At 37.1% G+C, this 72,089-nt stretch overlaps 1 protein-coding gene across 1 annotated transcript; it reads left to right on the forward strand.

The window, feature by feature from the left end:
- Positions 1-29,747: 29,747 nt before the first annotated feature.
- Positions 29,748-40,173, forward strand: LOC145999686 (uncharacterized). The gene is made up of 8 exons (XM_083136898.1): positions 29,748-30,282; positions 35,995-36,335; positions 36,668-36,874; positions 37,302-37,479; positions 37,782-37,957; positions 38,616-38,775; positions 39,173-39,300; positions 39,838-40,173. Exons 1-8 carry the CDS (start codon positions 30,216-30,218, stop codon positions 40,171-40,173), a joined length of 1,593 nt encoding a protein of 530 aa, XP_082993024.1. The 5' UTR covers positions 29,748-30,215.
- Positions 40,174-72,089: the final 31,916 nt, after the last annotated feature.

Consider the following 72,089-nt stretch of genomic DNA (forward strand, 5'->3'; position numbering starts at 1 on the left):
ATTGTCACGATTAGTCGAACATGTCGCGAAAGGCAAAATAAAAAAAATAACTCCTAAGTATGATTACAAAGCGACAGCGCCATCGGCAAGACATAATTACCAGAAAATAACTGCAACCGACACAGTGAGAGGGGTCTTCATATTGTAAGGCCAGTTCATCTGCTTGCTATTAAAAAAATAAATACCGAACCTTGCAGGACACCCGGGAAGCCTTGAACTGTTCTTGTTGAAACTAAGTGACACTGCTGTAAAGTAAGTCGCTCGATAGTTTTTTAGTATTCAGTCACCAAGCCCGTGGTAGCCATTCTAGGTAGTTGAGTCGATATTTCACTGGAAATAATATGTTTTCTATTGTTGAAAAAAAAGCAAGCTTCCAGTTTGAATGAATAAGCTATTTCGTCCACTCCTGTTGGGTCACCTAGCAAAAAGTTGAAAACAATTTCTTAAAAAGAAAAAAAAAAATACTGTTTCTTGTCACCAAGCATACGTACATGAAGAATATGCATAAGTTGATTTATTTATTTCTTCTTCTCTCTTTCCGAAGACATACGCGCTTCTTATTCAAGAACCGGAATATTTGTGCCTTTCGAATCGAATTTAAGGAGGGAGTTCCATGACAAACATCTACTGAAGTTTTTAAGATGAGCCCCCGCAGAGTTTTTGCATGTCCTCTCCCAAGTTAGTGTCTCGTACTTGTGTTTTCGGTTTCCAGTGTGGACAGGTTAGAAACGAGTGTAGTGAATAAGAATCCCTCGGGCCTAATCCTTAATATATATAATATTGTCATTATTATCCTGCTGAAAATAATATTATGATAGCCGTCGCCATTTCAGAGTGGCAAATATTTAACTCTATTAATTCTTGAATTTTATTTTAGGTTATGCATATTCAACAAATTCTTTTTTGATTACAATGCAGCAATATTTTACATTTCAACGTTTTCGTAGTCGTCTAAACATTTGAGAAAACCTTTTTTTGGTTACCGAGATGATATAGAAGAAGAGAGAGAGTGATTGAATAATTTTGAGAACTTCTTAATATTGGACAGTGTAACCACTATGTTGTCAATAGAAACGAGGCAAGAACAACATTACCACTATGCTATCGGGGTGAACGGCATTTTTCCATTATCATTTGTGTCCACACACAAAACTTCGTGTCTGTCTGCATCCATACCTAGATCGAGAAATTCAAACCATGCCTCAGCCCCTTGTGACTTATTTAATTCTTTACACTCATCAAAATATGTGCTTAATAAAATACCTCAATCGCACGAGCTATGGCATCCTCTGTAAGCATCCAAGCAACCACATGTATAAATTATAGTCTCCCACACATAATGCTCTTTCATGTCCAAATAGATTCGCTTCCTCCACCATCAGGGCAGTGGGAGCTCGTGTACCATGAGGGGTTGAATGGACCTAAAAAATCGGTTGGGATGGAAAAAAAATAGATAGAGATCTTTCTCAGATCAGGATAGGCTTGTATTTGCTGTCCTCGGGTTTAAGAAGCCTAGTTAGTTAGTTGGTTGTTTCCCCCTGCACCATTTCAATTTTTGAATAATCACTTGTTAGTTATGAACGCACCGTTGACATCTTGTCTAATTATTTATGTGTTTGGGTTGAGGCTCCGTATTTGCTCGCAACATTTATTTTCTTCTTTTTCTTGTTATATGATTTTTACATTAGAAACAACAGATTTCCATTAACAGTATTTCATGTTATGGAAACATTTAAGTCTATACGCCATCGGGGGTGGGATTGCAACCTACGTCATCCGACAAAAATCAGGATCGGTATTGTAACATTTAATTGCTCAGGTCATTTTTAAATATGTACAGCTATAGGTAAACATTGTAACTTGAGCCCTCAGAGTCGTAGACCGGCAAAAGTACACCTCTGTTAATCGCCTCGTGTGGGGAAGAGGGACAATTGTAGTTGTTGGTGTAATGCACTTCGAAGCAGACGTGCCCCACTTTTTCAATTTCATCAAAACAACCATTATTCATCCTCATCGTTGCCATTAGCCAAAATAGCCTCGTGTTACAATTTTCGTAGTGATCTCCGTTCGCCCCTTGGCTTTTCGTAGATTAACAAAAATCGTCTGAAGTTTGAACTCTCCATACCGTTGCAAGCTGTTTTTGTGATTGTCCGCCTCGATTATTCAAAATACCTCATGTTCGCATATTCAAATACACACAAGTGAAGGGGGTTCATATCACATCGGTGATTTTGGTTTAGTATTTAATCACAACAGCAAAACAAACTTCACAACTGAAGTTAAGTGCATTTTGCATACATGCAGAAACATAAATTTACGCCCCCGAGGTGGTTGTTGGAAGACTATATACAATAAAACACACCGCCCCATTCTTTACAATAATAAAAATATTGAATAAGTAAGCAGTAAAATAAAATCCTTTGTTTCATTTTGATGTGAACAAAAATTATAGTTGATCTGAACCCCCTTGTCCAAATAAAAAGTAAGCTCCGGTCCCATCTGGAGACTGCAAAACTGATATGTATGTCTATTCATAAAACCCAAAAATTTTAACATCCATGCACATTACCGTACTGTGGCTGTTGCGCCCCACACCCATGTGTAATGTTTTATTTCTCTTGTTGGCTGAATGCGAAGATGCTCGAGACTGCTTTCAAAAATTATTTTCGGCCTCGCTTCACGATACAGCCGTATGCATGTAAAACTAGTATATCACACACAGGCAGAGGGGGCAAAAAGTAACATTTCTCTCTTTCCCTCGCTTTTGCCCATCTTCCAGTGTTCGTCTAGATAGCGTAACTAGCAAAAATATTGAAATCGAAATAAGAATTATCCGTTATGGTCTCCCCCCCCTTCTTTGCATGCATGTTGCGCTGACATGTAAATAAGCGCTATGCTTTAATAAAAAAAACAACCATTGTACAATTGTATAGGTCCTCGTCCATCTCATGCCAGGGACTGGGTATATCTTGTGTACAGTTTATAGTGGCATCATATTCCTTCACCAGATATCAAACTCGAGAAACTTGCAAGACAGCTCAGGTTATAATTTATTACGAGGTCTGTTTTTTTAAAAAAATAATAATCGTCAGTCCATATGACAATGCTTGCTGTTTAACTAACAGTATTCGAATCTCTGAGGGGCCGGGGCATTCTACATTTACCTTTGCTAGAAAGCGCAGTGCAATAAATGTTCTTTTTAAGTTATGCAATAATTTTGACATTATATTCATGTCCATTCCCCAAACTAGATTTATATACACAACCAACTCGCTCTGATGCGACATTGTGAAAAATTCTCGTATGTTCGCGAAACAGGAAATACACGTCATAGCTTCCGTGAATCGAAAGCAAGGTTACTGGGGCACGCAAAATACCGTAAGAAGAATTATATATTCCAAATGCAGGCATCATCATTTTTCTCTTGCACAAATAGAATAATCGGGCTGAATTTCCAGTCTAAAACTACCATGTTCTGGCAGCAAGTATCAAAAACCTGTCGTAATTTTATTATATGATAGGAGGTGAGTGAAATAGTTGTTGTAAGTTACCTTTTAAACCCAGTACGTGTGTAGGAAAAACTGCGTATAAGCTGTATCACACTCTCTCTGTTTGTGTGTCAGGTGGTCGTGTCGTTCGCTAGTTGTATGTCACAGCTTAACCCGTACTAGGTAATATTTTTACATGAGGTAAGTTGGCATACTCTGGTAGGGTATATGTTTCAAGCCTCTAGCTGTAGAGTCTATTTGTAAAAAAAATAAGTTTGGTAACACTACTCGTCGAAAACAGCTCAAACAGTGTTGCTAGCTGTAGGTTAATTTTCCCCGTTATACAATTGCAAGAGGTGAGTTGCTTATAGCCTATCTGGAAGGCTTGGTGTGTGTGTGTCCATGGCTTATGTCGTAGGTTAATAAAATTTGCAATAGATCTTGTATGTCTTGGCAACCGTCAGCCCTTACATGTGATATAGCAGTTTTACTTATTGTAAGACATAGTGTGTATGTATGAGTAGGGGGAGGTTAGTTTAGTTCACAATAAATCGACCTGTCACGCTATGACCAATTTCTGCTTTTGAGTCACCTGTAAGACTATATGTGGGTAGGTGAGGGAGCTTAGTTTAATTCACGATAGATCACATTTTAAATTTGTTAGGTTAGTTTTTGTAGAGCTCTCTTTTTCCATTTTTCCTCTATACAGTGAAGCTGTAGAAGACACAATTAGCTAACCTAGCATACAACACACCTTCCTAATTAATATGGATATTGTCGCACATTCCTCTTATTTTATACTGTTGTAAATAGAAAAGATTATGTACGGTAAATGTTTTGTACATTATAGGAAAAAAATGCAAAATATCCTCCAATTTTAATTCGAATTTTATCGAATTTTTACATATTTCCACGCCGCCACATATTGCCCTATTTGCTTCTTTTACTTGCCTGGCTTAATTAACTCTCGCTAATTAGCTTTTTTTTGGAAGAAGTCAACTAGAACAACATATGGCGGTATGAGAAATATGCAAATCAAAGAACATTTTAGCAATATATGGGCCCTAGCAATTAGCTTTCTCGACTAAGAGTACTCTTTCAAACGTCTTCTGCTGATCGTATTACTAAACGAGGACGTTTAAAATTTTTGGGTGTTGAAAAAGTTTGACCCTACTTTTTTATTTCTATTGTTTGCTAATAGATGGCGCTGATAGTACCCCCTCCCCTCCCCTCTCCCCTCTTCTCCTCTGCTGTATGACAAATAGCACAAACATAAAAATCAAGATTTTGGAGAGCAAAACATAAAATTTGCATGCATCTGATGTCGAACCAGGAACTTTTATCTTTCGGGGAGTCAACATTATTTTTTACTCAGTCGTCATATAACATGAACACACGCAAAGATTCACATGTGCTTTTATTATTTTGTGTTCGGTAAGTACAAGTATATTCTTACATAAATTATTGTTTAATTTAATAAATTGTAAACTCGGAACCTGCTAAACTAACACTCCTTTCTGTCTATTGAAAGCGAATGTTGCGAGCACGCGGAAATAGCACAGAAAAAAAAACCGGATGGAAGCAATTTAAAATCACTGGGGCAAGGTCAGTATTACGAGAGCGTAAAAACACGTGCTTCCATTCAACTTCGAAAAATAAGAATGAATGTGTGCATACGGAACACATATGCTTTCTTTTCACAGTTGTAAAATCATATAAATTGCGCATGAAGTAAGTTGCGGGAAGGCTCTCTTTTTTATGTCTGTGTATATGTTGTACAATTAGGTACAAGTATTGTACAATTAGGTACAAATTGTTGTACAATTATTTTCCCCAGTTGTCCAGTTGGAGTTGGGGGGGGGGGGGGGCATAACACTGGTATTATTTGTAATCACAGTGCTTACTCATGTATTTTGTTTAATATTTTATTTCAAATTCACTGTCAGAAACTAGTGTTGTTAGTTTCTGCATGTAGGTTTATTTACTCTGTTGGTTGTCACTGTCAAGTTTTTAGTATTCGTACAGCATAAAAAACTATAACCACCCTCTCAAAATATATACATTGTATACGCCAAGATGCCCAATAGCCTGGCAACACATCATGAAAAAACATGCCAAGAAGACCCAGTGGGTTTATAAGTCAGTGCTGCCAATTCCTATTTGTAGGTTAGCTTAGCCAGTGAAAGATCATATAGTAGAATTTTTGTAGAGTGGGTGTTTGCGAGTTCCACGACGCGCTGCCTGCCGATACTCTATGCAGCGTCATCCTGATTGCAGAGAAGTCCTTCGTCCACGACGTGAAGAACGAGAGGGTGACGGAACAGTTTTAAAATTCATAAAAAATTGCCACATACTAAAAATCAACATCCAACACATTTTAGGTTATATAAAATTTGCGAAAACCTTATAATACTGAAATATTAAAACAAACAGAGTCCCTTGTAGGTTAGTTCGGTGCGTAAATAAAAAAATGATAGGTTAAGTTATATCACTTAGGATCGTAAAAGAAATTAAAAAATCGTAAAAAAAAAAAAATAGGTTAAGTTATATCACGTAACATCGTGATATACCTACCAAGTACGAGTAGGGAAAAAAATAAGTGCAGTGAAAATTTGTACTAAAACATCGCTAAACGCTATAACATCGACAAAAAATTGTCAAAATATGTCAAAAACTTATATTCGATTGATAAAAAAAATACCTACAAAATATGATCCTCAAATAATAACGTTCAAACAGTGCATAAATAAAAAAAATAATAGGTTAAGTTATATCACTTGGGATCGTAAAAAAATTAAATAATCGTAAAAAAAAAATAGGTTAAGTTGTATCACGTAACATCATGATATACCTACCAAGTACGAGTGGGGGAAAAATAAGTATAGTGAAAATTTGTACTAAAACATCGCTAAACGCTAAAACATCGACAAAAAATTGTCAAAGTATGTCAAAAAATGATATTCAATTGGTAAAAAAAAACCATACCTACTAAGTACTATTTTGAAACGCCCAATATGCACTACTACGAAGGTTGAGAACCATTTCTCTAGTCTTTAGATATTCGCTTTATTCAGGCTGAAAAGTCTAGCGTATACAGTTTGAGGCCAGAGCATATTATTTCTCAGTTTTCTCATGCACAACATGCCTCTCCCAAGTTTTAATAACTTGCACAAATTTTACAACGCAATTTATATGTAACAATGTCTCTTGTTACTTTATTTTCGGGTGACTAATAAACTGATTAATGCAATTATATCGGTACCATCATGCAAACTGAGCAAAGAAACCAGTGTCGCTTGTCGCGTGTCGCGTGCATCTTGTCTCTTCGGTGTGAAACACTCGTGTCGCATGTTGTGAGTCTCGTGTCGCATGTTGCGTGTCGCGTGTTTCTTCCGTGTGAATTCTCCCTTATAAGTCAATGGCACATACATAATTATATTTTTAAACTAACTATTTTACGAAGAAGAGTGATTTTTCAATAAAATTTGAAGACATTCATCCAGCCTGTACTGATTTTGGGAGCTCTATTATACTACTTTCGTGTTCAAATTACAAGCTAGAAAAGCAATTTGCATACGTAAGAGAAATAACGAAAGTGATCCTCAAGTCACGTCATTCGGGCCGTGATAGATATTCTTATTGCCTTGGATAGTTTATTTTCTCCCGTCCGCATCTTGAATGTCAATTTGATTTATTTTTGTTAGCGTCGCTTTTCTTCCACTTTTAGTTAATCGCGACGAAGAAGATAAATTATGATATGGGAAAATTGATGAAGGGACATTCGCAAAGAACACCCACGCTCAGGTCGAAATTCGAACCCGGGTCCTCTTGGTGAACGTCGACGTTGCTGTTACGTTAAGCTAGGGAAAGAGGTAATGGAACCACCATCAACTCCTCTCTGCTTTCAAATGAATATGAGCTTTTCCCCAAGCGAAGGTTAGGGTAGGGTTGTTTTTTTTTTAGATTAGTTATGGGATACTGAGTATCTCGAACATATTTTGCTGAATTTTTTCCCGCAATTCTCTTGTAAAATTGGACACTGGATTGCATTAATAATTAAAATGCAAGGCCATTTTATAACCGTCGTTTGTTTTCACTCGGCAAGTCAGAAAATTCCCTGCATCCGGTGGAAAACTTTAGTGGTAAGCAACATTGCACAGTGCTGTTTTTCCGAACCTTTACTTTGGCTGTACTGCTACACTCTATCGGCTCCGAAGCTGATCTTTAACTCAAACGTGTGTGTCACTTGCTGTGAACAGAAATGTACATATCATGGTGCATTAAATGTACTCTCACTAATGGATGGGGAACACTGTAAGTAGAAGAGGGCGTATGATGTATGTCCACCTTATTGGAATGATGACCATGTTCACTAAACCTGTTTGTGGAATATTTTAAGCACTTCATCATTTTGAAGGGTATTTTTATCAACAATCCAGTGAGAGAGATGGTTCCAGAAACACTTTTGGTGCTGTACCAATTTTTGGCTTTATTTAATCTACAGGGTACCTGATAATTCAATAGATAATTTTAATTTGGTAATACATAATGTAGAAACCATTGTATGATGGTCACTATCTCAGGGAATGAAAATTGATTCAGTACCATTTACATTTCTAGTGACAATGCTTCCAGAACCAAACTTGACTGAAGTTAAAAATGCTATTAAAAGGCTAAAAAATAACAAAGCACCTGGCACCAGCTGAGTTAATTAAATATGGTGGAAATTCATTAATATGTCAAATTCATAAATTAATTTGTTTAATATGGAATAAAGAAGAAATCCCTCAACAGTGGAAAGAATCCATAATTGTTCCTGTGTTTAAAAAAGGTGATAAAATGAACTGCAATAATTACCGTGGAATTTCTCTACTCTCAATATTGTCTAACATTCTTTTAACAAGACTAACTCCATATGCTAATGAAATTATAGGTGATTATCAATGTGGATTTAAACGTAACAGATCAACTACAGATCAGATTTTTCACATCAGACAGACACTTGAAAAAAAGTGGGAATATAATCAAAATGTTCATCAGCTATTCATTGATTTCAAAAAAGCATATGATTCGGTCAAAAGAGATAAATTATATAATACATTAGTAGAGTTTGGAATACCTAAGAAGCTTGTTAGTATTTTTGGCTTTATTTAATCTTCAGGGTACTTGATAATTCAATAGATATTTTTAATTTGGTAATACATAATGTAGAAACCATTGTATGATGGTCACTATCTCAGGGAATGAAAATTGATTCAGTACCATTTACATTTCTAGTGACAATGCTTCCAGAACCAAACTTGATTGAAGTTAAAAATGCTATTAAAAGGCTAAAAAATAACAAAGCACCAGGCATTGATTTAATACCAGCTGAGTTAATTAAATATGGTGGAAATTCATTAATATGTCAAATTCATAAATTAATTTGTTTAATATGGAATAAAGAAGAAATCCCTCAACAGTGGAAAGAATCCATAATTGTTCCTGTGTTTAAAAAAGGTGATAAAATGAACTGCAATAATTACCGTGGAATTTCTCTACTCTCAACAACATACAAAATATTGTCTAACATTCTTTTAACAAGACTAACCCCATATGCTAATGAAATTATAGGTGATTATCAATGTGGATTTAAACGTAACAGATCAATTACAGATCAGATTTTTCACATCAGACAGACACTTGAAAAAAAGTGGGAATATAATCAAAATGTTCATCAGCTATTCATTGATTTCAAAAAAGCATATGATTCGGTCAAAAGAGATAAATTATATAATATATTAGTAGAGTTTGGAATACCTAAGAAGCTTGTTAGTATGATAAAAATATGCACCAGTGAAACAGAAAGTAAAATTCGTGTGGGTATTAATATGTCTGACAAATTTACAATTCATGATGGGTTAAAACAAGGAGATGCATTATCTCCATTGCTCTTTAATTTTGCCTTAGAATATGCTGTTAGGAAGGTAAAAGAAACTAAAGAAGGACTAAAATTAAATGGTGTGACTCAGTTGTTAGCATATGCAGATGATGTAGACTTACTGGGGGATGATATAAATACAATTAAGAATAATGCTAAAATATTTTTCAAAACTGCTAAAGAGATGGGTTTGGAAGTTAACAAAGAGAAAACTAAATATATGCTTACAGGCCGAAACCAAGTGTTAGGTAATAATCAAAATCTAATTATTGATAACAACTCGTTTGAACAAGTTTCCAAATTCAAATACTTAGGAGTAATATTAATGAATTAAAATTATATTAAAGAGGTAATAAAAAGTAGGCTTAATTCAGGAAATTCATGTTACTTCTCTCTTCATAAACTTTTGTCTTCTCGTTTAATATCTAAGAAACTAAAAGTTAAAATATACAAAACAGTAATTTTGCCTGTAGTATTATATGGGTGTGAAACTTGGTCCCTTACATTGAAAGAGGAACATAAATTGAGAGTATTTGAAAATAAGATCCTTAGGAAAATATTTGGATCTAAAAGGGATGAGGAGACAGGTGAGTGGAGAAGGTTACATAATTTAGAACTACATAATTTCTATTCATGTCCAGATATTATTAGAATAATTAAATCAAGAAGACTTAGGTGGGCAGGCCATGTGGCACGAATGGGAGAGGAAAGAGGAGTTTACAGGATTCTTGTTGGGAAACCTGATGGTAAGAGACCTGTAGGAAGGCCAAGACGAAGATGGAGGGACAACGTTGAAATGGACCTAAGGGAAATCGGTAGGGATGGAAAAGAGTATATAGATCTTGCTCAAGATAGGGACAGATGGAAGGCCTGTGTTGCTGCAGCCATTAACCTTCGGGTTTAAGAAGGCTAGAGAGTTAGTTAGTTAGTTAGTTAGTGACAATGCTAAACATTGATTTAACTTTAAAGGTAAATCAGTTTTAGTCCTAAATTTCATCCATTTGGTTGTACAGAACATAAAATGTAGCTTGAAATGTACTAAAATCAATGCTTTTTATCACATATTTCTATCATTTTTTGTAGATTAGTTATCATAATTTTCACAACTGTCTGCAAGGTCAAAAAATGCGCGAGGCCATGTAACAAAAATAGCCAGCATTTTGAAATTAAGCCAAGTTTGAGAAAGATTATGCCCGTTTTGAACTACCCTTGCTTGCATAGAGGTTACCGCAACAAAAAAATGAAACTGAAAATTTTTATAAATGGTCTTGCGACCAGGGCTGGGCCATTGGGTATGGATTAACCTTGACATTTTTCACAATGTTCAAAAAATGTAAAATTTGTGTTACAAGGAATAAAAAAAACAAATTTTATTATTTGGGAGGAAAGAACATGTCTTTGCAATGATTTTCAACATCAAAAGGTTTTGGTTTCATCATGCCCACTTGCTGAAAATTCAGGTTTTCGTAACCTAGATGTCCACCACAAAAATTACGCTATAAGTCAATTATTAGTCTTTTTTTGAGGCTTTTATAAAATATTTTTGATTGCTGATGCATTTTTTTATGAAATCCTCATTATTTCATTGAGCTTTGTGTAAAATTTGAAAGTGATCTGATTATTGGTTAAGGAGGAAAAAAATGAAATGTAAGAAAGGGTATCTTGTGTCGAGTGTCTCAAGAGTGACAGACAACATGGATTTAATTACATTTTGAAGTACTGTTTGAGAAAAACAGTGAGTGAAAACATTTTAGTAGATTTTTTCAACAATAAAGGAAGGGTGTACATCAAATTTCATCGAAATCTGAAATTGTGGGAGGCAAAAGTTTTTTTTAAAATTTGCTTTGATGTGAAAATTGTAGTATATATTAATAGTAATAGTTGTCTATATAAACGTAGTAATTGTAGCCAATAATTTGCGTAACATCACACATTTTGTCTCATTGTCGTAGGACCTAAAGGCTCAGTGCTGTTTCTTCGTTTTTATAATTAATGCTTCAATCTGGTGTGTTGGTGTATCATTTTTGTGAATGATAATCTAAATTTATTTGCACAGAATTTTGTAAGCAAAAATGTAACATTATATTTAGTGACTTTATAACGATAAAATCTTGCTAATTATCAGGTAAATCAATTAATCATCGTAATAAGCAATAATATGCATTGGATTGTGGCTGTTCACCGAGAGTTGGACGGCGGAGAGCGAAGGACTAGCCTGTTTCCCGAGAGAAGAGGCCGAGCCTCGGGTAAAGAAATATAAAAATACAACTTTATTACCAATGGTCAGATTCAACTGAAATGAAAGACAGCCCAGCAGCAGATTATCATCGACGAAATCCCCAAAGCAGAATTTAATAGGAGATAAATTAAGCCCGATATTAAAGGTTAAACAGCTAGACTGGATAACAATAGCTACAGACTCCCTGGCACTGTCTTCGGAACGAACGTGCAGGTTACAATAGGCCCGATCTTAGGCTAACCTCTCTTCGAGGTGCTTTTTGAAAGGGTCAAAGAACTCCAAATATACGGGCGAAAATAGCAGGACAAGAGTCTACGACTTGAGGACAATTTAGCAACGCTTGGACAGAGAGGGTACAGTAACGAACCTTTTGAATAGCAAAGAAATAGACGAGCAGAGAAGCGGAAGACACAGTATTATTCAGATTTTCTTCGACGTGCTATCACACAGTTTTACTCGGGTTTTCTTCGACGCGCTATCAGACAGTTTTACTCAGATTTTCTTCGGCGTGTTATCGTACACAATCTTTCGCGAACCACCCGCTTAAAGTATCCGCTTTGTGTGTCGCACCGTTCCGTGTTGTGTTATTTCGCACGTGTCTGTGTACTATCAATATGGAGTAGAGACAGAGAAAGGCCCTGCTGGGGGGCCGTCCGACCCACTTGCCACCTTGAAGATGCGGAGATCCAATCTTATCGCCCGGAAGCTATCTATTGACCACACCGCAAACATCCACGACTTCACCACGACGACTTCAGACAGAGCCGACAAAGGTAAGCCGGAATGGAAGTGAAAATGATAAGCTTCGTTCGCCCCGTCGTGACATCCAATGAACTCGCTTTAATTACATAAAAAATCTCGAACAGATATTGCTTATTACGGTGATTAAATTGCACCAACTATAATTTTAACATGTAAAACCGTACAGCGTTCAATTATCCATTCATCCAAAGTATTTAACATTCAGATTGTACGATGCTATAAATTGTCAATATAATTATATATCAGTGATCCTCGTTAACCTCAAAATTAACAATATATAGATTAACATTCATTCAACAACAACAACATAAAAGGAGTAGTGTTTTTACAGTGCAGGTTAAGCTCCTACCGGAACAGTTTTTTTTTCCGTAAATGCAAAAGTAAATGTCAAATTAAGAACAGTTTAAATTAATGTAGCTAACTTTAAACATGCCGCCGAACTATTATTGTATTAATTACTCCTGTATTTTGGATTGCCGAGATATGAATGCGTGAGTGAAAGTATGAGTGAAAGGGGCAATGATGTAATGTTTATGCATGTGCTCTTTTATAGAAATTACAGTATATATATAGAACTAACCCTGTAGTGTGATTTGTTCTACCCTATGTAATCTCTTGGGCTCCAACTGATGGCACTTACCCTGGGACAAAAGGTAAATAGATTCTTAATGATTGCCTTTTGTTTATTTGTTTAATTGTTTTGTGGGTTTGACCTTACCCTTGTAACGTAGAATCAGAATGACGTCAGGCACGTTAAATAAGTAGACGTCGCGTTACGTAAAAACTTCCATGTTTCAACATTCAACATCATGATATAAAACACACATACAACATATTCAAAAATATGTTTTGTTGTATTTTACCTTCTGCACGGGATTTCAATTAATTTTGTTATAAGACAATGCATATTTTTTAGTAGTTTCTACATTTAGTTTTTTAAGACGTGGTTTGCAAATTCGGTGGTGTCAAATCTTTTGATGCAAACACTTCTTGACGTATAAATGTGGTGAAAAATGTTGAATTTATTATTCTTTATTACATCACTTTCTCTTTAAGTTGTATCTAAATGGATGAATTGTGTAAAGAAAATTGGAAACATATTTTAGAGATTTTCATGTTTGAACACGAATTAATTCTCTCGGGCTATCGACCAGGTGAGTTGTGGAAAATATTCCAAGCTTTCAAGAGCTAACGTCACTTTCATCTTCATGGTAGAAGTGCAGTTCTAAAAAAAAGGAAGAATCCCGCCCCCAAAGGGCTCGCGGGGGTGAGTAGTGCCCGACCTGAGTCCACCGGTAACTATCCATTTCCAGCTTTTAACCTTGCCTAGTGTCTCAACTTTGCCTCGTAAGGCTGATTAAGGTGGCCCGGTTTGGTTGCAGCCAGGGGGTAGGCCTCCTCTGGGAGTCAAATCCAGGTTTAGCTGGATGTGGTCCCTTTCAGGAGACCTCCATTCATGCACGCATGCACTAGTGTGCTATTTACCTACATGATATCGGAATTTGTTTGACCTGGTTTCAGTCTTTAAAGAGACAGCCCAGCTTCAACCTCTCATAGTGAAATGTGAACGCCATGTGAAAAACTCCGCAGAATTCATCAAGACGCTGCAGCAGATCAGAACATCACCAGATGACTTCCTAGTCAGCTTTGACGTAGTATCACTCTTCACCAGAGTGCCACTTTAAGATTCACTGCAATTACTAGAATGCCACTTCACTCCAGAAATCATCAGTCTGTGCAAACACACACTGACCTCTACCTACTTCAGCTACGGTGGACAGAACTACGAACAAACCGACGGTGTGGCAATGGGCTCTCCACTCTCGCCTACCATAGCCAATTTCTTCATGGAAAACTTTGAGCATGAAGCGCTGCGCACAGCGCCGTTGAAACCCGCCGCCTTCTACAAATACGTCGACGACACCTTCATCATCTGGCCGCAGGGTAAAGAAACTCTTCACCCAATCTTAGACCACCTAAACAATGAACACCCAAATATCAAGTTCACCATGGACACTGAGAAGAATAACAGCCTGCCGTTCCTGGATATTCTCATCAAACGCAAGCCAGACGGATCGTTGGTACACAGTGTATACCGGAAACCGACTCACGCCTATCTATATCTCAATGCCAACAGTTTTCACCACCCGTCTCAACGAAGTACAGTACTCTCTACTTTATTTCACCGCGCCATCTCCATCGGCGACGCGGAGCATCTGTCAGAAGAAATACAGCATCTTCGCACGGCTTTCAAACAGAACGGGTACTCAGAACACAACATCAACAAAACATTAAAACTGCGTGCCATTAAATTTCATCAGGCTAGTCGCCTTCATTTTTCGATTATTAAATATTCTTGCTCTAATCCTTCCCATAAGCAAACAATGGTCGGAATCAATATTAGCCCCCTCCCCCCTGTGCGATCCAACATCAATGATATCTGTCTATGTCTACAATCCATCAGCATGTGATCAATTTGATTGTAAGTTTTCCATCTGGGGCTCTCCATGTCATTTTAAGAATATCTTTGTGCTGGAATAGAGTTGTTGCTACTACTTGATTCCGAGATGCTGCAAACATTATTAGCCTCATACCATTGTTATTTGTTACTATGCATACCTTGTTTACCAATTGTTGGTTGATTCATGTCTTCATTGCCTATCTGGGCATTGCAGTCCCCAATTACTACTTTTATGTCATTTTTTGGGTAATCATCAAATGCTTCCTCTAACGCATCATATAAATCTTCTTTTACATCATCTGTGGATACTTCCTTGGGTGCATGGGCATTGATTATACTGTAATTAAAGAACTCTCCTTTAACTCTTAATGTCGATAATCTTGAACTTATAGCTTTGAATCCTATCACTACATGTTTTAGTTGTTTATGTATTATAAACCCAGTTCCTAGCATATGCAGCCTTTAATCACAGCTATAGAAGACAGTTGCTTCTTTCTTTTCCGAAACTCCTTTTCCAATCCAACGTACTTCTTGCAATGCCACTATCACAAGCTTATAATTATTTAGTTGATCCAGCAATATCGTCAATGCACCTGCCCTATACAAAGATATCACATTCCAGCTCCCTTCCTTTTCCATAATTCGCTCGTCTATTATTCACGCCAGTCCGTCGTCGGTAAATCTATCCGGCTACATTTCCTTGAGGTCCCGTAACGTGTTTCTTTTTGCCTCACGCCCAACCCCCATTCTTGGAGAACCTGGCTTCACTATGCCTTACGAGTCTGCCCCACCCTTGGTTTTCTTTCAGGGTATCCTTCCCTTAGCCTTTGGAAATCCCTCCCCTCCCTGAAATGCAGCAGGGGCTGAACCTATTTAGTGGCGGCTCTCCTCGCCAGATCGCAGGATTTTCTTCGGAGCCTTGCAGTATTTACCGAGATGCAGTTGCCACTGCACATCTCTCTGCCTCCTGTAATCCTGCCGCTACTTGTCCGTGACTTTCCAGCTAGCCAACACATCTGCTGGCCGTTCCCCTATTCGCAACCTGGGGACGCGCCTGGTGGCATACAGCTCTGCCTCTGGGAAGATAACCCAGCCCAGGAATGTACTTCTCCAGTGATTTTTATTTGCCTTTTTTACACGTTCCCGCATCTCAGCAGTTGCGTGATTAACAATGTACACAGTTGAAGAGTGTGTGTTTCTCATTCGTTAACACTGGCAAGCAGGTTCATTTAATGCACGCCAGCTGGTATTTGGAATCGGAATTTTGTGAAAGATGTGCACCATCGGAGTCGTGCATCCAAAAATTGATTAAAGAGTTGGGAGACGATAGGAAGGAAGCCTTGCTGCACAACATGCAGGAGACTGAAAAATGTGTGGACAAACAATACATGATGTAATGGAGCGATTACTGGCATCACCATCTAAATCACTACATAAACTTTCCCAAGAGACTAATCTCTAGTGTTGGCGATCGTGATATTAAAAAAATATCGTCCAGGCAATATCAACAAGACGATATATCATCACTATATTTTGGCAAAATATATTGTGACGGTGATATATCGTCCCAATATTTTAGCACTATATATTGCCAGCGATATATCGTCATGATATTTGGTGACATATATCGTTGAGGTGATATATCACTGATATCATGATACAGAAAAGACATCGTGTCATATCATCTGTGACGATATATCGCGATAACCAATTTTCGATATTGTCCATCTCTGCTAACCTCCCATTTTCCACTTGTCAAAGAGCTGCAAGGAAAGCAAAACTACTTGCTCACTGTGTGTCATGTGTTCAAGAATATCGCTACCCAGATCTCCCGATCCAATGCATGCCCATTTATTTCCTTGTGGCCAATTGAAGGGCAAAGTGTTAATAAAATATATGCTGCACATTCAAAGAACTCAAAGATACTATACATCAAGAGATTCAAGTCGTTAACGTTGACACTTTGAGAAAAATGTGCCAGAATTTTTTAGGAATGTATTCATATGTGCTTGGATGTGAAAGGAGACAATTTGCAACATCGATTATGTTCTGTTTTGCAATGTTGAAGGTCAATGCACATACCTTTTCAAGTCTTTATCTGAATAGCATAGTTTTTTTTATGGCAATAGGACAGGGCCTCTAGCAAGAAAATTTCCCTGTATCATTCTCCCATCTGCATACAAGTTTAAATTTGTAATTTGGCATTTGTTTAGGCACAGAGAAAAATTAAAGTAAGTTTCATTTGAGTTTTTACATCAAATAAATATGTTGTTTTACACATATTAAATGAATTCCATTCAATTGCTGGTGTATGCATAGTGGCGCTGGGGCTCCAGACTCTTGTGAAATTTTGAGTAAATTAATGTTTTCAAATAAAAACACTGAAGAACTCTAGGAAAACCAGAATTATTAAAGCAAACCCCCTCAAACTGTCATTTTTGAGGGTGGAAAGTTCTAGATATGTGAAATATATTATTGTGTATGCTCCCCATAGCAAATAGCCAGGAGCACCAACTTTTGAAAAACATTGGTTTCTTCCCTTCCAGGTATCATGATATTAATGCACACCAACAATGCATCCTTAGTATTATAAAGCTGTTATTTACAAATATATAACAATAACATAATAATATGACAAATTACACTGGTCAACATGAAATTTGTTACAAGGAATGTAAATGGTGTTCTAAGGTAAGTCGATGACGCTGAATTCGAAAATGAAATCAGTTTCTTCCTATCGGGCTCAGTTTTCTTGTTGCACACTAACCTGCACCTAATGCAATTGATGAAAATTCTGCCTATTAGGTTGTGGCTTAACCTATATTTACTCTACAGATATTGTTGAATAACAGTCATTATATGACCATATATTTTTTTTTCTTTTTTTTTTCGAGTTCAGTTCACCGCAGTTCATTCGCTCCCACAAACCCAACGTTGCCAAATAGGTATCGGCACGGAACAATGGAAAGCCTCCATAGGCTGCTTCTGCATACGTTTTTGTGTTACATCGACGAAGACAAGTGGACATAGATCGGAATATCATTTCGGTGGGAAGTGTTGTTTTATAAGTGCAGTCCTTATCATCATGCTGCTCCTGGCACAGGGGATTGAAGCAAATCCAGGCCCCGAGATGGACGACGTCATGAAGATGCTGCGAGACCTGAAGGATGGACAGGCGGACCTCAAGGGAGAGATAAGGCATTTCCGGATGGAACTAAAAAGCGCGATTGAAAAAATCTCGGCTCTCGAAAATCAAGTGGTGGAGGCGAAAAGAGACGTAGAGCAATTGAGGAAAGACAACCTGTTTTTGCGTGAAAAGGTAGACTACCTCGAAGCAGGCAAGTATCCAGGAATTCCTTTCGGGAGGGGCTCAACACCATTTTTTAAGGGGTATAGTAAGAACCTCACAATTGTATGTTCAAGACCAGTGGTGGCAATTGGGTTCCAAAACGGCGGGGGGGGGGGGGGGTTGCGGAGGGCGTTGCAAGGAAAGTTTACTTTCTCTTGATAGACAAGGCTTAACATTAAGAGGCTATAATGTTGAGGCAAGAAAATAAAAAATGGGGAGCAACTATCCCTTAAATCGTCGCCACTGTAAGGCTGTCATTTTAATCAGAACGTGAAATCGGAACATTTTTTTACCACTTGACTCCTCTGTTTCCATGCATTAACATTGTGTGCCGGAACCATCTCAGTATGAGTGTTTGTCCATTTCTTCTCATCAGGCATAAAAAACATCTATGGTGCCTTTGAGTGTTTTTACGAAGCTGTTACACATGCACGGGATGAACAATCCACTCGACAACGCGAGATTCAAATTGTGGGCTGCGAACTGGACGCGCCTGAACACCACTAACGTGTCTTGTCCTTCCATGTTTGCAGCTCTTATAAAAGCCGAAACCCACCAAATTGTTCAGATTCAGGCCTTAGCACTCACAAGTGATCAAAAATGCCTGTCACAGCTTCCGCTGTGTTGTCATATATTGGCACGAAACAAAAGAAGTCTTCTCGAATACGGCTGGATCACGAAACAATTAATACACAATGAAAACGCTTCCGTTCCCAACACATCTAATGTTTCGTCTCCCAGTATGATCAAATGCTTACTCACTTATCTCCAGTGACCTGCCCAAGGGAGGGTTGGTGAGGTCATAACCCCATTTTACCCAGTATTCCTTTTATTTTTTAAATGGCAAAATCAGGACTGACCACCAAAAATAGTATGCGTAACCCCTCTACCTTCCGAAAATCCTGGGCACGCCTCTCTTTATCTCTGACACATTTTTTAAAATCAACTCACCACAAGTTTTTATCATTCAGTATTGGAGATTGAAGTAAGATGCGTTCTTCCTGCAGATTTGGACATGATCCTTTATGGTACTGTCGTCTGCCTGCCTTCACAGCTAACCTTAACAAGGCCCTAATTTTCCATCCTTGTGACTTGGATTTTCAAGACTTAGGAAGGTTTCAGACCGAAGGGACACGCGATACATGTCGATTGGAATGGGCCAATCAGCAGCAACGTTTCACACCATAGCGACACAAAAGGCCGCACAAACCTAATCTTCAGGCAACACGGTGTGAAATCTCCCTTATTGGGCCACTGTCATTGTCACCTCGAAGTAGTAGCTCTTGTTGACCACAGAAAAAAAATCTCCTCAACCGGTGGGAATGCTCTTCAGTTTTCTTCTCTCTCCTATATTTTCTGTGCTTGTTCACTATACAGGCAACACCTTACGATTTGATATACACAGGACATGTACTATGTAGACATTTACGTGCTATTAACAATAACAGGGTTATAAAACATTCTCCGTCTTGTCTCGATAATTATTTCTCCCAAATTATCATCACATTATTCAAGAAGCCAAAATCCTAATTTTATCTAGTGTAAACAGAAAAAATTCCTGAAGGGGGGCTCGTGCCTCCTAATTTCCACCTTGGATACGTGCTATTGACAATAATAAGGTTATAGAACACTCTCCTTCTTGTCTCGATAATTATTTCTCTCAGGTTTATAAATTTATTATCTTCACATTGTTCAAGACGCCAAAAATCTAATTTTATCTAGTGTAAATTTAAAAATTTCCTTAGGTGGGGGGGGGGGGGGCCTCGAGCCATCTCATCCCCACCTTGGATATGTGCTATTAACAATAACAGTGGTATAAAAAATGCTCCGTCTTGCCTCGATAATTATTTCTCTCCTTACATTATTTTCACATTATTCAAGAAGCCAGAAAGCTAATTTTATCTAACATAAACTGAAAAATTTCCTGGGGAGAGGGTGGAGCCCCTTGTGCCCCATCTTGGATACGTGCTATTATCAATAACAGAGTTACGGAACATTCTCCGTCTTGCCTCGATAATTATTTATCTTCTTAAATTATTGTCACATTATTTTATTTCACACCACAAGAAACCAAAAACCTCATTTTATCTAGTGTAAACCTAAAACTTTCGGGGGGCTCGAGCCCCCTAAGCCCCCCCTCTGGATACGTGCCTGCCTCGAAGGGCAGTCAAAGAGAAACAACATCATCTTTTACGGCGTGGAAGAAAACACGGAAAAAAATGAAAGCTGGGAAGAATCAGAAGAAAAAGTGATTGCTCTCATCAAGAACACGACGGACGTGAATATTTCTCCAGATATGGTGGAGAGAGCTCACAGAATGGGTAGGGTGCGTGGGAGGAGGCCGATCGTCGTGCGTCTCAATTCTTATAATAAGCGACAGGAGATCCTTAGGAAATCGAACCAAGTCAAAACGATTGGTGTGGCGGTATCTGAACATTATTCGTACGGTGTGCAAAAAACGAGGGAAAAGCTGAAACCTCATTTGGTGCAAGCAAGAAAAGATGGATGCGTCGCTCACTTGCGATACGACAAACTCGTCGTAAATGGAGTGGCGTACACGTTGCAACAGTGCATTGGCTACGAGAGGGACAAAGCACGACTCCAGATTTCGCCGGATTCCAAGGAATGTGCCCCGGCTGTCGTTCCTGAAAGAAGATTAAATTTCCGTGACCCTCGAGTGAGTGAAAAAGTTGGGGGGGGGGGGAGAAAGTGAAAGTGAGCCCGGTAGGGGCTGCGGTGGGTGTTTCCAAGTGAGAGAGGGGGAGCGGGAGATCGGTGACCCCAACGGGACAGCAGTCAAGCACCCAGATTGATATTTTTACCATCCTAATGCACAACATACAAAGCCTAATTCCCAAAATAACACAACTCGAAGTATTGATCAACACGATCGACCCGGAATCAGATGTAATATGCTTAACAGAACATTGTCTAAACAGTGAAAATATAAAACTTTTGAAAATTAGTAATTATAAAATAATTAGCGGTTTTTGTAGAGTGACATACCAACGAGGTGGTTCTCTAATTTTAATAAAACATTCTCTGCTGCCACATGCTAAACAAACTAACAAACTGTGTAGCGAGTCCTCGGAATTAAATTTTGAATGTGCTGCTGTTACAATAGATAATTTGAACCTTGTCATACTTTCGGTCTACCAGAGCCAATTAGGGTGTTTAGAAATATATTTTGATCGTCTTGAAAATGCACTAAATAACATACCAAATATTCATAAGAAAAAAGTATTAGTTTGTGGAAATTTCAATGTTGATTTTCTAAAAGACTGCCCTGAGCGAAACCATTTGTTGACACTAACTTTATCGTATAATATTAACTATTTAATTACAAAACCTACCAGAATAACAGCTAATTCCGAAACTGCAATTGACAATGTTCTCACAAATCTCGATCACGGTGACATCTCATATGACATTAGAACGGTCTCTCTGATCACACATGCCAAATCATGCACGTAAAACCTACACGTGTTACGAAACAACCTATTATGCATGAAAATAGAATATATAGTCAAATAAATATGTACAAATTTAAATCTTTGATAGAAATAGAATCTTGGAGCCAAATATATGTAAGTCAAACAGACAGTGATGAAAAGTTCACAATTTTTACAAATACACTCTACAATATTTTTGACAAAGCTCTCCCTAAAAGAAAAATACAAGCCAAAACTGGAAGGAGAAAGCAATGGATAACACGAGAGGTAAAACAATATAGCAAAATAAAAAGATCCCTAATAAGTCAAAGTCAACGCACTCCCATAAATAAATCAGTAAATAAATTTTACATAAATTACTATGAAAACAAATAAGAGATGCCAAACAAAAATATTATGCGAACAAAATTGTCTCTTCAAACAACAAAAGCAAAGCAATGTGGGACGTTGTAAACGAAAATACTGTAATGAAAGAAAAAATAACAAATAATATAAAATTATGCACAAATGATATTGAAATAGACGATCCATTTGTAGTGTGTGAAACATTTAACAAATACTTCACCGAATTAGGAGATTACTTAGTAACAAATATAAATAAAGCAAAAAACCCATTGCAACTTTTGTGTAACTCTAAACCGCGCACTCTAGAGAGCATGTTTTTAACACCAACCACAACAAATGAAATATCGAAAGAGATATGTAATTTAAAAGACTCAAAGGCTGTAGGAAACGAATTTCCAATCAGAGTAATAAAATAAATCAAGGAGTTGTTAGCACCCATTTTAGAATATCTTTTTAATGACTGTTTCGCGAATGGTATCTTCCCCACTAAGCTAAAAATAGCAAAAGTCAGCCCAGTATTTAAAAATGGAAGTAAAAACCTGGTTCAAAATTCAGACCAATTTCATTACTACCTGTGCTAAGCAAAATTCTAGAAAAGTTACTAAAACGTCGCCTTCTACAGTTCCTTAATAAACACAACATACTATCAAAAGAACAACATGGATTTATTGAAAATAAAAGCACAGCAAGTGCAACACATACATTAATCGAAAACATCTTGCAAGGTATAAACGAAAAAAAAAATAGTTCTCGGAATATATGCAGACGATACTAGTGCAATAATAAAGGGAAATTATGTGAACCAGTTAGAAGCCAACATTGAAAAAACATTGGAAGAAATGAAATCTTGGTTTGACAGTAACAAATTACTATTGAATGAACAGAAAACAAATTACGTGCTATTTCACACTAAACAAAACAATAAAATTAAAGATATAGTAAAGAATAGCCATCTTCCAGTAATATTAGTTAGAGAAACAAAATTTTTAGGAGTTCCTATAAATGAAAATCTAACTTGGTCAAACCACGTAAAAATACTTGTTAAAAAACTAAATTCCAAAATATTTGCACTGAGGATATTAAAGCAAACACTTTAAACAAATTCACTAATTCAGGTATATTATGCAATGTTTCATTCACTAATAAATTATGCAATAGAATTTTGCAGGAACTCACCGGCAAGTTTAGAAGCATTTAGAAAACAAAAGCAAGCCATTAGGATTATAGCAGGTATAAAGCCTAGGGAATCGTGCAAAACTTGTTTAAGAAATTCAAAATATTAACTCTCCCTTCATATATGAAATGTCATTATATGCGAGAAGAAATATTGCTCTGCGAAGTTCAATAGAACACACATATAACACCCGAAATAAGCAGCTCTTAAAGCCTTACTTCACCAGGCTAACATTAGAACAGCTGGCAATTAAAATTTTCAACCATTTACCAAATGATATAAAAACAGAAAGTATGACAAGCTTCAAAAACAAATTAAATAAACTATTAGTTAATAAGGAATATTATAGCGTTAGTGAATATCTAGATTGTAAATTATAGAAATATTGTAATTATATATTTTTTTATATGAACTGTACTGAACCCTCCAAATACCAATGTATATGGTTTATATGGAGTAATAAAATTGAAATTGAAAATTGAAATTGAATGACCAGCACGTTCCTAAGGCCAGGGACCTTCCTCCAATTGTAACAAACCAAATCGTGAATAAGAGAGAGGCATGGCAACACGTGTTACACTTCTGACAAGCTGGTTAAAAGGATCACGTCACATGTCGTTTTCTGTTCCCATGGTTTGGAGGGAACCATCAGATCACACAACAGACTGTTATTTCTGCCTGACCAAAATATCTGGAATCACGTCGAAAACAAGGAACACTGTGCAGTCCCCAAATTTACTATCAGCCATGAGACCTGTATGTCACAATGAAGAATTTCCGGTACCAAAGCCTCCTGAGAATGTGACTGTGAGTGAAGATGATTGTCGTGACCAACACGGGGAAGAAAGTGCAACAGGTGAAGAAACTGCCGACCCAACATTTAAAGTGTCCGGTTCATCAATGGAGTCACACGTATTGTCACAAGGGGATCTGGACGATCTTACGCGCGATTTAAATTTGTCTAAGCAACAGTCTGAACTTTTACCTTCGCGACTGAAAGGTTGGAATCTCCTCGCTTGCGATACGAAAGTGTGTTTTTTTCGTGACCGCCATACTATTTGCTCAGAATATTTCTCCCACGAAGGAGACATTGTTTTTTGTAATGACATCTCATCCGTTATGGATTGTCTTGGCCATAAATACAGTTCACACGATTGGCGTCTTTTCATCGATTCCAGCAAACTTATTATGAAAGCTGTACTTCTCCATAATGGAAACAAATTCCCATCAGTACCAATTGCTCATTCTGTTAACATGAAGGAGACGTATGAGAACTTGAAACAGCTTCTGACAAATAGCCAATATGATAAATACAAATGGAATATATGCGGAGATCTGAAGGTAATTGCAATTCTGCTTGGCATGCAGCTTGGGTACACAAAGCATTGCTGCTTCTTATGCGAGTGGGACAGCAGAGACAGAAAAAATCACTATTGTGGGGAAAATAGCCTCTTCGTAGTGAATTAGTGCCTGGACAGAAGAATGTGGCGAACACTCCTCTTGTTGACCCCAAAAATATGTATCTCTCTCCTCTGCACATAAAAGTGGGACTAATTAAAAACTTTTGAAAGCCATGGACAGAACTTCACGTGGATTCATGTACTTGCAACAGAAATTCCCAAGAATAAGCGATGCCAAAATTAAAGAAGGAATATTTGTAAGGCCTCAAATAAGGGAATTGATGAATGACGAGAATTTCATTCATCAATTAACAGATGTTGAAATAATTGCATAGTTGTCTTTTACAAGTGTATGTAAAAACTTTTTAGGCAATCATAAAGCAGATAAGTATCGCGATATTGTACATGGACTATTAGATCATACCAACGTATGGGATGCAACATGTCTCTAAAATTACATTTCTTGAATAATCACCTGGACTTCTTCCCAACTAACCTTGGTGCCGTTAGAGACGAACACGGTGAACTTATTCACCAAGACATTACTCTAATGGAAAAGCGGTATCAAGGCAAATGGAGTGCCGCAATGATGTCCGACTACTGCTGGACCTTACGAAGAGATGTTCCTGAGGCAAAGTTTCGTAGGAAATCGGGAGGGAATCATTTTTAGGTATGTTTAAACGTAAGCATATCCGTTCGGTTTCAGAAATATTTACCCTGGGAGACCTTGCCAGCTCCTGCTCAGAAATGTGTAGGATAAGCCTTTTACAGGAAATGGTAAGAGCACTGGCCTTTGGCTAGAGGTGATGAGAGGACAAGCGCGGGTTTAAATAGGTGCGCATGAGAGCGACACGAGGCCTTTTTACTTGGAATCATCGGAGAAGCAGGAGCTATTGGTCTGTTTTCTAAACCGATCAGGGTAAGCTATCCTTCACCCTTATCTGCCATTCGCATTGCTCAGTTCAGTATAAAACCTAATCATGAGTCTATATTAATGTTAAGTTAGATATTTGTACCTGGCCCGTTCATGGCTGTCTCTACCATCAATAGTACTAATCGGGAGGGGCAAGTTACATCCCTATTTAAGATCTCCGCGTTCATGTTGGAAAGCTACGAATACACTTTCATGTTACTCATTTACTTCATTCCTTTGTATACTGACACAGATTTATTACCTTTGACGTTTGTAGCACTTTTGTGAAAGCGAGTCCTTTCGACCAATACATATAGAACATAGGCTGAGGTAGGAAAATTAAAAAAAACAAAAACATTTTTACAGGAAATCTGAGCCCGATGGAGAAATTCTGAACTGAGATCTGCATTCAGGGGCTCAGCAACTTCTAAAAACAGCTTGTTTTGTTCTTGTAACATTCACAAATATTTTTTTTTTTGTAGACCAGTGTTATTGGGTGAGCATAGGTCCATATCGGTTGGCAACACTGAAATCAGCTATGTACTATTCAATTATATATTTCTAGCCCTTTCTGAAAAAAATCTCTGTTGCCAGTGCATACAATAAGCAGAAGTGCATCTTCATTGGATCACCTATTATAATGAATTTGAGTTCCCACATAGACTAATGGTTAGCACTCTTACCTTCGGTGTGAACAGTTCTGGATTTCTTTATCCCTGTGACATCCACAATTCCAGTGTTAACCCAGCACAATGGATACCCTACTACAGTGCCTTCTACGGCCGAGAGGGCTATGGAAGGGCAGCTAGCGCACTGTGAAGTAAGATCGCATCTGCCGGCATTTAGACCCACAGCTAAACGCAGACCTTCGCACTGGACACATAAGTTCTTCAGTATTCAGATAATCTTAATATACATATGAGGATACACACGGACCAAAAGCCTTTCAGGTTTCACATGTTTGTCAAGGGTTAAGGTACACTTCTGTTCACAACAAGTGGCACACTCGTTTGAGTTGAAGTTCAGGTTCGTAGGCGATCGTGTCTGGCAGCACAGCCGAAGTGAGTGTATGGAAAGCAGCAGTGTTGCTTATTATCAAACATTATAACCAAATGCAGGGATTTTGTGTCTCTCAGACTCAAGGAAGAAGGTTAATGAAAAGATTGCAACGTAAATATTATTTAACTGGACTGTCCACGTCTACAATGAAAGTAATGTAAATGAGAAAAATTTGTGAAAAATATATTAAAAATAACGCATTTTTGACATTCGTGAAGAAGTGGTTATCACAATGCGTTAGAATGCGAGGGCCCCGGGTTCGAATTTGGCCTGAGCATGGGTGTTCTTTTTTAGTCTCTCTTCATCGTTGCGTGTAGGCAAAAATGGAAGAGAAGCAACACTAAACAACGAAAAAAACAAAAACGCAATTAGGATAAGCAAGGCGGAAATAGTGCTGTTGTAATTCCTGAAAATGATGCAAGAAAAATAACTTATTTTTTCTTTCGGAAAAAGGTATTATCCTAGCCCGGGAGAAGGCTTGACGAATATGCAAATTCCTTCCCCATCCACATTGATAAACAGAATCGGAATTTCGGCACTGAATATGTGATGGGAAAATAATAGAAATCCGAAAGCAAGAAGAGTTTATGTCACAGCCAGGGAGGCACACACACACACATCAGTCATACAGGCTATTAACAATAAGCCAATCGTTTTCCTCTCATTTAAATTTAACAGTAAATGGAATTTTGTAAAATAAAAATTCTCTGGCTTTCCTTTTTTTACACATGCACGTTAGTTTCGTAATGGAGCAAAAAATAGAATGGGCACTCTCGTAAAATCCGTACCGGAATCCGTAGATTCCAGAATAATGACTCTTCTTTTTTAAATAAATAGTTTAAAAATAATATAATATATGTGCCGTTGGTTAATAAGATAGATCACGATGATCATTTAAGGTTGGAAACACTAACCTTCCACAAAAGCACGACTTTCCAACGTCTTCATTAATTTTTATGCACAAACCTGACTTGTATTCTGTCAGGAATGTTCACAGCATACCAACACTATCTGATGAAGCGTATTGCTTTCAAATAAATCTAATTATCGAAAAGCGACATGGACAGGAAAAGTTGCAATCTTACTGAGATATTATCTGAATAGCTTGGTTTCCTCACCGTGGTTTGTGGCCACGAAATCCTAGATTCCATTCCCCTCGTGGTCGTTTTTTTTTACCAATTTGTAGCACATTAATTATTTCATCGTCTTTGTATTTCGGTGTTTTAAAGAGTGATGCGAACCACTATGTGCCTTGATCGAGTATTGAACACGAGACCTCTTGATTAGAAGTCGTGACACTTATTGTAGCGTTATAATAATCCTATAGCGCAACAACCCAATATTGGGCCAAGGCTTACCTACCGACTGCTGGCCAGTGTTGCCACAATCTGAGGGCACAATTTCCCTTTCCAAGGGGAAAAATTCACGTTTGGCACTCAGTTTTCCCTTCACTAAAAATCTAATAATAATAGTAATAATAAATAATACATAATCTGTAGTAATATTGAGTTTGATGTATTAAAATTTCCATGGAATGCTGGTTTTACATTCCATTTCGCTTAAAAATTGGTTCGAATTTCCCTTCACAAAGGGAAATTTCTCTTCATGTGGCAACACTGCTGCTGGCCTCCCTGGGGCGTGGAGATCTGCAGCCAGACCAACCTTCAGCCGTTGTAGGACTTCGCGACCGGATTACGCTCACTCACTCGGAGCTCCCCAATTTCCTCGCTGTGGTGGGTTGCCACCGGCCCTATACGTAGGCAGAATAAATTCCGACCAGAGCCGGATTCGAACGATCTCAAGACGAGTGAACGCCTTAACCTGCTCGGCTACGGCTACGCTATTGTAGCGTTATATTTTGTTATTGTTCGTGAGTCAAAATGATAATGAAAATATGACATCAACAGATCTTCTGATAGTAGAAATGATTTTGAGTGTAAAGTGTGTTTTATTTTCTTCATCGTGTTGCTACTAAAACTGGCTACTTACAATAATCAATACTAAAAACGCGTTGTGAAATATAACTGAAGATGAAACGTTCAATAATCTTTGGAAGAAGAGTTACTGAAATTAACTGCAAAAATTGTGTTACATAGTAATATTGTTTCGTTATACATATGCGTGTTTGTTTGAGTTTGGCGTTGAAGTCCACTTTATGCACAGCAAGGATAATCGGAACTGGACCTTCAGTTTGAAGTGAGATCCGAACCACTATGTCATGTGTCTCCACCGGGTATCGATCTACATTTTCTTATTTGCTGCCTTTGAAAATACTGCTCCAAGAAACCCATTTTCTGATGACTGGTTTTACTTGTCTCAATATAATAAGTAGGAACAACATATTCCTCACTATGAAATGAATTCCCTGGATTTGGCAAGGCGTCTTCTCTCTCTCTCTCTCTTTTTTTGTGGTCATGGTATGACGAGCAAGTAATTTGAACTGCCGGTTTCTGTGGCGAAATGGTCAGTGTGACTTGTTACAAAGCAAGAAGTCCCAGTATTAAACACTGTGTAACTGATGGAAGCATTATTGAGCTTGTCGCGTTTACCACAAGAGGTAGGAAACTGTCGTAAATAACCTACGCAGAAAGAAGGAACGAATAACGTCTATTAAGAAGATTTCGTCGCTTTCCTGGGCTCAACTTACTAGGGTGCAGTTACGCCCCTACACTGCGACTCACCCTTTCTCTTTAAGCAAAGAAAAATACGTTTCGAGAAAGAGAAGGACAGTCATACCAAGAACGACGTTTTGCTTCCGGATAATTGAGATGACCAACATTGATTTCTTTGTTGTTCGAACAGCGTTAGGACAGAGTTGGGGAAAGACGGTAATTTTGATTGGGTGTTTATCAACGATAAAATGTGAATTTCTTTTTTATTCTTTTATTTTTAAGAAACAGAAATGTTGACTTTTTGCTAGTTGTGGCTATCCTCTTTCTATTGCCGTTTCTGTTGTGAGTGCCATATTTCGGAGCTAGCTAGATAACATTTCATGATGTAGCAGACGGGAAGAAATATTGGCTTTGCTTCTAATTACTAATTTTTATTTGCCTTGCGAGCTTGTATATGCGTGTCTGCCCAATGGCCTACTGGCAACGTCGTTGTCTAGTAATCAAGGGATTCCAGATTCAATGCACCTACACAGAAAAAACTGGTTTGTTTGGAATTACCAAAAAAGTTTGGTTGAGTTGTTTGGTTATGCTTTTTGTTTCCGATAACCAAATGTTACTTGTAATTACTAAAGCATTTTGTTTAAGAATACAAAAAAATTTGGTTAGACGAAATATGGTACTCGTAAACAAAATTATACACATTTAAGTGAAGAGAAACAAAACGTTTGGTTAAATTTACAATAACTAGATAACATTTACCATTACGCACACGCTAAAAGTATACGTCTGTTATGGCGTACGCACGTTCAAAAACACAAACCGCTGTATCTGAACGATCGCACGGTGAATTTCAGCAAGAATTTCAGTGAATTTTGTGCGTCAGGACTGTTCTCAGCGCATGCGCAAAACACGAGTGCGAGTGACCACAAGGCAAAGACAGTCTTTGTCTAGGCTAGGTCATTTCTTTAGGATTTTGGTGGTCGAGCTCGTCGGACTGAAAATACGGACCACGGAACAGAAGAAATATTTTTCCCCCTCATAATGGATGATGTTGTGAAGTCGAGATTAGAAAGTTGGGGCTTGGCTCCACTTATCGAGATTTTCCGAGGTAAGTGAATAATTATATTAATAATTTAAGGTAAAATTCAAGTTTCAGGCTAATTATATTTCTTTTCTTTTTTCTTTTCTTCGTTGCCACGTGGTGGTAGTGGTTGGCCAAAAAGGAACTTCTGAGTATTAACTACGTTCATTATAGTAGAGCGAGTTGAATATATATTTATGTATATATGCACAGTTATTTGTAATTTTCATCCACCTAACGAAAGTAGCACTTTTTCGTATTCACATAACCTTATTTAGGCAAGTTCATAGCCATTATGTGCTGTACACCTATACCAGGAAATGTACTCCATCTAGTGTGAAAGCATTTACATATTTGGCTTTATGTGATCAAAATTAATGTTATCATCATCCACGAGTTCACAATGTATCTAATATTTATGAAGATGGCGTCTTTTTCAAACAAGGCTATGTTGTAAGAACGGCCCTAGAGGCCGAAACACGCCCGCTCCAATAAAGGCGATTTTATTATTATTATTATTATTATTTAGTATTCTCAAGCATTTACACCAATATGCATCTGGCATAAAATTATTATGATAGAGAGCAAATTTCGAGATAGATTATTTTGTTTGTGTGCAGCATGCGTGTTTGTACTATTGCAAGATAGTTGCCACATGGTTTAAAGTGCCCCTAGGTCTAGACTTCTATCTTTGCAATTTAAGTTTTCTGCAACTTCCATCCAAATGCAAATTACAGAAAATTAGAACAGTTTATTTGAAGAAAATGTGTTACTTTCATGAGATTTTATTTCACCACGAGGGGATACTGCATGTAGCACGTGCCTTAAATCTTTTTTTTTTTTTGTAGTCTTTAATATTATCAAAAATGATGATTACACAGCAAGTTTCAATTAATAAATTTTTAGTTGAAACTGTATGTGTTGTGTGATAATTTACCATTCAAAATTAGTATTGGTGAAAATTGAAATTCTTGGACATGTTACGGTGCTGCAGCCTGTAAATGAAAAAAGCATTTCTGCAGAATATTATGTAAAGTAAGGAACTTTTACTAAATTATGGCTAATATTTCACTCAATCAATTGATTTCAAAGTTAAGTAACTAGCTGGAAAATGTAAAAATCAAGATTAATATGAGAGAGCTATTGAAACCTGACTAACATACTCAACTACAGAAATTTCCCACTCATTATTTTTTTAGAAAGGTGCTAATGGATTATTTTTTTGGTAGAGGTACCAAAAGAGAAATTTCATACAAGGTAGACATGAAAAATAATGTGACTTTCTGAAAATAGAACAAAATGTAGTTTTACCACCTGATGAAGCCTGTTACTCTGTGTTAATAATTCTGAGTGACTATTTTCACCAGGTGGTGAAGCTACCTTTTGAGTTATTTTCACAAGATTTTAAACTATGTGCATGATCTACAACCTGGCGTGGCCTGCTACATCGATGTGTGTATTCTTTGGTTGCTGATGTGTACAAAGCTTACGTCTGTGTGCAATTATTTTCGTGCAGGAAACAAAGTACTTTTTTTTCTGCATGCCATGGAGTTGGGAAAATACCACACAATGGACTGGTGCTGCCAATATGTCACATGAGTATGAGGGGCTATTATGTTCCCAATTGCTTTCATTGTTAGGTTAGGCAGGTCAGGTTTAGTGCTATTAGCATTAAAATTACTTGGGTATGACTTGAGATGACCGGACCCCTCTCCGATTTTCTTCATATTTGACATACTCATTAATTGAGGCATCCTAATCATGAATCTAAAGTTAAAATTTGTCGGAAACGTCTAGAAATTGCAAAATAAGCAAATCAATTTTCGCAACCGGACCGCTCTCCGATTTTTATAGTACTGCTCATACTTACTGAACCATTGGCGCGTGGTTAGGTTAGTTTCGGTTAGGTTAGGCAAACATAGTTAAAATTTGGTGTTGTGATAGTATCAGGAATTTGGTTGTGAAACAAATAAAATCACGAAAATCGACAGTTTCCATTCCGAAAACTAACTCCTTATTTTAGCTTATTTTGCAATTTCTAGATGTTTCCGACAAATTTTAACTTCAGATTCGTGATTAGGAAGCCTCAATTAGTGAGTATCCCAAATATGAAGAAAATCGGAGAGGGGTCCGGTCATCTCAAGTCGTTCCAATACTTGTGTACGAAGCTTACGTATGTGTGCAATTATTTTCGTGCAGTAGATAAGTATTTTTTTTCTGTATGCCATGGAGTTGGGAAAATACCGCACAATGGACTGGTGCTGCCAATGTGTCACATGAGGGTGAGGGGGTATTACGTTTTAAATGCTTTCATTGTTAGGTTAGGCAGGTAAGGAATAGTGCTATTAGCATTAGAATTACTTAGATAAATACTTGTGTACGAAGCTTACGTCTGTGTGCAATTATTTTCATGCAGGAGACAAATATTTTCTTTTGTTTGACATGGAGTTGGGAAAATACCACATGATGGACTGGTGCTGCCAATATGTCACATGAGTATGAAGGATATTACATTCCTAAATGCTTTCATTGTTAGGTTAGGCAGGTCAGGTTTAGTGATATTAGCATTCAAATTACTTCTGTAAATACTTCCCATCATGTGATCATGTAATTCCCGGTCTTCAGCACTTTCTGCTATTCTCACTACGTGGTCACAGTAGTAGCAACACCCATTTTTAATTTAAAATACCTTTTTAGCAGTAAGTTATCAACACTGCAAATGAATATAGTAAAATGAGATAGGACAATATTGTGGTATGATTCAGGTAATTATTTTCCTGGTTAATATAGCCACATACGCTGTTCTCATTCCCTTGTGAAAATAGACCCACATGCTATTTTCACCACCTAGTGAAGATAGTCATAATGCTATTCTCACCATCTGGTGAAAATAGTCAAGGCCTAAATAATTACATTGACATTTTATTTTAATAATATTTTACTGTCTCTTTTGAGTGATTTAATGAAAGTTTTTGAGAATGTGTGAAATTTTTATTTAAGAACCTGAGTACATACATTGATGCAAGCACTGATTTCTGTTCTTCTCACCACCTGGTGAATGAAAACGTTCATTTTTAAATGAGATACAGATTGCCTTGTATGAGATTTTTTGTTAATATTGACCACAACTACCTTCATCAGGTGATGAGAAGAGCAGATAGTGCTGAAACCAGGAATTGCATTGTCACATGTTGGAAGTATTTACAGAAGTAATTTTAATGCTAACAGCCCTAAACCAGAATTATTAACGTACCCCTTCAATCGTATGTCATGTGACACTTGCAGTAGCAGTACAAATTGTCGTTTGTTTTTTTAACAAAAATGCATCTCAAGCAAAGAGTATTGTGCAGAACCCAGTATTCTTTAACATGAATCATAATATAGTTCCAAAAGAGCATGGTTTGAAATTCTGAAAATAAAAGCATCTAGATTTAAACCTTTTGCACATATGATTGTGGAATTTCTGGTGAAAAATACAACCACAAATCAACTGTGATTGCATATTCAAAGTTGACTTACGCATTAATTTTCTAAATCACTTTAAGTGTAAAATTCTGGAGTCTCTCACTGGATTAGTAATTATGTTTTCTCCATTTGTCTGTGAGTGGGGATTTATTTTTGTACAAAGGTTAATGCAAGTCTCACAAGGCACTTAGGTCTGTCCTCACTTCCTTCCTTCTAGCTTCCTTACTTAAGGATCGTTGAATTGTTAAACCACACACTTAAGGTTCTGTGTAAATAATTTAACTTATAGATCCATGGTAGTGAGAGAAATAGCATGTAACTACATGATGAAAATAATTTTCCTGCAAAAACAGTTTCTGCTATTCTAACAATCTGATGAGGTACTTACTTGTGTTCATTTCTGAGATATACATTTTCGTAACAGAATGAGTTTCTGCATTTTGAATATTGTTGTGAAGTTCATGTAATTAATTTGACTAGTCCATATTGGGGAATATATTTCAAAACTGTATGGAGAAGGAATTCATTAGAATATGCAGCCTCTGTTGTAATGTAAGAGTACTGAAACTTTATACTAGTGTGTCCGTTAACTGCTATCAGTGGTACATCAACTTGAAATATTATGCACTCATTGACTGCTACGAACTACATGTGCAGCATTTTTCAACAGAGCCAACGTTATTCTCTTATTAGTTTTGGAGAAAACATTACTTTTCACTTTATTCAACAGTTATTAGCATCTAAACTTGTGCAGTGGTATATAGTTTGTTCAGTTGCCATTGTTTTAAGGATCATGTGAGGACCCCCTCCCCTTCCCCCCTCTTGCTGCCTTTGCGAACTGAGGGCGTAAAAATATTTTATGATAGTTTCCAGTCTGAGGTGGATCGGCAAGTGAGCAAGTGAGACTGGCTAAACTCTCAGATTATATTTCATCTTAATTTGCACTGGTTGTTAGATTAAGCAGTCAAATTCTATGCATCTCTTAAAAAATAATTTCAGGCAAAAATAAATATGGTATGTAGGTTAGGCAGGTTCAAGAATCTCTCAACCTAATTGAAATAATTATTACTTAAGGTTCTGTGTAGATCCATGGCAGTGAATGAAGTAACTATGTGATGAAAATAATTTTCCTGCGGAAACTCTTTCTGCTATTCTAACCATCTGGTAAAGTACTTGCCTTTCTGAAATGAAATTTTATTTTCTAAAAGTAGACAAAATTCCTCCCTGCATCAGAAAATATGTTGAGAACAGAGCTGAGTACATGCACATTTTTAATTAAGAAATTTGAAAAGCAATAATATGTAAATTGCAATGTTCTACACATATTTAACTTGTTCATAGCTCTATACTTGTCCAAATCACAGTAGGAATGTTATATATAGGTGTGCATAGCCATCACGCAGCAATCATTCCTTAATTTGCATAATATATACAGAAGTGATTATTTGCACTGTAGAGCGATTCCATGTGGTGTCACATGGAACTAATAACAAAATAAATTTACAGGGAATGAATTATTCCTTAAAGGAAAAGATAGGACTTAAGATACCCTTTTCTTGTAGCAACTATATTTACCCTCTAAATAAGTTTTCCTGTAATTTAAGATATTCCATAATATTTGCGTTGAAATTTATAATTTGCTGTTACGCATAATCAGAGAACTTGCATGTTTGTACAGTAATATATTTCTGTGAATTAATTAACTTTCCAAATAAGACTTTGTTCAAAATATTGCAATATTCATGTCCTGCACCATATTCGTGAGGTCTAAGGTGTCATGCTTTGGGCTCCAGCTATGAGATGCATGCAGGTTCGAATCCTGGTTTAAAGCATAACTTTTCTCTTGAGGTTTCTGTCTGTGTGTCATTAGGAAACTGGGGAATTACAAATGAATAATGTAACCTGGTGAAAGAAACTTTACCTCGACAGGTGGGAGTAAAGCCAACAGTATGTATGTAGGCATAGGTCCTTATGGTCTGTTGTGCCATGGGTTAATTTTATTAAAATTTTCATACTATTCACCGAGTGCAAGAACCAAAACTAATAATGGATAATTTTGTCTCAGTAAAATGTGAGGGTCGAAAGTAAAATTCCTGGAAAAAATAGTTTCCGACATAAAATTAACTAACTGCAAGAGACAATTTACTTAAAATAGCTAAAATATTTTTGCACATTTGAACTTACACTTCAAACCTGTTGGTAAATGATACTTCAATAGTTATTAACACACCAGTGTAATGTAGACCTATTTTTGAATATTTTTTTTAATTTCAGAAGAAGAAATTGATGATGAGGCATTTAATGTCCTCACAGAAGAGTTGATTGGCAAGTTAATCCCCAAAATTGGAACAAGAGCAAAGTTTCTTACAAAGTGGAGAGAATTCAGAGGAATAGATAATTATGTAACATGCAGTGTGATGGATGATGGCTCAGTGTCCTTTACAGACTCAAACATAAATCTCGAGCATGATCCACTAGAAATTACTTCAGATAATGATAATTCCTTACAGAAGGAAGAAGTATCTGAACCATGCAGAAAAAGGCAACCTACTGTTTTGAACATTAATGATGATGCACAACAGCCGCTCTGTAAAATAATGAAGTTATCAGACTTTGTAAGTTTTATGCCCAAAATTTAATTATGTAATCTTCGTATGTGAATATTGGGGAAACTTCTTAGGTTACATGCATGTGCAGACTAAAGTTTCACATTCAGGAAAATCTCAATCTGTCTATCTCTCTCTCTCTCTCTCTATCTCTCTCTCTCTCTCTCTCTCTCTCTCTCTCTCTCTCTCTCTCTCTCTCTCTCTCTCTCTCTCTCTCTCTCTGTGTGTGTGTGTGTTACTGTGAATAGTTCAAGATCTTGAAGATGACAATGCTTGCATGCTCTCCTCCCACAAACAAACCTACAAATGACTCACTAATATGGTGCTTTTCCATGTTGCAGATATTGGAAGAATTTCTGAATGAGAAACTGCATGGGAAAAAAATTCTTATCGATTACCAGAAGAATGGTCGCCTGAGTGCACAAAATAGGCGACAACTAGTGTCACTGATTGTCGACCATTTCCTACAAATAAATACCCATTTATCGAACGAGGTATTCCTGGATTTGAGTATCAAAATTACAGAGGTTTTTCCAACAGAGCAAAAGGTAAGACACAGGATGAAGTTAAATCTTTACATTGCTAGATTAAATGAGATTACTTTTTTGTATATGAAATGCTACTGAATTGTAAGTAAAGGCTGATTTTGAGTGACTAAGGTACAAATATGTTTTGTTTGTTTATTCAAGTATAATTCCAATCTGACTGAACCATTCTAGTGCTGTTAAAAGTATTTTTATTTTTTTAAATAAAAAATAACATGTTGTACTTAGTCACTATGTACATATGTCTAATTGAACTAGCATAGTGAGGTTTCTTTGAACTTAAGCCAAACTAATGTCTATTAGATATGTATAGATGTATAAGACATTATACATCTTAATATATTTTCACAAAATTGTTTTAGACATTCAATGTTCATATTTATTGATTCTAGTTAACTTGTGTGTTTGACAGAACTTAAATGTTTTGCAGGAAATTTATTACATAGAACCAAAGGCTCAAGGACCAGATCAGAAAATTTCGAAAGGAAAACTTGTGGATCGATACCGAAATACCAGGAGAACATTACGTAGAAGTGGTGTAATAGGTGCTGTGAGACAGCGTAACCAACATATACCGGACACCAGTTCTGTGGAAGATGGTTTGACAGGTAAGCTGGATAATTGAATATACTGTAAATGCCACTGTAGAAGTTCTTAAATTATGTGAATGTCAGTATTACAGTTTTTTTATGGTAGGCTTATTCTTGTGCACTATTGTACCGGGTTCGGTACCCGGTGGAGGCTCATGGTGGTTCGGATCCCACTTTAAACTGTAGGTTCAGTCCCAGTTATCCTTACTGTGCATAAAGTGGACTTAAAACACCAAATCAATCAATCTTGTGTACTATTCTAGTAACTTCTAGAGTTTGTTGTTAACCTCAATATTGTGTATATTTCCATTACCTTCCAGATTATGATGAAAACACTGACAGCAAAGCATGGCTTCAATACAATGTTGAGCCATGGAATGATGTGATTGAACACTGGAAGAAGACATTCAAATTTCGTTCCAGGCAAGAGAGTAAAACTGTACAGGAAGTGTTATCATTGTGGCCAGCATTGAAACAACCTCTAGGCTACACACTGGTAAGCATATCTCAGACATCATTGTTCTTTCATTAGTTGAATTGTTGGTGGCTGCTGATTCAAAGTGAACTTCTAGCACCATGGCTACGCTGTAGAGATCATATTCCTTGCCTTTTTAAGGGATGGGAAGGGGTGACATTTGTCTCAATCACATTTATGAAGTGCACTTATGTCATTCATTTCATGGGGCATTTCGAGAAAGCATATGCAGTCAATGGTATGTAAACGACTAACGTAAGAATGTGAAAACTCCAAAAAAAAAATTGGTCACATAAAAACACTTCCTTTCAGAGGATACCTAACTTAAATTTACACCATGTCAAACCCTGTACATTTAGATTACACTTTGCTGTGACTCTTTTACGCAAATGTTTTGCCACTTCAACGCCCTTTTCACAACACAATGTTTATACTCGGAGATCCTCTCTATCAAACTACAGCAGCCATTAAAGAGGGGGGGGGGGACAAACTATATTGTCACATGTTAATGAACTCTGCTACAGTGTGTTTGGGTAGTTCAGATTCTGCATTAAACTGTAGGTCCAGCTCTGATTAGCCTACCTGTGCATAAAGAGAGCACAAATAGTGACTTTAGATAGGTAGATAAGACTTTGTATGAAGATGAGACATTGTATTAATGTTTTTTTAATTTTCACAGATTGATCTAGACTTCAAGAGAATTTTTCCCAATCACAGACCATTATTTGCAGAATGGGAGTCTATATCTAAGAAGCTGACAAACTTAATGGTTGACAGGCTCAAAGATGATGCATCAGTAGAACTTTTAAGTGTCTTAGACGATGAATCTGCTACAAGAGGTAATAACTTCATGATTTATTTTCCTTGCTATTATGCAATGTAGATTTTTAAAATTTATTTTAGGCTTAAATATTAACTTTCATCAAATACTTAGTTCCCCTTCATTCATGGAGATTATATCATATGAAAGTTATAGCAACCAGTGTGTAATATGTGGACATATTTTGATAATGTAGCCTCTTGTAACTTTCCTTCAATGTACATATTAATTGTTGATTGTCACTTGAAAACACCAAGAATCAAATAATTTGCACTCAACTTGCACTGCAGATTTTTTCTTTCAAACTCGAAAATTATTTTCTTTTTTTAAAAGAAGTATTTGCCACGTACAGCAATGGATGAGAAAAATAACCTCTGTCAATAGGATAAATTGTAATGCCAACAATATTTTTTCAGATACTAAAGCAGCTATAATACTGATTTTGCTGAGTCAGTTGTGCCGTTCAACTACCCAGATAAGGCATAAGAAAACTTGGAAACCAACTGTGAAGGAGTCTCAGGATAGCTTTGTCTGTCACATAAAGGTAACTATTAAGGCTTAATAACTTATAAACTAATTATTTCAGGCCATGTTTGAATTGCAGATATATTAAGTAAATATGACATCAAGAATAAATACATGTAGATTTTGTTATTGTAAATATTTCAAATTTCAGCATTTGGATTTTTTAATAATATATGGTAAATTGGAGATATTGAGGCATGTTAAAAAGTTTAGGATAGTTAATGTACCAAGCTGTTTAATGCAAATGTCTCATATTAAGCCTGCTTTACAAGTTTATATATGTTTATGTATGTATTTATAACTTTATCTCTGATATTTCAAAATATACTTACCAAGCTTATGCTATGCTTATGGAAACAGATGCAGGTAGTATTTTAGGTGGATCATTAGGTATGCAGAGTGTATTTGTTGTTAACTTGCATAATTAATATTTTCAATAATTCATTTCATAACTTGAAAGCCAAGGGAATTATGTTTAAGCAATAATTTTGTTTTCTTTTACTTGTGTTGATCCTCCCAGCTGTATTAATTTGCCAAAAAAAAATTTAATTTGTAGGGAATTGGAGATGTTGAGCAATTCATTGAAGACAAGAATAGGAAATTGGCCTCATATGGTCTCACAAGACAACCGCTTGTGATTTTGGTGGGACCTTCTTTGAGAAGCATTACTGCTTCATATGCAATAATCAATAGTACTTGGTACTTGTTTGATAGCGTGCTGAAGGCAGTAGACATCTGCTTCAAGAGTTTCTTCACTCTGAATGCCGAATACCCAAGAGAGGGAGAACACTTGTGGCTTCTGCTTCAAAAATGTGTGTACAACATTTCTACAAAATCTGACAAGCACATTATGTCGGTGAACACTTTACTGATTGACCTCATTGGATTGTGATTTCTTGTTATGAATGCTCTTTTTTAATGAGAACTTACTTGCAATGTTAGTAATATAGTGAAATATATTAAGCCTAAACCTAGATGTAAGGGTAGACTGTTGTCATATGTAACAAATTCAGATTTGTGTGTTTTACCATATAGTACAAAATGGTGTTGTGTTATATTTGTAACAACCATTATCCAAATTTTTCAGCACTAATATTGCACTTAAAATTTCAGCACATGATATCTTCAAATGGTGTATTCAAATGTCGTGATGATGGTTGTTTACGAGACTTCATTGGCATAAAATCATTTAGGAAACACCACAGGAGAACACATCATGCAGGTTGTGATATTGAAATTACTGCAAGTTCTGATATTGAAAATACTGCAAGTTCTGATGTGCCTGTTGAATTTGAAAGCAGTGAACCAACTAATGATCAGGGTATAGATACACACCTTCAATTAATTGATGATAACTTATTTGGGGAAAACATTCAGTTGGAATGTGTAACATTCATTTCACAGTTGTATGCAAGAGCAGATTTAACTAGGTCACAGATCCAACACATTATATCAATGGTAACAAACTTCTATGGACCTCTATTGTCATCCCTACAAACAGAAGTTAAGGCAGCATTTCAGTCACCAAACCCAATAAATCAAGAATCAGTTGTAAGAAAACTTGGTTTGCTAGAGAATGCTTTCGATGGCTTGTCATCGGAATATTTAAGAATAAAGTATTTAGAGAGCAATAAATATTTGGTTAGGCCTATTGAATATGTGATAGGAACAAGGTTAGAAAACAGAGTCATTTCTGGCAAACGTGTCCTTACTCCAGTGCAATCCAAAGGACATTTCATTCCCCTACATAATATTCTGACTCTGCTTTTCTCTATCCCTTTTGTATTTGAAAGAGTTTTTGATTATGTTGCACAGTTGTTGCAATCAGATACATTGTCAAATTTCATCCAAGCCAAATTATGGAAGAAAAAGGTAGAGCTATTTGAAAACAAAAAAGTATTGCCATTGTTAATCTATTTTGATGAATTTGAGACTGGCAATCCACTAGGATCACATGCAGGGATTCATAAGTTAGGGGCAGTATATGCAAGCATTCCATGTATGCCTCCTGAGTTCCGTTCACTACTGGAAAATATTTTTTTAGTTTTGCTCTTCCATTCATCAGACAGAGTACAACTTGGAAATAATGCTACATTCAGGGTCTTGATTCAGGAGTTGATATTTCTTGAAAATGAAGGCATATCAATAAACACAGAACAAGGAGAAGAAAGAATTTTTTTCGCTATTGGACTTATATGTGGAGACAACTTAGGACTCCATGGTATTCTTGGTTATGTTGAAAGTTTCTCTTCTTTGCATTCATGTCGATTCTGTAAAATATCCAAAGACCGGCTGCAACGCAGCATTGACGTAGGTAATGAGGTTTTAAGAAGTAGATGTAATTATAGTGAAGATATTGCTATTAAAAATTTATCTGCAACTGGTATTAAAGAAGAGTGTGTGTTTAATGAAATTCCATCTTTCCATGTGACAGAAAACTATTCAGTTGATATAATGCATGATTTGTTTGAGGGTGTTTGTGTGTATGATCTTCTAAATGTTATGAGACATTACATTATAACTTTGAGGCTCTTTACGCTTGACATGTTGAATTCTCGTATTCAAGCTCTAGATGTTGGTGTTCATGAACAAAGCAACAGACCACCAATAATTACAATGGACAATTTAAAGAAGAAGAGTTTGAATATGTCTGCAGCACAGATGCTTTTTCTTGTTAGGTATCTGGGACTCATAATTGGAGATCTTGTTCCAGATGAGGATGAAGTGTGGTATTTCTATTGTACATTAAGACAAATAATAGATCTAGTAACAGCACCATCTTATCAACTTGGGTGTGATAAACTGCTGGGTTGTCTCATTGAGGAACACCATGAAATGTACTTAAATTTGTTTCAGGAGCCTCTGAAACCTAAACACCATTTCATGTGTCACTACCCTGAAGTGATGCGCCAGTCAGGTCCTTTAATTAACATTTGGTGCATGAGATTTGAATCCAAACACAGTGTTTTTAAAACAATCTCTTCTGTAGTAACTACAAGGAAAAATGTTACTTTTACGCTAAGTTTCAAGCATCAGTTGCAGCAGGCAGAACGATATGTATCACAAAGAGGTTTTAACACTCCCTTGATTTCTTTTGGACCAGGTGCTGAAATAGAAACAGCATCTCTTTCCTATTTTGCAGAAATCTCCGATTTCATGCTTACAAAGCTGTCTGCAAAAGTGAATAGGCTTAATCATGTAACTGCAAAGGGAACATTATACAAACAAGGAATGATATTAGTTACTGTCATAAGAGATGACTTCCCACAATTTGGTGAAATAATTGATATTTTAGCTGATCAGGACTCTTCTGTTTATTTTGTGTGCAGCGAATTGGAAACAATCAGTTTCAATAACCATATTCATGCATATAAAGTATGTACAACAAGAAGATATACTTGTGTTGCACACAGTGCTCTCATTGAACACAATCCAACATGTTTTGTACATGTAAAGGATGACAGGTATGTTCCTCTAAGGAATGCCGTGTAGTTAAATTCTTCACCTTTAAGGAAAAGATTTCCTGGTGACGATGATGAAAAGATTCTCTCGGGCTGTCAACCAGGTGAGTTGTGGAAAGAATTCAAAGCTTTCGAGAGCTAACATCACTCTCATCTTCAGGGTAAAAGCTTGTAATCTTTTCCCAACTCACCTGTTCAATAGCCTCGGAGAATCTTTTCATTATTCACCTTTGTTTATATTTCCACTTTTCATTATGTATGTATTATGGATGAGACACATTTGTAATGTTATGTTCATTTTGTATCAATTTGGGTAATTTAATTATTTTCTCTGATGGCATATTTGTATTTAAACATTGTACTCACTGCAAGTAAGGAGACTTAAGTATAAATATTAAAATTTGTTTGTTCTAATTGTATTTATTATCACCTTTGTTCATATTTCCACTTTCATTATGTATGTATTATGGATGTGAGGCATTTGTAATGTTATGTTCATTTTGTATCAATTTGGGTAATTTTATTATTTTCTCTGATGGCATATTTATTTGTATTTAAACATTGTACTCACTGCAAGTAAGGAGACTCAAGTATATATATTAAAACTTGTTTGTTCTAATTGTATTTATCATCACCTTTGTTCATATTTCCACTTTCATTATGTATGTATTATGGATGTGAGGCATTTGTAATGTTATGTTCATTGTGTATCAATTTGGGTAATTTTATTATTTTCTCTGATGGCATATTTATTTGTATTTAAACATTGTACTCACTGCAAGTAAGGAGACTAAGTATAAATATATTTTTAAAATTGTATAACCTGTACATTTTATTTTATCCTGATGCTATTTCTTCTCATATATTTTTATGTTGCATGTGTTCACTGTATGCCTCATGCAATGAGGAATTGAGATAAATTTGTTTTAATTGTATATGAATTTTATGATATGAAGTATTTTTCCAATTTTCATATTCTCAGAATATGGTAAGGAAATTGCATTGAAACATTTGAAAATGCTTGTTCTACGTTGTATATAAAGATATCTGTTTTGCGGTTACGCGGAGATAGGTAAATTACTCTGATCAGCTTATCAGAGTAAAATGCTTGTTCTTCTTGGATGTACACTTTATACTGAGAATTTTTTTAAAAAAGTTTTGAACTGCAAAAGTCTGTAATTGAAAAACCCATCGAATGGTCTCATTTGATATCCTTTACGCAGCTGGATCCGTGATTGTGTCAAGTGGCCAACTTTCAATATCTACTAGTTTTTCTGCTAAAGTTCTGGCCTGAAATGGGGAAATCTGCATTCTTTTACAGAGGCTCATTCTCATATGTTACATGGTATACCACCGGTGAACAGACTTGTTATACTGTATAGACATTGCTAGGAAATTAATTGTCGATCGTGTGCTTTTATTTTACTTACATGCAGGCTTGGATGTAAAACATGGCGACATTTTGGTCATTTTTGAGTTGCAAAGTAAAATATGCTATCCTTCAATTTTAGAGTGAAATTTCCAGGTCATACAATTTGCATTGGTCAGTGAAACCTTCTGAAATTGGTAAACATAGCATGAAAACAATTTATCTACAGTATAGTTTCTAATAACCTTGTCTCTTAGAAAATGAAGGAATGATCAAAAAGTCACTTCCCATATTTTACACCTAAGTTCTTCATATAATAAATATATACAATAAATAAGAATTGTGTAAAAAGTCAAATTTTCAAAATATATCCAGTTTTATGCTTATGGTTTCCTCATGATTTTGTTTCTTAGCTCTAAAGATGTTAACATTCCAGGTACTAAACTATGTAGTCATGCTTAACATTGTTTTCTCTAGACATAATTTGGAAATTATATAAATGCACTAACATTAGCCAGATTTAGTAATTCTGAATATCATTTTGTTATTCTAAACAAATCATTTGGTAAACATAAATAAAACTACTTGGTAACATCAGGTAAATTTAGTAGATGTTACTAAATTATTTTGTTCCTGTAACAAAATTTTTGGTAATGATAAACAACAATGCAAGATAAAATTAACCAGATTTGGTAATTTTGAATAAATTATTTTGTTACCCAAAACAAATCATTTGGTAACCTTAAGTAAAAACATTTGGTAAAAAGGGGAAATTTTGGTAATTTTGACTAAAATATTTGGTTTTCCTAAACAAATTGGCTCGATTTGGTTCGATTTACCAAAATAATATTTGGTATTGGTAACAAAAAAATTGTTTACGATAAACAAATAGAACTTGACCAAATCTTTTGGTACTGGTGAACAATTGTTTGGTTGGCGCCTATTTAAACAAACTATTTGTTTGCCACTACCATTTTTTTGGTTAATCCAAACAAACATTTTTCTCTGTGTAGGTGCGGATCCCATTTTACACATTACGTCCAGTTACAATTACCCTATCTGAACACAAGTGACTTCATGAAAGCGTTTTTCTTGTCAAAATTGCAGTTTTTTTTTGCCCTTTGTGACATTTTCTTCAGTCTCTACCTCACTTTTAGTGTTACTTTGCTCCAGATTGTGAATCCAAATTTTATATCGCAACTATTCCTGGAACGGCGTAGCAACCGGTGTGTAATCACAGCGTAGAACGATTGTTGACAAATTCCTGTTTCCCTACCGGCTGCTTTCGGGAGAAGGAGTTTTAACGTTGTCGCTTTTTGTCCAAACACTAGGCGTAATTGGCTATTTGACCATGAGTTCCTTTTCAGGGAGACGCAGTAACAGGGGGTAACTGCCATTTAAGCAGTTCCCGCGCCAGATACAGGGTGCTCGGAAATTCCCCTTACAAACTCCTAGGGCAAGTAGACAATATTTAGAATAGGAACCCATGTCCGGAAACGTACCGTTTCCGTGCTACAACCATGACAATATGTCGGATGTGCCTGTGTTAGTATGCAACCTGGTAGGCAGTACATGACGTCAGATCTCCTGATGGCACGTGACGTCTACAAATTGTTGCGTTCCACTGTCGACACAGGTGTTGATCAATGAATAGTAAGTTTATTTTTTGTTCCCTTGGCATTGTTACCAAATAAATTTGTTTGTATTATGGACTGAGTCATACGTCATTCACTTCTGTACCTTACGTAACACCTCATTTGACATGGTTGTAATAAATGATTACACTTTAGGTCATCAGGTGATCTTCTGACGTAATGTACTGCCTACCACGTTGCATACCTACACAGGCACATTCTACACATTGTCATGGTTGTAGCATGGAAACGGTACGTTTCCGGACATAGGTTCCTATTCTAAATATTGTCTACTCAGTCCCCTCTACTTGCCCTAGGAGTTTGTAAGGGGAATTTCCGAGCACCCTGTATAAGAGCGACGTGCCTGTAGAACCGTGACATGAATGAAAAACGTGGAAAATGAAATATACTGTACACCAGTGTATTATTATAGTTTCTAAGATTTAAGTAGTTGGAGACGAAAACCGAAGAAAGTCCTGTCAAATATAACGCATAAATGTTATTTTTCTCTGCGAGAAACCCACTTTTCTCAGATCGCTTCAAGTGGTTTTGCTCAGCCAAGGCCGTAGAACCGCCCATAAACACAAACCACGTGACATGTCCATCTGCCAGCCTCGCGAAGCAGGCACCGAACTGCGAGAAACTTTAGCCCTGTCTAGTTGGCTGCACTTTTTGACACTCGGTGCAGTGCAGGTGTATCCAGTGTCATGGTGGTGCAAGGGTGGTTCAAGGAAATGGCGTTCAACCAACTAGACGGAAAGCGGTGTTCAAGTTCAGAATATTCAACAAATGCCTGTCTGCTGCTTTAAACGGTCATTTGATTAGTTAGCGCGCACCACGTGGCCATATACACCACACTTGCACTGGTCCGGAATGTAGTGCAGACGGTTTAGACACCAAATACATCACTTGACTCGAACTCGACGAACTAGACGAGTCAAAGCGAGTCAAAAAATGCAGCCAACTAGCCGGGGCTAGAGTCTCTAAATAGAGCGCATGCGTCGTGGTGTTTCACTTTCGTGAAAGGAACAGATAATCTCCGTTCGTAAGTTCTAACCCTGGTAAGATCAGTTATTCTTTTTCATGCAGAAGAATGAAATGCCATAACCTGAGGATAAGTTTCCATATGTGTGTGTAATTGAGGACTAAAAGTGGTAAACGTTGTAAGTGCCAAAAGCGAAAGTGTTTGGAAATCGCATCGTTCAGCACATCAGCCCGTAAGAACGTTCACACTAGTGACCTCTTTACACGCCCTTTGAACTACTTAGAGAGCTACCAGCCACATTTCACGTTTACCACATTATAAAGCATGGCACATTTCACAGTTTAACGTGGAAAACTGTGTTTGAATTATTGTGGCACTTACAGCGTTTACCAATTTTAGTCTTCAATTTACGTTTGTCTGATTGCGTGGCTAAACGTTTTCAGCAGATAGGAAATGGCTTTCCGCTTTCACTATTTAAAATAGAGTTAAAGTAATGGAGTTAACACAACATGCATATCTCTGTGCCACACAACAGCCTCCCGCTAAGTATAAAACAAAAAATGTGAAAATTCTAAATGGGATCCCACGATGTCACATTACATGAATGGTTTTGAACACAGGGTGAATTTCGGATACTGAAGTCATTATATAGAAAGTTTGTATTTACAATCTTAGTTCATGAAATTATCATATTTTCTTTTCTCTTCGCCTTCTTTTGTGACAGTAATAAACGAAAATCCCGTTTCAGTTCAAATACCTTCATTTTAATGCCATAATTTTAGAGCTTGATTTCCTTTTAATTATCAAATGGTCAAAGAAAATAAATATTTCAAACGCTTTTACATGCTGACAAACACGAATTCCATTTTCATCGGTTATTTTAATTACAAGACAGCTTTGTATGCTTGTAACAAAACCCCCTGAAACCAGAGGGGGAGGCACATTTTGATGTAACAACTTCCGTACAAAAAATGTGATATAGAAGCGAACGTGCACCCAGACACTCACTCGTGTCTATATATCTACCTACATAAAGGATGTATGTCTGAGGGTTCAACGTGCTGACCTCACGCCACCCCTTTACCAGTTGAAGAACTCCACCTGTAGCTAGGATGTGGGATGGAGACTGGCAGTGGGAAATAGGCCAAGGCATTTACAGGGCTGTCGCGCCAAGGATTATTATTATTATTATTATTGTGTGTACGTTTACACGAGGAGAAGGGAACAGATAATGTCCCGGGTTCTATTGCTGGTAGAGGAAAATGTGGTTCGGATCCCATTTTAAACTGTAGGTCTAGTTCCGATTATTCTTGCTGTGCATAAAGTGGACTTCAACGCCAAACTCAAGCAAACACGCATATGTATGATGAAACAATATTTCTATGTAATTCACAATTTTTGCAGTTAATTTCAGTGACTCTTCTTCCAAAGAATATTGAACGTTTCATCTTCAGTTGTATTTCACAACGCGTTTTTAGTATTGATTATTGTAAGCAGCCAGTTTTAGTAGCAACACGATGAAGAAAATAAAACACACTTTACACTCAAAATCATCTCGACTGTCAGAAGAACTGTTGCTGTCATATTTTCAGTTTATAGCAGTTCTCGCGAAAGCCAACAGACAAGAGGAAGCTTTTATTCAGATAGTTCGTAACAACGAAACAAACATTCCATGGAATATAACGTCGAATTTATTTAAAATCAATTCATACGATAAGTTACTGCAGACGTTACCTGCGTAGTATAATGTGAATGGAAACGACATATTTGTCCCTTTCATCGCTCTATACTGCAATGGTTGTGTTGCTATTAATATTAGATTGCAGTTCGGATTCAGCTGTTTCGCTCAAATTTCACCTCGAAGGCAGAAGTATGCAGCATTATAATATATGAATAATAATTCAAACAGCTAATTATGCAAAATACATATTTTACAGCTCTATTCTAAGTGCCATATGAGTGATGTTTAGGTAAATGATTGTAGTTACTGATTTATTCTGTTCGTTTCAGATAATAACATCAATCTGCGCACGTCTTGACTTTACAATTTGGACCAGCCTTTCTTTCTATCCCATCTCAAAATTACTCTTCAGGTGCGAGCATTCATCGAGTGGGTCACTTGTAAATATCTATCTATGTATAAAACGAGGAGAGTAACACGTGAATGACGGAACATCTTAAAATACATCTGCTGATCTTCCTCACAACCTACTCATTTAATTTCAGTGGTTTTCTTCTTGAGAATATTAACGGTGTGTTTTATCACACAACAATTTTCAATTTTAGCACTTATTGTAAATATCGAGGCTTAGCAGCAACTAAAATATCTCAATTTCAAGTAGTCTCGAGTAAGAGTTACGTTCTCTGAACGAGTATTAGCTTCAATATATATTTTCTTATTGGCACGCAAACAATAACAAAGTTTCAGGCTGCAATTGGTGTGACGAGAATAAAATACATTATGTAGCACCACCCATTTGGTAAGAAAAAATATTATGGAGACACGGGGATTCGAACCTAGGATTTCAGCTTACAAAGCTGGCTTTTAACCGACATAGCCACAAGCGACGGTGAAGCAATAAAGCTATTCGAGTATTTTATCCATAACGTTGCATCTTTTCCTGTCCAGCTCGAAACTTTTGATGTCGCTTCTCGCTAATTACATTAATTTGAAAGCAATACGCTTCATCAGATAGGGTTCATATGCTGTACACATGGCTGACAAAATACAAGTGAAGCTTGTGCATGAAAATTAATGAAGACGTTGGGATATTGTGCTTTTGTGGAAGGTTAGTGTTTCCAACCATAAATGATTGCCGTTCTCTACTTTCCGTCAACATAGCGGGTTCTGCTATGTGACGACTAATCTCATTAACCAACGGCACATAAATTATATTACTTTAAACTATTTATTTCAAAATGAAGAGTAATATTCTGGAATCTACGGAGGCATTCATTCATTCGGTAAGAATTTTACGAGAGTCACAATTCTATTTTCGAGCTCCATTACGAAACTAACGTGCACGTGTAAAAAAAGTAAAGCCCGACAATATTTATTTTACAAAAATTCAATTTACTGTTAAAGTTAAAGGAGAGGACAACTTATTTTTAATAGCCTGGATGACTGATGGGGGGGGGGGGGCTTCTCTCATGTGCCCCCCTGGCTGTCACATAAACTCGTCTTATTTAAGGATTTCCCATCGCATATTCAGTGCCAACTTTGCGATTCTGTTTGCCAAACTGTATGGGGAAGGAGTTTCTTTATTCCTCAAGTCTTCTCCTGGACTAGGATAACACTATTTACTAAAGATTCATTCATTTTCAGGAATTGCAACAGCACTATTTCTGTCTCGCTTATTCTTAATGCGTCTTTTCCTTTCGTTATTTAGTGTTTCTTTTCTTCCATTTTCGGCTACTCGTGATGATTAAGAGAGACTGAAAAGATCACCCATGCTCAGGCCAAATTCGACCCAGGGACCCTCGCATTCTAACGAATTGTGATAACTACTTCGTCATGAACGTCAAAATCGCGTTTCATTTTTAAATCAATTTCAGGAATATTTCACATTTACATTACTTTGATTGTAGACGTGGAAATTCCAGTTTATTAATATTTACGCCGCAATCTTTTGGTTAGCCCTTTTCTTTGAGTCGGAGAGACCAAAAATTCCCTGCATATGGTTAAATTGATTGATAGTAAGCAACACTGCTGCTTTCCGAACACTTACTTCGGCTGTACTTCCGGTGACGAAGCTGGACTTCAACTCAAACTACTGTGCCACTATTTGTGAACAAAAGTGTACATCAGAAGAGGAAGGTTATATTAATTCGGCTTACAACGTAAATTTCTCGAGAATTTCTTTGCTTTTCTTCTCTCCTTCTTTCGGCGAGAAGAATTGGGCTGCAAGCATTCAGCTCGGAGATTGTTTCTCCTTAGTCAGCTCTTTTCGCTTATGCACGTTATGTCACGTTTTGCAGACATACTTTTCGCTCTGGGATTCTGGCTAACGACTCGAAGAGACGGAAGTCAGATTGAGTCACGTGATGACTTCATATTAAGTCATTTGAACAAATTAATTATTCCTAGTGATAAAATAAGATTAATACTTATTTTATAACAGTTATTGCTATTGTTAGCATTATTATTCTTTTCTCGACTGTCGTCTAAATTATTCTAACCATGCTTTCCTTTTCACTAAGTGAATGCGGGGGGGGATGTGGGGTTACTTTGATGTATTATGACGTTTTTAGCGTCTTTCTTCCTGGGCGAGTGGTTTTCGCGTGTTAAAGAAAGAGTTGTGCGTTGTGATTTTTTTTGTGTTAATAATTTTGTGCGACGGAGATTTTTCGGTGTGGTGGGGTGTAAAGAGTCTAATAGTTTGCCTGCGATGTTGTTATTATTCTGGGCTGGAATATTTATCATTCGTGCGTGGGAAATAATTTTGCATGGCTTGTGTGTGATAAAGAAGTGAAGATGTGCTGTTCATGGATCTGAGTTCGAGACCTCGCCTTCGTATCTTCTTTTTAAACGATGTATTGTTACGCTGTTGGTCTTTTCTTTTGCTATATGAGCATGTGGTGTCACATCTAATATTCAAATTTTCTCTCCTGGAGCGTATTCTGTCTGTCTTGTCCGTCTGTCTGCGAATGTTTTCTGTTGCTGGAATCGTTTGTTTAGGTGTTTGCGTGCTATGTCTCTGGCAGTTTGCAGTAATTTCAGTCTCTCTTCATTGGAGGGATTTTTAAGGTTTGGCTCTGTTGGTAAGACGGCGTCTGCTATCAGACGTGGGGGTTATCCAAATAGTAGAAAATACGGGCTAGTCTGTAAGCCTAGATGTTGTGAACAATTGTGAGCGTGGGTCGTGCGCTTTCTAGGTAATGATGTCATTTTGCTTTTTCTTTGAGTACATAGGTTTTTATGATTGACTTTAAGTAATGAAATGAGCTTTCTACTACTCCATTCCTGAAGTGACCTGCTGTATCAACGTTTGTCAAATTTATTCCTGCTATTTTTGAAAGCTCTTTCATCAAGGAGCTACAGTGGGGAGAGGATCGATCAATTACTATGGTATTGGGTAAACCATAGACTAAAAACACTTTAGACATCAGTGTCGACGCAATTGTGTGGGCGTCATGTTTTGTCAGTGCAGCAGTGATGGCAAATCTTGTATGGCTGTCAACAATAGAGAGTAAATATTTCGGTTCTTTGTTTGTGGGGGGATTAGAGGTCCGCAAACGTCAATGTGTATCTAGCTGAAAGGATGTGAAGCGGGTGGGCTACTTTGAAGGTTGTGTTGCTTTGCACCGTGCGCTGGCTTTGAGATCTGGCATTCAGTGCACTTACGTACTTCACTGTACATATATTTTTTTCAGGTGGGGCCAATAGTATCTGGACTGTAGGTAATTATATTTTTACAAGGATCCATGATGGGCAGCAATTGTCTTATTTGTGTGGATAAGTAGAAATACTTATTTTCTAAGGTGGTTGGGGATGCACAATTGTTTTTGTAGGTTTTTGCAAATTTAGTGTTTCTGTACAGTATTCCCTCTTTTAATATGAATGAATAGGAGGTTTTCTCGTATTTTGGGTCATCATTGGGATGTTCTTCAAGAATTTTGATTATGTTGTCAAGGTGGGGGTCTTTTCTTTGTTCTAATGCTATGTCAAAGTTTTCTTCTTGTAAAGTGAAAGTGAAATTTAACAGGTCTTCGTCTTCTGGATGATTTGTTTCATTAGTGGCATTTTGTGGGATATTTTTTGATAATGCGTCCGCTATTTTACTTTGATTTGAGCGAATGTGTTCAATACTGAAATCGTACTCAGAAAAAAATTAAACTTCGACGTGCTAAATGGCCTGTGAGGTTTCGTGTGGACTTCAAGTAAGACAATGCGTGATTATCAGTTAAGACTACATATTTAGTGTTAAGCAAGAAGTACCTGAAGGATTTCAGTACAAAATAAGCTGCTGAGGTTTCTAATCCAAAAACGTCTTTTTTTTTCAGTGTCGGTCAGGTGTCGGCTACAGAAGGCTACTGGTTTTAGGTTTCTTCTTCGTCTTTTTGTGCTAAGTACCCAATCATTCCCGTGTAGCTCGCATCAATGTATACGAAATTAGTTTTGCTTGGGTCATAGGGTTTTAGTATTGGTGCTGATACGATAATTTGTTTCAACAGATCAAGAATTTTCTTGATGTTCTTTTGTCCAATGAAATGTTACATTTTTCTTGAGTAGTTTGAATAAGCATTTTGCAGGTTTAACAAATGATTCTACGTAACGTCTAATAAAATTTGTTATTCCGAGGAATTGTTTTAAATTTTTCTTAGTTTTGGGAACAGGGAATTGTGTGATGGCACGTAAAATATGGCCTGAGATTTTAAAGCCATTTTTGGACACTATGTGTCCTAATAGTGGGAGTTCTTCGAAACAAAATTTACTTTGGAAATTCCAAGTTTTAGTTGACCTTCCCTAAGTTTAATAAACACTTTTTCTATTAATTCAAGCATGGCATTCACTGAGTTGGTATAGAGCAAAATATCGTCTGATGATATCTCTGAACTGGGTATCCCTGAGAGTACTAGACTCATAAGATAATTCATAGCCTGGCTAGAACACTTCATTCCCTGTGGGAGGGTGTTGTACTCATAACAGCCGAGCCCGCTAAACGCAAATGATGTCATGTTCTTTGATCTTTCAGTAAGTTGTGCCTGAAGGAAAGCATTTTTTAAATCTAGGGATGTATAGTACTTTTTCCTGCCGTATCAGCTAATATTTTATTTATATTAGGCGATGGTAGTGAGGAGGGTTGTATGACTCTGTTCAGGGCTCTTAGGTCGCTTATCAGTGTATAACTATTATCTTTCTTTTTACTAGTAATACAGGGTGTTTAAAGGGGCTACCTTCACTTTTTATCAAAATTCTTGAGTCTACTAACTTGTCAATTTCTTGTTTCATGTGCTCCCGTAAATGTAGAGGGACCGGATACTGCCTTTGGTATGAGGGGTGTTATCCCCTATGTCAATATCATACTGATAGATATTTGACGTGGTTAGTTTGTCACTTTGCCAACTCAATACCTCAGCATAGTCATAAACTAATTTTAATAATTTTTTGGTCAGAGTCTGGTAAGTCTGGGTTAATTATTACGCATTAGGAGTCAAATTTGTTTTGACTCTCTAGTAATTTTGTGTTTTGTGATGTCATTGGTAGAAGTGTATGTGGCGTCACTCTGTTGAAGGTACGTGGCGTCACTCATATTTAATATTACGTCACATTCTGAGGTCTCACCTAAAGGTGTATCTTTTTTTTTAGTGTGATAGGGAAATTGATGGGGTTATTAACCAGTAGCAGGGTTGTAGGGTCTACGATTGCTTTTGGGATTATTTTTATTTATTATTATTTGGGATTATTTGCGTTGTATGTGAACAGTGTTTCTTGAGAAGGTGTGATTAAGAGGTCATTGGGGGGAGGGAGAGTTTTGTTCACTGAGATGTAGGATTGGGTTCTAGGGTGATGTTTTTTTTTTATTGTCACTAGTCTAGTTTTAACTTTTGTGGGTTTGATTTTGGTAATGATTTTTTCAGGGATTGTGTAAGTTTGTGCCTTTTTTGGAATAGTGATGCTTTGGGGTGTAACCTCGTTTTCTTATAGTTAAAGTTTTGTTATACAAGGATATATCACATATTTGTATTTTTAGGAAGTCATTTCCAAGTATGGGGGGTAAGTCTTCAGTTTCAATTACTTTAAATGGGTGAGTATATTTGTAGTTGCGTATTTTCAGGGGTAGGATTGCTACTTCTTTGATTGTAATTTTATTTGAACTCACTCCTTTTATCTTGCTTTTAGCTTTAACTTTATGGGTTTCTTTTGGTAATAGGTGCGCTGAGAACAGTGAAACCTGAACTGCTACATCTACCATGATTTGATAGGGTTTGTTACCTGTGTGCGTTTGGACGTAGTATAGGTTGTTTTTTCTGTCAGGGAACTATGTCAATTTTGGAGGGTTTAGTTCATTATTTAAATTATCGTTATAAAAGCATGATTCTGTATTATGATTATTACGGTGACAAATTTCACATCGTAGTTCACTAATATTTGGTCTATTTTGAGTATTACTAATGTTCCCCCCTCTAGATTTAAAGTTGCGTCTACTTCCCCTTGTAAAATTGCCTCTAATTGTGTTTCCTTGGCTATTAAAGTGTGGTGGGCGGGTTCTTGGTTGGTTGTGGTATTGCTTATTGTCAGGAGTTTGGTCAATTTTCTCTTTTAATTCAGATTGATTGGTTGATTTAGTTTATTTTACTTCGCGTTTTGTGCCTCTTGGCTAATTTGCGAAGATGGGGATGAGTGATGAAATGATGAAATTGATGAAGGGACATTCACAAACAACCAAGCCCGAGCAGGATTCGAACCCGGGACTCTTGGCGTCTCAGCGCGATGTGCTAACCACTCCGCCACAGGGTCCTGCACTTTTAATTCAGATACTGCAAGGCATAGATTATTAACTTTAGCTGTCAATTTGGTTTTCATTTTGACCGTTAGATGGTAGGTTTGTGCTTGCGTTCGGTGCAGGTTGACTGATCGCAGCGCTCTGTGGGTGTCAAGGTTGTGACTGGGGAAGGGACGTGGTTTGCGGAAGACATGAATTAGGCTGAGTTTGAGAGGAGGTAGAAGGAATGTGTGTCGCCGGATTCCGGGAGAGGGGTGTCATGAAGGTTGTGGAGGGGAGGTACGGGAAGGAATTTGTTGTCGTGGGAGTTTGCGTCATGTTTGGAAGGGTTGATTGTATGTTTGTACAATTTTACGTTGATTTGATTTGATTTTGATTTGATTTAGTTTATTTTACTTCGCGTTTTGTGCCTCTTGGCTAATTTGCGAAGATGAGGATGAGTGATGAAATGATGAAATTGATGAATGGACATTCACAAACAACCAAGCCCGACCGGGATTCGAACCCGGGACCCTTGGCGTCGCAGCGCGATGTGCTAACCACTCGGCCACAGGGTCGGGCAATTTTACGTTGAATTGGTACAGCGGAAGGAGAAGTAATTTAGCGGTTTCTAGGATTTTCCTAGCTTCTGATTGTTCTTCATTTTGCCTAGCTTGGATTAACATTTCTTGTCTTTCTTGGTTTTGTAAGTGAGCTATTAGCTCGTCAGTGTAATTGAACTCTTTATTTTCCATTGCCTCGATGTGTTTGGAGCGGAGCCCTTGAACAACATAACTGAGGATTTGGAGGTTCGTAGCTTGGGGAAAGTTCTTTCATGGATATAATAAAAGCATGAACTGGTTCATCTAGCTTTTGCTTACGTTCTAATAGTATTTGAATGGGCATGCTCACCAAGTGGCTGCCCTTAAATATTTGAATTATTTCCTTCTTATTATGTGTAAACGTCGCTGTATTGAAATTTGGCTCTCTCTTTAAGTCATTGAAATAAGTGAGTGCTATGTCTGTGAGGAAGAGGTGGAAACATTTATTTCTTCCTCTCTTCGTCCCATGCCATAGCATTCGCTATAGTTTCAAATCTTTCTACTAATTGTTCTATTTATTGGGGATTCTTTCCACTGTATGGGGATGGGTATAATGCATTGGGGATGGATGTTGCCATTTTTGAGGGGGTGGGTTTTGTGGTTTCTTTTGGGGTGCTTGTGCGGTTTTGGAACTTTCTCGGTTTTATTTTGGGGGTTTCTAGGGATTGAAGGAACCGGTTGTAGTTACCTTCGAGGGATTTGGATCTTGTTATTGGTGGGTTGCATGGTGGGGGTTTCTATTTGTTGCTAGGGATAGAATTTGGTCCAGGGAACTGTCTAGATCTTCGTGTAGCTTTAGCTGCGAATTGTTCATTCGCTATACTAGGGAAGGGGTGCACTTTTCAAGATTTAATCGAATTATATTAAATCATATAATTATGTGAATTTTATAGCTGTTACTAAAATAATGTTAAGGTAGCTGTTAAGTACAGTGGATTTTCTTTTCAATTAGGGGCAAAGGGGGTGAACAAAGAGAGAGAAAATTATGAATTCATTAAATGGAAGCTGCAGTCTCCACGATGAGACGTGACTCTGGTATTACAGGGATCGGAGTCACGAGGAGCGTAGCTCGGAATAAAAAAGGAGGCTTCGATTTACTTGCTTGGCTATCGAGGACAATTGAGAGGTTACAGAGTTGATTGGAAGGTGGTCACTCACCTATGTGGTTCCTGGACAGTCACCGGGCGGTTGCCGTGGCGATTGCTTGGATCGTCGCGGTCACCCTGGTGGTAGCAGAGGGCGACTGGAATACGGCATCACAGTAAGGCTGGCGGCAACCGGCAAACCCTGATCGGCGTGCAGTAGAGACGAAGAGAGAGAGAAGCGGTGATAGTGTCTGAATTTGTCAATGATCGTTGACGGACGTAGAGCAGGCTGGTCCCAAGGGGCTGGCCGGATTCTCGGATGCTCCGAAGGGTTCTTCTTCAGCTTACTGGCGACTGGGTCATCTACTGAACGGCACCTTGGTCAGCTCAGGTTGGAACCTCCTGCTCGATGTGTTGTATCGGGTGGTGATCTCTTAATTCTCTCTTGTTTGTCTCCTGAATTGGGGTTTTATCGATCTTGATTTGGTGCCGGAAGTTGCTGACATTGCCTTGCGTCATTCTCTCCTCGCTGCTTCTTCCCGATTATTGCAACCCAGTGTTGCGGCGTTATTCAGCTGAAATTGCGGAATTCGTTGCTATTCCTATTCCTGGTCTGTGGTGACTGTTCGGGTGTAATGTCCCGAAGAGTGAGCGACTCTCGATGTTAGAGGCTCGGATCTTTCTTGGAGCCTGGTCCTTCATCAATATATATATATATATAGGGACAGTCAGTAGAAATTGCCCCCTCTGGAAATTTCTTAAATACCACACTGCAGTTATCAATAGAAATCCCTCCCATTCCAAACATGTTGGCGATAGTTGTAAAATGGAAATAGTCCATTCCATGATGCAGGAGCAAACAGTTGTTCATGCCTTTTCCTGATCCAAAGTCACAGCAACTGATGTGTAACGACAGCACAGAACGGTAATTTTGACAAAATATTGTTTCCTTACTGGTTACTTTGCGGACGGAGATGTTTAACATTGTTGCTTCCAGCAACTAGGCCTAATTGATTGTTTGACTGCGAGTTCCTTCATAGGGAAACGCGGCAACAGTGGATCACTGCTATAAAGGCGGTTCTCGCACCGGATATAAGAGCAGTGCGACTGTAATATTTGGAAATGTTTTGCATGTTACATTTTGAACATTTATAAAAACAAATTTATTGAAAATTATCTTTAGACTGTCAACAAAATGTAAACAGCTGGTATCAGCATGCTTGTACCTGGTTTTCACATGGTGCTGATATTTATAATTTACTGTTATGTAAAAGATTTATGTTAGACTTGTTGTGTTGCATGTTTAATGCCTATTCCTGAAGTTAGCAAGTAGATAAATCAGTTTATCCTGTGACTGCAATCTATAATTGTTCACATTGAATAATTTAATGGAGTGAGTATTGGTGATAGTACTAGGAGTGAAAGTCACAGTATGCTATCTTGTCATCTGAGGTGAACAATTATTAAAGTTTACTCTCATTTCGTGATAGCACAGAAAACAAATGCTACTCCCTTAATGTGTTTTGTACTGCAGATATTAGTAATTGCTTTAGAAGCACACCTACATTTGTATGTTCATTTCTTTTCAGATGCCTGGACAAGATCTATATGGAAGGAAAGGTCCAAGATGTTCCGAAGTTATTTACCCATTTATCAATATCTGCAGGAAAATTAAGTGAACATGAGCAACCAAAAACTAATCCAGAATATCTAAGTGAAGAAGGAATAGTAAATGCCGACCCTTCACCAAAATCCTCTAAAACCAAGGGATATATTGAAGATGCCAAGAATGATAACAGGAGAAAGCAATATATGTGTTCCTTCTGCACCAAAAGTTTATCCAAACAAGAACTTTTGAGTAAACATATAAGGGTTCATACAAAAGAGACGCCATTCAATTGTTCAATATACAAGAACCATTTTGCCTATAAAGATGGCCTTAATAGACATTTGAGGTTCCACACAAAAGAGAACCCTTTTTTAAGTGTACAATTTGCAACAAAAATTTTGCCGAAGAACCTCACCTTAATGTACACATGAGGGTACACACAAAGGAGAAACCTTTTAATTGTTCTCTTTGCAGCAAAGAGTTTTCTTACAAATACTCGCTTAATCGACATATGAGGGCACACACAAATGAAAAACATTTTAAGTGTACAATTTGCAAGAAAGATTTTGCCCAAAAACCTCACCTTAATGTACACATGAGAGTACACACAAATGAGATACCTTTTAATTATTCTATTTGTAGCAAAGAGTTTTCCTACAAAAACTCGCTTAATGTACATATGAGGGCACACACAAATACAAAACCTTTAAAGTGTACAATTTGCAACAAAGATTTTACCCAAAAACATTCCCTTAATGAACACATGAGATTACACACAAAAGAGAAACCTTTTAAGTGTACAATTTGGAACAAAGATTTTACCCAAAAACATTCCCTTAATGAACACATGAGAGTACACACAAAAGAGAAACCTTTTAAGTGTACAATTTGCAACAAAGATTTTACCCAAACATTCCCTTAATGCACACATTAGACTACGCACAATTAAAAACCTTTTAAGTGTACAATTTGCAACAAAGATTTTGCCCACAATCATCACCTTACAAAAGAGAGACTTTTTAAGTTTACAATTTGCAACAAAGATTATACCCAAAAACATTCCCTTATTGCACACATTAGAGTACACACAAATGAAAAACCTTTTAAGTGTACAATTTCCAACAAAGGTTTTGCCCGAAAATATTGTCTTAATGTACACATTAGAGTACACACAAATGAAAAACCTTTTAAGTGTACAATTTGCAACAAAGATTTTGCCCAAAAATATTACCTTAATGTACACATTAGAGTACACACAAATGAAAAACCTTTTAATTGTACAATTTGCAACAAAGGTTTCACACAAAAACCTAAACTTAATTTACACATTAGAGTACACACAAAAGAGAAACTTTTAACTGTTCTATTTGCAAAAAAGAGTTTTCCTACAAAACCTCGCTTAATACATATGAGGGCACACACAAATGAGAAGCCTTTTAAGTGTACAATTTGCAACAAAGACTTTTCCCATAAACAGTGTCTTAATGTACACATTAGAGTACACACAAATTAAAAACTTTTTAAGTGTACAATTTGCAAGAAAGATTTTTCCCATAAACATTCCCTTAATGCACACATTAGAGTACACACAAATGAAAAACCTTTTCAGTGTACAATTTGCAACAACGGTTTCGCACAGAACCCTCACCTTAATTTACACATGAGAGTACACACAAAAGAGAAGCCTTTTATTTGTTCTATTTGCAGCAAAGATTTTTCCTACAAAGTCTCGCTTAATATACATATGAGGGCACACAGAAATGAAAAACCTTTTAAGTGTACAATTTGGAACAAAGATTTTGCCCTAAAACATCACCTTATTGCACACATGAGAGTACACACAAATGAGAAACCTTTTAATTGTTTAATACGTGACGAGTATTTTACCCATAAAGATATACTTACTAAACATATGAAGAGGGTGAATAGCAAATAGCACCATAAAAACCATTTGCACACAGGGAATGGTGGTCCGGCACAGTATGTGTCTGACTAGAAATCTCTGGAAATTCTTGTCATTCTATGCGTATATTTTTGGGATGGGATCCCTAGCTCTGTATTACATGAATCACTACTTCATGTCTACAAGTATGTTGCAATCATGTGATATATTGAGATCTCAACCATCCATTTCAATGGCACTGTGTGACGGTTGATATACATTATACAAATATCATCCCGCCACAGCTTCACTCTTCTCTTCACATACGAGAGTGAAATATGCCACGCGCCAAATAAGTCACTGATTGTTACGTAATGTATCAAGTTGCGCAGCCTTCTCCATAGAGGGCGCTCGCTGCCTCGGCACGTAACTTCGCGCATGCGTAAAATATACTTGTCGACAGAGCAGCGTTGGGAACTGAGTGAACGAGAAACAGACACAGTGCAGTTCCGATACACTCGAGACCAAGGATAGACCAGCCGGAGCGGAGAGACTACAGGTATACAGCAGTTCGCGCAACAGGTGCCCGATCTTTTACCTCCCCTTCGTTGCGTATTTGGCATGACATTTTAGCTAACGTTATACGTTTGAGTTGCCATATCTTCCTAGCCATCTGGATTCTGCCATGTTGCGTAACGGGGAAGGAAGGAGGTCAGTATGGGGCTTTTCTCTAATTCATTTTTTGTAACTCGGGTACACGACTTGTTTAGTAACAAGATATTAATAGTTCTAAATTAATGAGGAACTTGTATTGACTTCCTTATTACAAAAAAAAAAAAAATTAAGCAGGGATACATATTTTTTTTTTTTTGTCTCTCCACTCCGCAACCGGCTGGATTATTACGTATATTTTTTTTTTAAATAATTATATCAGTGACTTGTTTCGGCACCACCTCAATAGGGTATCCACGATTGTTGGGATGTGTTTCAAATTGGGGATTGAATGCGTACATGTATAGAAATTATATTTGGGAAGAGTTCATTGGTGTTTATTATAGGCTGTTGAGAATAGGAACAAAAATAAGTAAACGACAAAAGTAAGCGATAGAGTGAACGTAAAAAATGGTATTTGAGGTCCACTTAACATTACATTGTGAACATTATTGACTCCGTAAAATTTTCATTGAATTGTTATATTCCGGGATATTTAAGAGAGTGAACCTATTGTACTGGTCAAGTCGCTGTTGTTATATATTTTTTTACATAGTAAAACTGTTCTTGAATGAAACCTTGTTAAATTTGAGTACGAGTTTAGTCAATCAAAGAAAACACTAAGTTATTGTTGTTCTGCAAATAAGCCGTTGACGTAGAATAATATAGGGCGAAAGAGATCTTTTATCTGGGTTGTTTTGGGCGTACGTAATTTTCTTGGGGGGGGGGACTAGACGATTCAGTTACAACTGCGTTATAACACCGTTGCATATTTTTTAAAGGACTTGTTAGTTACGGATGGGTAAAATTTTCATCTTTTGTATAAATTTCTATTGATGGTGCAACGGGTAATTAAATTACAAATTTTGGACACTGAATCCATTCTTTTGGAATGTATACCAAAGACAAGTGGCCCTTTACGTCTTTGTTGGCTTGATTTTTTACATAATAAACTTCCCTGGCCAATGTTTAAATGTGTTCTTTGGCAACGTTTTGTGTCACGCCAAGGTCTTAGTAACTTGATTTCAGCGTATGTAACACGTAATCAGGATAATGCGGAGAGTTTGTATTTTTATTTACTGGAAATTATTGATGCTTCGAGAGTTTTGGAGCTAGCATGGGCTGATATTCGTTTGCTTCACGAAATATTAAACAATTTATCAATGGATACTCGTACCCGACTTATTGGACAGCATACACCTTCTACATTGCAAGAATTTTTAGATATTTCTAGAAAATTTGGACTATTGAATTAAAATACGGGATCCCTTTTCATTCCAAAAAGAAGCATTCTGCTTCAAAACGTCACCTAACCTGTAATACAGGGCGTTCCCATTATACCTCCTTACCTACACCTCTATGTGTTAATATTCAGGACACCTCAACAAACCTTATCTCATCTTACCCTGCAATGTCAGACAAGGATAAAACAAAATTGTCATGTGATACGGTCGTATCATCTGTGGTTTCAGAGATTTAGATGCTCAGCCTAACAATAAACAAATTTTATATAATTCACCGCTTATCTCGGATCCCTTGATACCCTTTTGTCCCGTACTTTTTGCAAATGTGTGTGACCGTTCCGTTCGAACACTTCTCGATAAAGGAAGTTCTGTTTCGTTGTTGTCTCGTACGTTATTTAATTCATCCCTTCGTGCTGCATTACCGCCCCCTCAACCTAGTCACATAGTGTTCACAATAAGACCCTGTATTTGACGGAAAAAGTCCTAATACCTATCAAACTGGAATTTTTGTCCTGGAAATGGAATGTTTGGGTGGTGGATGATATACCTTTCCCCTTGATATTGGGAAGTGATTTTTTAGTGTCACATCGAGTTACGATATCTTTTCCGGATAATTTAATTTCTTTCCCTTACTGGCCGGAGGGTGTTGCATTGTGTACTTCGGATGTTTCTGCGCAGGGAATTGAGGATGGAAGTGCCAATGTGGACGGGTGAATCCTGGATTCTCATGTAGTACAATTAAACAAACTTTTTTTCATTGTATGAACATGTTGTAACTGAAAAGGTAGGAAAGTGTCGTCTTGGTCCTTTTAATATCCCTCTTAAGACAGCTATCCCGGTTCGTTCTCGTCCGTATCAATTGAATCCAATTCAATTACAGGAAATGCGCGACAATGTGGAAAGCCTTATTAAGGACGACATCGTGGAGAAATGCCGTTCGGCCTATTCAAGTCCTTGCTTGCTTGATGATAAACCCGACGGTTCTAGGCGTCTGCTGTGTAATTATAAATCTATAAACACCTTGATTTCTTATGATGCATTTCCTTTCCCCCGAATTGATTTACTTTTACAGCACTTACAGGGCGCTTCTATTTCTTCGGTGTTGGATCTCAATAAGTCGTTTCATCAGTTGCCCTTGGATGAACGTAGCAGAGACCTTTTGTACCCCGTGGGGTTTATATAGATATAAAAGGGTTCCATTTGGGATAAATTTGGGAACGCAATTATTGGGTAGAGGAAATATTGGGGGAATTTAAGTACAAATTTCTAGTAAACTATGCTGACGATGTCCTTATCTTATCCCCGGATAAGGACACGCATTTAAAACACTTAAAGTTAGTAGTGCAAACGTTCCGGGAAGCGGGTCTCACGGTCAATCCTTCCAAAAGTGTTTGGATGTCTCCCCGTATTAAGTACCTCGGATATATTATTCAAGAAGGACAATTACTTTTAGATCCGGACAGGACAGTATTCAGAATATCCCAGCTCCAAAGTCGCATCTTGGAGTAATGAAGGTTCTTGGCATGCTTGGGTATTATTCTAAATTTTTACCTAATTATTCGGCATTAACTGCCTTCCTCACTGATAAACGGAAGAAGGATGTTCCCTTCGTTTGGACCGAAACCTTAAAGGAGGCATTTATTAATCATACCGTTTTAGCATTACCAGACTTTACAAAACAATTTGTTTTACAATGTGATGCTTCTGGGTTAGCAGTAGGAGCTTCTTTGAATCAATTGGAACCAGATGGTTCTTTGCGTCCTATTGCATTCGCTTCTAGAAAACGAACACCGTTGGAGCGTAAGCAATCCATTTATGAAGCTGAATGTAGTGCCATAGTGTTTGACTTTAAAAAATTCGAAACTTATCTAACTTGTAAACCTTTTCTCCTTCAAACAGATAATCAGGCTTTATCTTGGTTGCTTCAGCATCCCGAACAATATGGAAAATTTGGTCGCTAGATTCTTTATTTATCTCGTTTTTCTTATCATACACAGCATATTACTTCTAAACAAAATCCAGTGGCGGATTGTTTATCCCGGATGTATTCTCCAGTTGACTTTCAATTATCTTCTTCACAGATTCAGTCTACTCCCATTGTGTGTTTAGCACCAAAATTAGCGTTAATTCTCTTTTCAGTTTCGGATATTCGTCACATACAATTACAGGATAAAACTTTACAGGAGATTCGACATCAAATTCAGACAGGACAACAGGTAAAGCATTATTCATTGTATAAAGATCTTCTTCTTTGGCAACCACCTAGTTCTACTACATCCTGTATTGTTTTGCCTAAGATTCTACAAAATATCATATGTATGTATTATTATGATTTTCCTTGAGGTGGTTCCCTTTTTGGGATTGCAAAAACCTTACGCAAAATCATGTCGCTCTTTTGGTGGGAAGGTGCACATAAAGATATATGAAAGAATATGTTAAATCATGTAACTTGTGCTAACGGGCTAAATTGACTGTGGGGAAGCCACCTGGATTTCTTTCTTCGGAAATCATTCGTCATCCATGGAGACGTCTTTATATTGATTTGGTGGGACCCCTGGTATGTTCTGTAAAAGGAAATGTGTATATATACTTGTGGTCGTGGATGCATTTTCTAAATGGGTCTCCTTGTTTCCTCTTCGAGCAGCCACTTCCTCCCAATAGTTGATAAACTGCGTTCCTTGTTCCTTTCTTTTGGAAGTCCATGTGAGTTGCTGTCAGATAACGCATCATATTTTCGTTCAGCTATTTTTAATACATTCCTTTTTGAAAATTCTGTCAGACATATTTACACTAGTGTACATTATCCTAATCCCTATTTAGCTGAACGCTTTATTCGCAATTTAAAATCCGCGTTAATATGTTACCATTCAAATGTCCACCGTAAATGGGATGTTACTTTACAACAAATTTCATTCGCCTTCAATAATGCGTATCATGAGGCTACCAAATCGTCCCCCGCAAAGATTCTGTTTGGTAGAGACCTTCAGGGTTCCTTGTTTTTTTTTTTTGGGGGGGGGGGAATTACAGGGTGAACAGGACCTGGGCGCCGATCCTACTCAGGATCGTGCTGGTCTTTGGGGCGAGGTTTTTCAGAATGTTGTTAAAGCATGGAATAAACGTCAGACTCAATATGATCCGCATCGCCAAGCAGTCAAATTAAAGGCTGGGGATCTAGTACTCTTTAACGTTTTTCCAAAACGTAACGCTTTGAACCATGAGGCTGCAAAACTAATGGAACGTTGGGCGGGACCTGCAAAAATATTGAAGTTAGTGGGCCCTGTTACCGCTCTTCTGGTTGACCCGGAAACTGAATGTCACCTTCGTAAGATGCATGTTATGCATCTTAAACCTTACCATGTTCGGGACACGTCAGATATTAATATCTTAAATGATCTAGATGATACAGTTTCAGAAGATAACATTGATCTTGGGTCTTGCTTATTAAATCTTCTTGACTCCAGTCAAGAAATTTCCCCATTGGAGCGGAACTTTTCACACGCTCCTGTAAATGATGAAAGGATGGAGTATGAGAATCATAGGTTGATGGCGACACCTTTAAATCAGGTCACCGGCAATATAACTACTTCTAGTGTTTCTAGACTTAATAAGCAGTGCTATAGATGTTTCAAATGGGGCCATGTTAAGGCTACCTGCCGTGTCAAATTACCGGCCACTTTACGGTCCGGGGGCAGATTTAATCAGAGTATGAATAATGATCTCAGACAATCTCATTATAATGCAAACAACTAATACGCTTATGTATTAGACATATAATACCACCTACTGGTAGCATCTTACGTGTGTATATGTTAATCATATGGAATTCTTCTTCTTCTTTCCTATAATTCTTGTTTTTCCTTCTTTTCTCTTCTTATTAGTAATTTTTGGTTTGTATTTACTTTCATATTATTATTTCGTGGAGAACTGTACCGTGATGACCTACTACACCTATTGAGCATATTGACATCTACTTCGAAGTGCTCTGCTATCAGATTCTGCCTTTTTGCCTGCAGTCATACGTCACCTTCGTTTATCTGGAGATCTTCGCTCTTCAACTGCACTACATCAAATGGATTTAAATTTCTTCTACACCATGTTCATCTCTGCATCTCTTGGACCTCTGATGGATAAGGATAAGGATACTTGGGATTAGTACCGATTGACTCTGCTGTTCCTCAGGTATGTTTTGCAGATATAGTGTGTTACGAGGAATAAGAAATTACGGTACGTAATGTGCAGATTGTGATCTAAATTAAAGAAAATAGGTCGCATCGTGACCTCAGTGTAGTGTTTAAAATGCCTTTTGTGATAATGATGAAATGTATTGAGGTACATCATTTGTTATGAAAAGAAATTACCTTGTTCTAGAAGATGGAATAGGTTAAGGATTAATTGGGATTGGATTCTATACTGGTCTTGCCTTGTAAATGGATGAACTTTATTGGATGTTTCCTGTTGGAGGACTAAGCATCCCTTTTCTTCTATGGAAATTTTCGTCGAGTATTTCTCTTCTTTGTTTACCTTGTGCAGGAACCATAGGGATTCCTAGAAGATGATTGTAATTACATATGAACTTTTATGAGGATTTTCTGTCACCAGGAACTTGTATTGTGTTCAATCATATGATATATTGGGTGGAATGTATTCCAACACCATGGAATTAATGGGATTGTAAAAACTTGAATAATATTCTTAGTGCAGAAACTTTGTCAAAAAGCAGGACACCTTCTTTAACATTTTTTATTTCAGTGAGATATTGAATTTGTGTGGTGCTATATAGGTGTTCCTCATTGAAATATATATTTGGTATATATATGTATAAATATAGGCTCATAATGCCTCTTATTATTGATAGTCATTTATCAGTGTATTATAATATATTCATTGTCATTTATATGTTGAGATAAATTTTCCCAATATTTATTCAGATTAACCATATGATATTACTTTTAATCTTGTCATAGAGACCTTTTACGCATATTTATTAAAATGGGTTACTTGCTATATTTGCGGAGTGGACCTCCTCTAATGCATTGTTGATTTATTGCCACAAGGATGTGTATAGTTCTGTATTATTAGTGGCTTATATCTAATCATGATTTGGACCTCATTTGTATATATATAATTAATTCATTATTTATGGGTATCAAAAAAATTTTGGGTTTTGTAGTTCATGATGGGAGTAATTAGAGAAAATTTGCAAAAAAAAAAAGAAACAAAAAAAAGAGTATATACATATATATAAAAATTTACTTACTGCATTTTCAAGGATATGTATTTAGTGTTTTTAGGGGCATAATTTTATGGTTGTGTATTGTTAATATTGTGCCTGTGTGACCTGGATTTTTCGGAGCAGAGGGAGGTTGTGACGTTTGATATACATTATATAAATATCATCCCGCCACAGCTTCACTCTTCTCTTCACATACGAGAGTGAAATATGCCACGCGCCAAATAAGTCACGGATTGTTACGTAATGTATCAAGTTGCGCAGCCTTCTCGATAGAGGGCGCTCGCTGCCTCGGCACGTAACTTCGCGCATGCGTAAAATATACTTGTCGACCGAGCAGCGTTGGGAACTGAGTGAACGAGAAACAGACACAGTGCAGTTCCGATACACTCGAGACCAAGGATAAACCAGCATTAGACGTCAGCCGGAGCGGAGAGACTACAGGTATACAGCAGTTCGCGCAACAGGTGCCCGATCTTTTACCTCCCCTTCGTTGCGTATTTGGCATGACTCCAGTTATACGTTTGAGTTTGCCATATCTTCCATAAATTCATTTTTTGTAACTCGGGTACACGACTTGTTTAGTAACAAGATATTAATAGTTCTAAATTAATGAGGAACTTGTATTGACTTCCTTATTACAAAAAAAAAAAAAAAATTAAGCAGGGATACATATTTTTTTTTTTTTTGTCTCTCCACTCCGCAACCGGCTGGATTATTACGTATATTTTTTTTTTAAATAATTATATCAGTGACTTGTTTCGGCACCACCTCAATAGGGTATCCACGATTGTTGGGATGTGTTTCAAATTGGGGATTGAATGCGTACATGTATAGAAATTATATTTGGGAAGAGTTCATTGGTGTTTATTATAGGCTGTTGAGAATAGGAACAAAAATAAGTAAACGACAAAAGTAAGCGATAGAGTGAACGTAAAAAATGGTATTTGAGGTCCACTTAACATTAAATTGTGAACATTATTGACTCCGTAAAATTTTCATTGAATTGTTATATTCCGGGATATTTAAGAGAGTGAACCTATTGTACTGGTCAAGTCGCTCTTCTTATATATTTTTTTTACATAGTAAAACTGTTCTTGAATGAAACCTTGTTAAATTTGAGTACGAGTTTAGTCAATCAAAGAAAACACTAAGTTATTGTTGTTCTGCAAATAAGCCGTTGACGTAGAATACTCTATGGCGAAAGAGATCTTTTATCTGGGTTGTTTTGGGTGTACGTAATTTTCTTGGGAAGGGGAACTAGACGATTCCCCCATTTCTCAATAAGATTGCGTTAACCCGGATTGGTACACTCGGCGATTTGAGTTCTTTGCCTCCTGGAGCAACCCAAAAAAATCGATCCACGTAGTTCAGAGTAGTATATTGGGCTGGGCGAAATTATACTAAGGTAGCAGCTTCCTAAACATCATACGCTTCGATATTATATTTAGAGAATTCTGGTATCGGGTAGCAGTGGTATATGCAGAATTGAAGCGTAACAAAACTATGATTGTATTCGCCACAACTATACAAACCTATTTTTATAGTTGTAAGAAAATAAGCCTTTTAGAACAGGATGTGGGCTTTTTAAAAAGCAAGCTATTGTTTAAAAAAACTTTCTTAGCCATAGTAGCAAGCAAAGAAAGAATCTTCATCGCCAGTAGCAGTAACTGGTGTTAAAACTTCCCTATTTTGATGTATTTTTATTAATTCATAATAATTATTATTATCATTGATATTATTCAAGTTTTATCAACAGACAGATTTCCCTCACCATGCAATATTTCTTGGAATACCAATGTCCATGGCAGAGTGGTTAGCACAGAGCACTTAGATGCTAGGGGTTCCAGGCAGGGTTGTTAAAGGTCCAGGAATTTTAAGTAAATTCAATTCCGGTGCTGGGGAGAAAATCAGCAAGCGTAAGTCGGTTCTGGACCGTAAAAAACCTTTTTATCTGTGAAATATTTGAATTCGGTCCAGTAACATTTTTCGGATGAATTTAAATACGGTTCAGAAATCTTTTTTCGGTTGAATTTAAATACGGTCCAGCAACCTTTTTTCTAAATCAATTTAAATACGGTCCAGAAACCTTTTTTTTCGAATATATTTTAATTCAGTCCAGGAACCTTTTTTCCAGGATCAATTTAAATACGGTCGAGGAACCTTTTTTTTTCAGAATCATTTTAAATAGCGTATAAAAGTATGACAAACATTGTCATATGGCATATTTTTGTATCGTTTTGTATGGGGGTGTTGGGAAACCTAATTAATTATTCACGTCCAAAGTCAGACGAACTTGTGCAGAGAATTCACGATTTGTGGCGCGCCAATGCTGAAGCTAGTCATTTCTTTTTTCAAGTATTACCAGTTTAGACCGCTTGATGGCAATTGTAATTTTTTCATAATTAAAATGTAGATTCTCCAAGTAAGGTTAATCTGTCTGTCAATTAACATAATAAATCAATTGTATTATCTTTCAAGCTTCTTTGTCACTTGTTATGGCCTGTGGCTATCGAATTATCAATTTTCTAACGTTTAAGCCCCAAAAGATTTGCTGCCGTCTTATGCACAGAGGCAGTTTGGTCTGATGGTGATTTTACCAGATGTGGTAACGTAAATGAATAATCAATCAGCTTTATGCATGGAATAAGTACTTACTGATCCCTGACGCACACATGTGGGTATTTAGTGATCGATAAATGTTGAAAAACGCAGTCGAGTTTCTTGGGTCGAACGTGGTGTAAAAAGGTGAAGAGAAAAGTTGCGCTGAGGTTCCCACAAAAGGATGGACATGAAGGTACTTGGTAAAAAACATCAAGTGAAAGAATAATCGGCGGTATTTGCTGTCACACGTTGTACACATGGTGGTAATGACGTGAACTACATATTTGGACACACGGAGAACGACTTGCCGTAAATGCAAGCCATAAAACATCAGCTGATCGTGGGAATGACCGAGGAATGGAGGTAGCCTGAGCTTCTGCACCATGTCTCCCGCCCTTGCCGAGGAGGTGAGCTGTTGTGAATTTGAAAGTGTTGCATGAGCTCTTGTCGCGATATTCGAATGGTAGATCTGCCGAATTTCACGTCGTCAATATAAGCCTGCTTGCGTGTGAACTGTGTGTGGGAAAATAATCGAGGTTGTTACTTTTCGAACCTCATGGTCGGAGGAAAATGGCAAGCGACGCCATTGCTCAGAGAAAAGGATTATTCTCATTTTACGAGTAAAAACCTGTTTAAACTTTGAAAAGAGGTAGAACTTTGTATATATGTGATCGAAGAAAAGCGATTTCTCTGGTTAAGGTTTCGGAAAACTGTATTTTTCAAATAAAATTGTTTTCAAGGTCACATGTCCAAATAAGGCCATGTATATTTTAACATAGACATTATGAGATAATCGTCTCTACAAGATGCTGACAGGTAGGCAACTGATTTTGATCCCGTAGTTCAAACGAAGCTTTCTGTCGACATCAATTTATTAGTAACGTTAGTAGCATCAAAGGCGCTGTTGCCAAATTCATTGTAGAATGCTAATAGTTGAAAGAAATTTGTGCTCGTTTCACGAATCAGCTGTTGTGTTCGTACTGGGATAAACTAAGTCTTTCTTAACGTTCGTAAGAAACATAAGTCTTCGTCGCTCACAAACGGGAGCTGTGTATATTGGCTTTATAATAAACAAGTCTAGATATCCCTGAGTTCTATTTCATCCTGAGTATAAGCTTAAGAATCATACAGTGATCATTGCATGCCTATGTGAAACATGGTTGTGTTTTCCTTACAGGAAGGGAACTTTGGAGATATTGGTTGTGAAGCGGTGTTATTGTGGTAGGGAACATACTTACCTGATAAATAGTTAAGCTAAGAAGAGTGAAGTTTCTCTTGCCTAGGCAATATCCAAATCATGTCCGCAGTTAAAAGTACCACTGGTTTATCTTCGCCCTTCGCTCAGAAAATTTTCTTTGTGTTTTGGTGTCATTTAACACATGCCAATTTTCGTCGATACCAGCTCACGCAGAACGCACACTCACCCCACTCCCGTCAACATCTTCGTTCGCGTCCTTTGGGGAATCCCTTGGCCGACATTGCACAACATTGCCGCGTGATTTTTTGACGAGCGTACCCAATTTCTTAGTGGACCGCCCAACACCGACGACTTCTCTCCACCCGTTTTCCCATTATTCACTTCGGAAAATCATTTTCCCACGTTTTCAAACGTCAATAACTCGGCAACAATGCCGTTTCCGGAATTTCGTTACATGAACTTTCCACCTTATTTTCACTCGTACAATCACCTCCCAAGCGTTGTAAACGAACTTACGAAACACCCTGTATAACTACAGTAACACACTCCTTGCTGTAACTCTACGTATCAGTTGATAATCTGATTATTATTTGAAGACCAGAACTGTTCATGCGATATCTTTCTGATTACAACTGCGGCTGAGAAATGTTCTCTCGAAGTATTTATGTGAGATTCAAATTTCCGATCGTTAGAATCATTGGCAAGTCCGCGTCTGCTAACGGTATTTTTAGCATAAAGCTGTGTTTGCTTATTTTATGAATGATTTTC

The sequence above is a fragment of the Lepisma saccharinum genome, chromosome 15 (genome assembly GCF_977018435.1).
Source record: "Lepisma saccharinum chromosome 15, izLepSacc3.1, whole genome shotgun sequence".
NCBI lineage: Eukaryota > Metazoa > Arthropoda > Insecta > Zygentoma > Lepismatidae > Lepisma > Lepisma saccharinum.

Bases quoted from the DNA above. Each gene is read 5' to 3' on its own strand.
- LOC145999686 (XM_083136898.1), top strand. From the start codon at position 30,216: ATGGATGATGTTGTGAAGTCGAGATTAGAAAGTTGGGGCTTGGCTCCA. The intron at 36,336-36,667 runs GTAAGTTTTATG...TCCATGTTGCAG, and splicing joins TAATGAAGTTATCAGACTTT to ATATTGGAAGAATTTCTGAA. The intron at 39,301-39,837 runs GTAACTATTAAG...TTTAATTTGTAG, and splicing joins GCTTTGTCTGTCACATAAAG to GGAATTGGAGATGTTGAGCA.